Source organism: Meles meles, chromosome 3 (assembly GCF_922984935.1).
Source record: "Meles meles chromosome 3, mMelMel3.1 paternal haplotype, whole genome shotgun sequence".
Lineage (NCBI taxonomy): Eukaryota > Metazoa > Chordata > Mammalia > Carnivora > Mustelidae > Meles > Meles meles.
In genome coordinates, this window is record NC_060068.1 from 97,167,959 (window position 1) to 97,240,047 (window position 72,089).

Consider the following 72,089-nt stretch of genomic DNA (forward strand, 5'->3'; position numbering starts at 1 on the left):
CTTCTTATCAAAACATTTAATGTCTCTCTCTTGCTTGAGAAAATTTTTCCTTCCTTCTTTCCTTCCTTCCTCCCTCCCTTTTCCCCCTCCTCATCTCTTTTCTTTCTTTCTTTCTCTTTCTTCCTTTCTTTCTCTTTCTTCCTTTCTTTCTTTTTTTCTTTCTTTCCCTTCCCTCCCTTCTTGTTCCCTCCCCACCCTTCTTTTCCCTTCTCTTCTTTTTCTTGGCTCTCATAGTTCTCTAAGACCTTGTTCACATCCTTTTTCAAAGTCCCTGACACTGGATACCCACAACATTCAGCCTTGTGCCTCTTGCACCCATCTTGGCCCATGCCATGCCCTTTCATGCTCTTCCCCAAGCAGGTCTCTAACTCTGTGCTCCAAGATGGAGGGGAAGCATCAATTTCCACCTGCAAACTTAACTAGAAATGCAAATTCTCTGGCCCCACCACACACCTACTAAATCAGAAACTCTGAGAGTAAGCCTATGTATTGATGCATGTCTTAACAAGCCTTCTAGGTAATTTTGAAGTGTGCTAGAGTTTGAAAGCCCCTGGGCTACCTCTCTTTGTCCTACTTTCTTCATTATTGCATTCTTATATCTGTGGCAATCATCATTGCTAGAATAACCACTGTATTATTCTTCCTAGAGAATTAATTTGTAAACCAATTATACAAGCATGTATAATGCCAGCCATTAGCCTTCCAATGAATAACATAGCTGTATTACCTATATTCCTATGATTTCCTTGCTATCTCAGTCATTTTTTCTTTAGATAAACTGTTCTTGTCCAGTTTTTAGGTATTTTATCTATACAAGTCAATAAACCTGTGCAATAATGTACATCCCTTCTTTATGACCCACTGGATCACTTATTCTAAAGTCTAAATGCCTGCTTTGAGCCCAATATTGCCTATGATTCAAAGCCATTCCTTCAGCTGTGGTCCATTGAATAGGCCTGGTAACACATGACCATCCCTCTGTTTCTTCTTTTTTCCTCAGCTAAACCAAAAATATACACAGAAGAATCATGGCCAGAGTGTCTGGACACCTAAGAGAGCTCCCCGCCCCCTTCATTCATAGTTTTATAATCTCGGGCAAATCATTTTTTCTCAGAGTCTTGAATCCATCATTGGTAGAAGTAGATATGGTAAGGTTTTTCCCTTTTGCACACATGGACTCTCATGTGCTGGAATTTATGTGATTCTACAAAGCTCTATGATGAGGGAAGACACAGGTCCTATTTTTTTGTCCTCTGGCATCTGAAGAAAGTGTGTTTTGACCTCTGATCCAGTCCCATGCCTGGCACATAGTAAGGGCTTAATAAAAAATTATTGGATAAATAGAAGAAATAATGGAAAGAACAATGGAAGGATAGAAGGGAGAAAGGAAGGAAGAGAAGGGAAGGAGAAGGGATTGAGAGAGGGAGGAATAAAAAGAGAAAGGGGAGGGAAAGTGGTGTAGGGAGAGAGCAGTGGAGATGGCCAAGTATAGATCAGACCTAGCTCCGGATGTGGGGAAGTACTTAACAGAAACAGATAACATTGGAATTCTAATACCTATCATGAGCTAGAGAGAGAGAGAGAGAGAGAGAGAGAGAGAGAGAGGCTCTAACAGTAAATTAACTATTCAGTTTGGTTCCTTCCCTAGAGGATATTTTCAGCAGTTCCTCCCAGGTGCAAAGGGCAAGGCCTCTCTGAGAGGCTGAGAAAAGGGCTTTGTGAACTGTAAAGCAAGAATGCAAATGGTGATTAACTAAGATACCACAAGCAAGGGCAAGTCTCCCGAGCAGTCTCAGAAGAGACTCTATTGCCTTCTTTTTGTCATTTGAGTTCTCAAAATTGTCCCCAGTTTAGACCAAATCAACCTCAAATGTCTATGATTAAAATTTCCACTCTGAAAATCTGAGCAATTTAGGAATTGTAGGAACTGAACCATCTGGAGATAATTTATAAATAACACTCGCATTTCAAATTGCCTGTCTTCCCAAAGAGTCCTCTGTCCTGTCAGTGGGACTGCTGCCAAGGCCCAAACTGCTAAATTGGGCCAGTGACACTGAAGTTGCTGGTGGGAGCTTCTTATCTCTGATTCGTCTAAGAATTTGGGACAGTTCATTGAAACATATGTTTTTCCTCATGTAAAATGTAGGCTAAAAGTTACTGACTGTTTTTAGGTTGGGAAAGGTTTTCAGGATTTTAATGCATGTGATTTAGTCAACTTTTACTTTGTCTATTACTAACATAAACAAAACTCAAATCAAATACTAAATAGAACCCAAAATATCCTGGATACATGGTAAGGTTTGGGGGCATTAAAAAATGACTAAGCCCTCTGTTCCTTTTTCATTAAATCCTGTTGACATGAAAGGGAGCCATTAATACCATCTCTTTTTCTTCTTTTCTTTCAGGTAATCACAACCTTAGCCACTGCAATGTGTTTCTGAAGAGCAGGTACAGCTGTGTTAAACTATACACTTGATGCTTTATGGGGCCAAGGCAGATTAGATCATGCAGAGATGCCCAGCCTGGGTAATGATCCCTTGTACCATATGTCTATGGAGTTGTCATATCCCAGGGATTGTGTTGTGTCTGTGACCTGATTATTGCTCAGGGAGAGGCAAAGTTTAAAAATGATCATGTTCAAAGAGAGTCCTACAACTTGTGATCTCTGGGATTCCACCAGGTCCCACATCCCATACCCCAAATACACACATATAGACCTTCCTTGCTCCTAGCTGGGGGCTCTGAGTTCATACACATGCCTGTAGCCTGGCTGTGTGGATTGGGGGGTCTTTGAATTGCTTTTCTACTAAAGGCAGTTGAAAAAATTGATGAACCTGGTGTAGGAGAGCATCATATATTGAACACATTACATGAGAAACAAGAAATTTATAAAAGAGGACTTTCCTGGAGTTGGGGTGAAAACTATTGTCTTTTGGGCAATATATTGTATAACATGCAGAGATGTGCCATTTCTAACCTAATGGGTATGGTGTACAGGTTGAGACAGAGCATATACCCATTTCTGAGAACACTGTTTGGCCAGAAAATCATTCAAAAAGGTAGTTTCATGATGGGACTCTTTTCTTTTTTTCTCTGGGTCCCACAGAATTGTTCTTTGTGTAGCTTTCACACCTTCCCTTTGTTCCCCTGACATTTTATAGCATTGGTTTTCAAATGGATAAAGTTCCCATGGATGTGTATCAGCATTTCTAGGAGGAAATGTATGTATACTTTGGGGAAAAAAAAAAAAGGTGTTTCATATTATCATAGAATTTCATAACTTGGGAACCAATATAAGTCTGCTATTCCTGTAATGTAAGCAAAGTAAAATCTGACAAATTCTCATAGCTGGAGGGAGTCTGCATCAGTGAGTAAGCCTTCTAAGGGAGCACCTGATGGGAGCAGAGTCTCATTTCCTTAGGAGGGTCATGTCAAGATTTTTCTGGGTGGTCCAGCATAGCATTTTTGTTTATACAAGAGGAAAAGGATTTTTTTCTTAGAGGTTCAAAACACTTCTGGGCATAACAGGAAATGCCTGTATCTCTCCTATAGGATGAACTGAGACAGGAGTCCTGCTGCTAAGGTAGGAGCAGAATATTCAGGACATGTGAGAGGATCCAGAAGAGAAAGGTCAGTGTTGTGTGTGAAGACAGCCATGGCTTCAACAATACAAACATTGCTTTCATTGCATGAATGTAGTTGTCCTTGGGAAATGGAAAGAGGAAGAGGATTGAGGACAGTGAGTCCAGAAGGAACCTCAGAATGGGGTTCCTAGGACCTTCAGAGCTGGCAGCCATGAGGCTGCAGTAGTTTTTGTCAAGAAACATATGTGATGCATGTGGGAAGGGATGGGGGACAAGGATGCTTCCTAATCCCCACCAATGGTGCCCTGGGTAGGGGATGGGGGCACAAGCCCCATTTGAACAAGCAAACAGCAGAGTTGATTCCTGGAACTCTTAGCAGAGAGGGAGCTCTCTGTAGGTGACTGCATGATGTCAGTTTTGCAGGGCCTTCTGAACCTGTCCATGCATGCTAGTCCCATAGTCTTCATGAGCAGTGGTTCTGCGGGACAAAAAGAGTGAGTTGAATAAGAGTGGTGACACAGGAAACAGTATCAGAATCATAGCAAGGCAGAGCTAATAAGTGAGTTTTAACAGTGAAAGGAAGAGAAAGCCTAGTGAGCATTGCCAAATGTAACAAAAATCTCCACATCCGCATAACTGATGATGGGAAAAATGAGAACAACTGGACATAATTTTGGTGGAGAGTTGGAAGGACCCTGTGCTGATGAGAGGTTATGACCTTCCTGTTGTGCTATGGAGGGATAGCAAGCAGGACCATGGAATACAAGAGGTAGAAAAGGAGGATGGGCACCACTGGCACAGAAATCATTAGAGGTCCTGCCTGAGCCATCCTGAGGCCTTTACGAGAGAGAAGGATTTTGGAGAATTGCAGTCCAGAGAATTCCCTGGTGGGAGCTCAGCAATTAAGACTCCTTGATTATGGCCTCAAAAGGTGATGTACAGGAGGCCTACAGATGGAGCTAAGTACATAGAATGGGGGAGAAACCCCAAAGGATTCCCAAGACACTGGGGACAGGTTGGACAAGGAAAGATGTCCCTTCACTGCTAGGGGATCCAACAAGAAGCATATTCTCCAAAGATTTAGGGTATTGCTAAGGTGGCACAGAGCAATCAGACCTCTCCATTTTAAGGAAAACTGAGCCATAAATTAGAAATACAAATAAATATTTTAGAAACATCTTCCCACCTTCTTTGGATATTGATATTTAATGCCAGAATTCCTCGGACCTCAACTAGACTCTCTCCAAACCAAACCAGGCTGCCCTCTAGGCTCTGATTCCTTACCAGCAACCTAAATAAGTTATGTAAATAGCAACCAGGAAAGAAGGACCTAAGAAAATCTAGGCGGGGAGCACCTTCTTCAGGGTCCTAAAATACAAGGTAGAAAGTGACAACAGTCCAGGGAGGTGCTGTGACAGTGGGAGGAGTAGCAAGGAACAGTTCTGGCCAAAATGCTAACCAGCACAAAAAGTTGAGAACCTGGGACAAATAAAGAAGTGAAGGTAGAGCACAATTAGTACTTTATTGTTAATCACAATAACTAGGCTTTTCCTGAGCTCTTATCAACCAGCTTGGGTCATTTGGGAAAGTAATTGAGTATCTTGAGACTTAATTTCTTCCCTCACATGAGAGTTGAAGCAGGTGGTCCCTTGGATCCCTTCGTATCCTAACATTCTGTGAATCTGGGATTCTGGGTAGTTTACAAACTCAACAGCCTCTCCCAGATTTCCCAGAGTGAATACTATTTCTCTGATATTGTCTCAGCCAATACTCTGATTCTTCCCATCATCCCAGGAAATATATCCACTTAGAAAATGCTGGGGATGGGTCCTTGAGTACTGGATAAGAGTTCTCACCCAGCAGTGCTACATTTTCTCTTTGGGCCAGTGTTTTTTATGCATTTGACTCATAGCATGGTTGAAACCATTCCCACCTCATTCATTTACCAAGAATGCAATGACATTATGTTAGACTATGGCTACATTGCCCAGCCAGATAAGCCAGCCAATCACTGATCCGAAGCCCAGCATCTGAGAGAAAAAGAGACTGCTGAGTTTTGCTTGGCTTTTTAGTCCAGTGATCAGATAAAGTTTGCTGGGTGTACTTTAACTGTTACATAACCCTTGTAATTACAGTAGTTTCACTTTGGAGTCCAAGGAAGATGGTGCTCCAGTCTGAGCTCTGGGCCACCTGGGCCTCCCCTCGGTCATGCCTGGTCTCATATTCAAAAGTGGAACTATTCTTACTCTACTCACAGTAGTGGACTCTGTACCAGGACTTTTGAGGTGCATTTTATTTCCTCAGTCTTTTCTGGAACCCAATATTTGTTCATTCATGCCCTTATTGAATACCTTCTATGAAGAAGGCACTTTGTGGGATATTATGAAAATGACTCTTTTGGTGTTCCTGTAAGGTTTGTTTATCTGATCCTCTAACCCAGGGGTCAGAAAACCATAGGTCCTGAGCCACATCCAGCCCTCTGCCTGTTTTTATACAACATTATAAATTTAGAATATTTTGTACATTTTTAAATGGCTGAAAATAATTAAAAACTATAATACTTGTTAGATGTGAACATTTTACTCAATTCAGACTTCAGTGTCTGTAAATAAAGCTAGAGTAGAACCCAGCTGTGGTAGGTAGAATCTAAAATGACCCCAGTGATGTTTCCTCTTGTATAATCTCCTCCCCTTGAGTGTAGGCAAAAACTGTGAATATAATGAAATTTCATTCCTGTGATTAAGTTACATTGTATGATAAAAGGGATTTTTGCAGGTGTAATTAAGGTTACTAATCAGATGACTTTGTGTTAGTCTTTGGGGGAATTACTCAGATGGGCCTAAACTAATCATATGAGCCCTTTAAAAGTAAAAGAGTTCTTCCTGGCTGGGAGTAGAAGAGGAAGTTATAGAGATGTCCTCCAGCTGGTCTGGAAGAGAGCAAACATTCATATTATGAACAGACTATGAGAGACCCGAGAGAGGCCTCTGAAAACTGATTATGGCCCCCACCGACATGTAGCAAGGAAGCTGGGATATCGATCTTACAGCCCCAAGGAGCAGGATTCTTCCAATACCTTGAGTGCATGTGGAAGCAAATTCTTCTCCAGGGCCTGCAGATGAGAGCCTTTCTGGCCTACAACTTCTATCAGGTCTGTCAGACCCTAAGTAGAGAACTCAGCTAAGCTTACCTAGACTTCTGACCTGTAGAACTAGAATTAATAAATGAGTGTTGTTTTAAGCCACTAAGTTTGTGGTCATTTGTTATGCAGCAATAAAATAATAATAAAACAGCCATGGTTATTTATATGCATATCATTTATGGCTACTTTTCTACTGTATTAGCAGACATTAGTTGCAACAGAGACTGTATGGCCCACAAAATTTTAAATATTTACTATCTAGCCCTTTATAAGGAAAGTATATCAGTCTGTGTTCTAACCAAAAATGCAATCTCATGTTAGATATGTTTACTCAGAGTTCTGTGCCTGACCCAAGGTTTGCAAGAAATAGGACTTATATTCAGGACCATTCAACAAGCATTCCTTTCATCCAACTAAATTAGGCCAAAAAGCTAGTAGACACCAGGCTATCCTGCAGACCCACTCTTCATTCCAGTTCTTTAAAAGTTTGGGGAGAGAGATAGAGACTGTTCATGTATTTAGAGAGAAAAGAAGAAGGCATACCATATTGGAGATTTATATTTTCTACATTATAAATTTCTGTAGTAGTTGAATTTGTGTAATGAATTTCTATTAAATTAATAATAATTACAACCTTATTTTTAAAGGCTACATTTATTTTGCTTTGTTTTCCTTGAGGCAGTGGCCTGGAGAAGATAAGGTATGAAAACAATTGCTTTGTGATCAGAATTTGAATTCACTCCACTGGTTCTTGATTTTTCTTCTCTTCATGTTTCCTTTTTACCTTCACAGGGGAGTAAGTCAAGATAATCCAATTCTTCATAGACTAATATTGGTTAACTAGGAGAGTAATTTTCAACTCTTTTAGAATTTTAATACCATCTAACACTGGTGTGTACGTGAGTGCGCACACACACACACTCTGAAAGATTTGTTGTTATATGTATTTAGCTTTTTTTTTTTGAGAGAGAGAGAGAGAGAATGAGTGAGCGAGCATGTGTGCATGGGGCAGAGACAGAAGGAAAGAGAGACTCTTCATCAGGTTCCATGCTCAATGCAGAACCCAACATGGGGCTCAATCTCATGACCCCGAGATCATGACCTGAGCTGAAATCAAGAGTCAGATACTTAACTGACTGAGCCACCCAGGTGCCCATACCTTTTAGCTTTGAATTGAGTTAAAACTCATATGACTCTGAGGATTAGGAGAAGAAACTGAGGAGGATGTTATTAGTGTCTTAGGGCTGCTATTACAAGTTACCACAAACTAGGTGGCTTAAAGACAGAAATTTATTCTCACAGTTTTGGAGGCCAGAACCTGAAATCAAGGTGGTGTCAGAGTTGGTTCTTCTGTTGACTCCAAGAGAGAATCCATTCCATGCCTTTCTCCTAGCTCCTGGTGGCTGCTGGCAACTCTCAAAATTCCCTTCACTTTTAGCTGTAACAACTCCAGTTTCTGCTTCTGTCTTCACATGGCCTTTTCTCCTGTGTGTCTATATCTCAGATCTCTCTCTGCCTTTATCTTATGAGGACACCTGTCATTGGATTTAGGCCTACCCCAAATCCAGGGTGATCTCATCTTGAGATCCTTAACTTAATTATACCTGCAAAGACCTATTTGCCAAATAAGGTCACAGTCACAGGTATGAGGGTTAGGACTTGTACATACGTTTTTGGAAGCACAGTTCAACCCACTCCAGAGGTATTTAGCATGTTGCCAGAGATGATAAGGAAGACTCTTTCTCAATATCCTAAGTAACAATTAAAATCAACAAATCCATCTTATATTGTAGAAAATTATTTTTTATTTTATAGAGCTTTATGGGTACTCAGCACCTTCCCCTGTGATCCTGTGATTATAGATTGGACCATTCCTCAATGACAAGGTATATGAGAGATGCAAAACCTCCACACCATCCTATATGGGTACCCCATCTTGTCTTTCCCTTTTTATCCATCTGGACAAAACCAAAGAATGAGGCAACATTAGAACTGTTGAAAGTCAGAGTAGTTATCCTGAAGTGTTAGATCCAGGATAGAACCCCATGGAGTCTTTCTGTAAGCAGGGAATTGTGCTGTCTAGCAGAAGAGTTTGGGTCTCTCTGGAAATGAGTCCATGCCCCTTATTGTCCATTTGGCCTTGGGAAAATCTGATGCTGTGATCTGGTTTCTTTCTCTGTAAAGAAGGCATAACAATGCCTTGCTACCTTACCACTGTGTTGTGTGAATTTGCTGACACCCATAAAGCTCCCTGAAAATGAAGAGGCTTACATAAGTCCCTGGTATTATTCACACAGTAAATGTTTTCCCCTGAGAATAAAGTAATAAATGGTACCATTGTGAAGCTGGTGGAACGTGTTCAAAAGTTTCCGTTCGCAACTAGTAGATCAAGTTGTGTGTGGCTGTATGGACTTTCTGTGCTCATGCCAAGCTGCATCCAAAACAGCCAGCACAATGGCATATCCTGGAATGAAAAGCTGTACTGTAAGGGGCAGCCAGATCATGGCATCACATCACATAGGACAGTCCTATGTAGCCAGTGACTTTATATGCACCTTTTCTTTCCCACACCTCTTCCAGCAGAAAGAAGCAATAGCAGAGACAGTGACCACATGGATATCTAATATGGCAGCATTTGAAAAGCAATTCTTCTTTCCACCTCACTGTTAAACTTCTCAAGGCTAAGGATGGTCATGATTGTGAAGGATTATAATTAAGCTTTTCTTGCTTGCTTGCTTGCTTGCTTGCTTCCTTGCTTGCTTGCTTATTTGGGGGGCCAGGAAAGAAATGATAAATGTCAGATGGGGTGCTCAGGTTAAGAACATGTTCTCTTTAAATACATTCATTTGAGTGGGAGTGTGTGGGAGCAGTCTGGACAGAACACCACTGGCTGACATAGGAGACAGGAGAGGATCTTCGTTCTACCATTGTAAGCCCTGGAAATACTCCAGGACATGATACAGGGAAAATGCCTTTCCTTTTTTAAATTCATTTTTTTAAAAAAGATTTATGTATGTATTTTAGAGAAGGGGGAGGGGCTGAATGAGAGAGAGAGAATCTCAAGCTGACTTCCTGCTGAGCATAGAGCCTGATTTAGGGCTTAATCTCATAATCCTGAGATCATAACCTGAGCTGGAATTAAGAGCCAGACACTCAGCTGACTGAACCACTCTGGGATCCCTGCCTTCCCTCTTTTAGTAAGGTTTGGGAATCTCTATACTCAGATGTCACATCTGAGAAAGTGACAGATATTTTAATGAAATTAGAGGAAGATTAGCTACTGAAGACACTACAACTACTTTAAAAAAGAAATCATGTTTAATTAGAGATGTTTGGGGATTATACTAACAGTCTCACTTATATCAAGGTTCTTCCCCGAATGGTGAATATTCTCACATTAAAAAGCTAAGGAGGAATGACAGAATAATGGAATTTTTGTACTGTGAGTGATATTACATTGATATTGAACTATTTGGTTACTTTTCAAATTTTATGAGCAATCTTGCTTCCCCACCCCCCTTCTTTTCAATGGCAACCATGGACAAAAAATATTGAAGTTAATGAGCTTAGGTCAGCAAAAGTAGGAAAGAAAATCTAAATAAGTTTAAAGTTGGGCATAATCTTTTGATTTTAATGTAGAGGCTATGGAGGAGTGCTATGGGAGGATTCCCTCCCACCGTCCAGTCATATTCTGTTTTCCCACAATCTGTCATTCATTCATTCAGTGTCCATTTGTTGAGCACCCACCATGCTAAAGGTGAAAATAATAGGCACAGTCACTATCCTCAAGGGGCCCCTAACCTAGCGCAAAGTGACGAGTATAGTGATGGAATCACGGTGAGACCTGAAATAAAGGAATTTCATCATGATGCCTTGCTTCAGGCCTCAACATTCAAGGTCCTGGTACCTTCTACTGACTTGACTTTTCTTCCTGGACTGCCTTCTGCTCCACATATCATGAGAACCATGGCCCAAGATACGAGATAGCACTACACAGTTCTTGCCTAGTTCAAGCAAGTTTCACTTACCTCCTGGAGAACGTAGAGCAGTGACGTACACTGGTCAGAGGAAGGCTCTTATTTCCAGGGGAGTCACACAGCAAGCCTGGAGGACGTTGCATGAATATTTTTATGCGACTAGACCCACCTTAGGCACTTTAATTGTTGCCAGAGTTTCTCGTTGCTGTACAGTATGGGGACCCAGAGGCTGGACAGTTCTGGTCATTGGTGACCAATTCAGAGGCTCTGAAAGCCAAGCATGCTTATGAGCCTGAGAGACACAATCATTTGAACACTATAATATGCTGGCTATGTGGTAAGCTTCGAGGAAGCAGACACTAATATCCTGATGAACTCCCTGGACTTCTGACCACACAGGCTGCCTGCCCCTTTCATGTTAATCCAGTGGCTAGAGGCCAGGCCATCTGGGAAAAGAATGGTTGAGATACAGAGATGATTGATGGAGAAGGTGGTGCTTTTCTACTTTGTTCCTAAGGCTTGGGGTCTTCATTCGGCAGACCCAGTTAGTTACTTATTCTGTATCCAACCCTCTACTTCTTCCCAGGTTTCTTCAGGGAAGCAATATGCCCACTTATTGCCTTGCTTTCCTAGCCTCTATCACTGCTGACAGAAGCTTATGACAGAACCTGAGCCAGTGAGATGTAAGCTGGAGTCAGGCTGGGACTTTTGAAAAAGGGTTTGTTTTCCTGCTAAGAAGGGACTTGGGCATAATGTCGGGAAAGCAATAACCGAAAGGGAAACAAAGAGGAAGACAAAGCCAAGACTCTAAGCAAAGTGAAGGGAAGATCCATTTATGTATGTATATATGTACATTTTTATTTTAATTCCAGTTCGTTAATATATAATATAATATTAGTTTCGGGTGTGTAATATAGTGACTCTACAACACCATACATCACCTAGTGCTCATCACAACTGGTGCCCTTCTTAATCCCCATCACCTATTTCACCCCATTCCCCACCAACCTCCCCTCTGGTAACCATGTGTTTGTTCTAGAGTTAAGAGTCTGTTTCTTGGTTTGTCTTGCTCTCTTTTTTTCCCTTTGCTTGTTTGTTTTGTTTATTAATTCCACATATGAGTGAAATCATGGTGTTTGTCTTTCTCTGATTGGCTTATTTAGCTCAGAATTATACCCTGTAGCTCCATCCATGTCATTGCAAATGGCAAGATTTCATTCTTCTTTATGGCTGAATAATATTCCATTGTACATATACACCACATCTTCTTTATTCACTCATCTTTTGATAGATGCTTAGATTGCTTCTCTTCATTGACAATTGTAGATAATGCTGCTATAAACGTACATAATATATCCCTTTGAATTCATGTTTTTGTATTTTTTAGGTAAATACCCAGTAGTGCTGTAGCTAAGACTTCCAGTACTTTTCTTTCTCTACTATGTTGAGTAGAAGTGGTGACAGTGGACATCCCTTTTTCTTGACCTTAGGAAAAAAGCTTTCAGTTTTCCCCCACTAGGGATAACGTTAACTGTGGGTTTTTCGTAGCTGGCCTTTATTTTGTCGAGGTATGTTCCCTCTAAACCTACTTTGTTGAGGGTTTTAATCATGAACTGATGCTGTATTTTGCCAAATGCTTTTTCTGCATCTATTGAAATGATCATATAGTTCTTATCTTTTCTCTTATGGATGTGATGTATCATGTTGATTGATTTGCAAATATTGAGCCACCCTTATAGTCCAGGAATAAATCCCACTTGATCATGATGAATGGTTTTTTTAATGCATTGTTGATTTTGGTTTGTTGGTATTTTGTTGAGGATTTTTGCATCTGTGTTCAGAAATACTGGTCTATAGTTCTCCTTTTTTGTGGTGTTTTTATCTGGTTTTGGTGTCATGGTAATGCCAGACTCACAGAATGAGTATAGAAGTTTTACTTCCTTTTTTGTTTTTTGAAGTAGTTTAAGAAGAATAAGTATTAATTCTTTAAATGTTTGGTAGAATTTGCCTGTGAAGCCATCTGGTCCTGGAGTTTCCTTTGTTGGGAGTTTTTTTGATTACTGATTCGGTTTCATTGCTCGTTATCAGTCTGTTCAAATTTTCTGTTTCTTCATGCTTCAGTTCTGAGAGGTTATATATTTCAAGGAATTTATACAGTTTGTTGGCATATCGCTTTCATAATACTTCTTGTAATTGTCTGTATTTCTGTGGTAGTGGTTATTTCTCCTTTTTCATTTGTGGTTTTACTTGAGGATTCATTCTTTTATTTTTTCAACTGATATTTATTGAGTGTCTACTATGTGCCAGGAACTGCTTTAGTTGTTAGAGAAACAGAAGTGAACAAAACATATAAAATCCTTTGCCTCCTTGGAATTTGGATTTATTGGTGACAGGAGAGAAAGATTATATATACTATATAATAAGTGTAAGATATAGTATGTCACATAGTAATAAGTACTACAGAGAAAAGAAAAGCAGACATACACTGCGTGGGGCCTCAAATGCTGATGTAAGGGCTTTGATGTTCCTCTGATCGAATCATTGTAGGTTTGTGAATGAAATGTGATGTGGTCTGACTTACATTCTAACAAGATCACTCTGGCTGCTGTGTTGAGAATAGACTGAAAGAAGTAAGAAAGAGCCAAGGCCCCCAGTGGCATCTATGTACACTGTTAATAAACACTAGTAATCACCTGCTTCCAGAAGTCTTGTTATCTGTGGGAAATAACTTATAATCTTTTCAAGGTACTCCTAGTTAACTATTCTATCAGTTGCAGTCACTCATTTCTAACTGATACCTAAATGATTACCATCATTTACTGAACACCTAATATGTGCCAGATGTTGTGCTAGGTCCTAGGGACACAAATGTGAAAATACATATAGTTCTTATTATCAAAAAGCTTTGCAAGGTCCTTATACCCCAATTTTGGGTGAACTAAAAGGCAAATCATTACACTGCAGTAAGGCAATTGCTTTAGCAAGATTTGTGGGGAGGATGGGGTGAGCATAGGGTAGATAGGAGAACACCTAAGCCAAGTAAAGGAATCAGCTTCATGAAAGCTCAGCAGGTGTTTCTCAAGTGAACAAGTTAGGGGAGGGCTCTAGCCAGGAGGAACTAGCTGCATGTGCAATACAGAGCATGGAGTGTTTGGGACCTGTAAAGAGATCAGTATTCTTAGGGAACTAGAGTTTGGCATGGGGGAGAGAATGGCAAAAAGTGATAGGGTGTTAGGCTGAAAGTGGATGGGAGAAATGATGGTGGATTTTATATGGGCTACAGAAGAATATGATTTATCCTTTAGACAATACGGAGACAGTGAAGCCACTACTCTGGCAACAGGATCAACAAGCACTTATAAGAGAGTGAAACTGGAGAAAAGGCAAGTGCAGGAAGCCAGCAAACAAGCAGTAGAGCCAGAGCCAACTCAGGGTTGGGATAGAGAGGAAGGGATGCAGAGCTTGTAGTTTGTATGGGCTGAAAGACAAAATCATCATACCACATGTACCTGCACGTGAATATCCAGATAATATTTTTGGCATAGAGATTACACCAGGAGACAGTGAACAGTTTTCTTATGGACTATATTAAAATATGACTGGTTTTGATATAGACCCCTAGAGACTGTGTCTGCTTAGTTGCTCTCAGGTGATTCCACTTAGCTAGCTTTGTGGAAGCTTAGAGGGTAGGCCTAATACCTAGTCCAGGCTGTGCTTGCCTTCTTCCATGCAGCTTTGTGTTCAGTCCACCATTTGAATGTCTTTTATATTCTCAATGCTGCTGCATAAGTAATAATACCAACAATGGCCATATTTGGGAATTAACACATAATATAACTGACATATTACATATTACATATATTCTTACAAATTTTGTAATAGCACTGCAAAGAATGTATAATTAACTTAAGGCCCAGAGAGGTCAGAAGACTACCCTAAGGCCACATGGCTAGTGAGGCTGGATGTGATTTGCAAGGTTATCCACTTCATTATAACCCATTGTTCACTCATGATCCAGGGCTCTGCGTTTTGCTCACAATCACAGAGCAGAAAAAAAGTATGACATTTACAAAATATTTTCATATTCATTAAAGACAAATTCTTCCAAGCGTGTTTTTTGTTTTGTTTTCCCATGAAAAGATTTGAGTCCCTCAGGGTTCCAAAGTTTCCAAGGCACTAAAAAGTACATATTGACAAAACAAATACAAGGAGCATATTATTTATTCTGATAAACCATACTTTACAAGACAAAATAATCCAGTTGATTAAAAAGAAAACCCACATAGCTCCTTCACAGAGAAAGGAATCAGGAACGGGTGCTTCAGTTCATTAACCATAAGAAGTACGGAGCTTCTTAGGAAATGAGCATTCAAGAAGCTAAATGTGAGCGAGACGTGGAAATGAGTATTCCAAATCTGTTCACGAGCACTTCATTTGGTGGTAGTGCCCAATCACTTGGTAATTCATTTACTAAGCATCTACTGTATTTGGAGTGCTGCTCTTGGTGCTGGGAGGATGAGAAGGATGGAGACACAAGAAGAAACAAAGTCATGGGTCTCATTCCTCTAGGTCTTTCAAATAGATTTTGTCTAAAAGGTTAAAGCAACATAAGATATCTCAGTGACACTACTCAGGACCATAGAGTTTAACAGCTGTGTGTAAGAGATCACCTTGTCGAACTCTTGAAGTTCACAGATAATGGAATTAATCCCAAAAGAGTTTGTTCCTTGCCAGAGGTCACAAAGAGAGCTGGTGTGAAAACTGCCTCTCCCATGAATCTGTTTATATTGCTGTAACTTTATTCAAAATTTGATTTTAGAGTCCATAGTACATTCACTTGAAAGGGGGAAAAATTCCTTTCTATTTAATTTAGGAAGACAACAACAATAATAAAACAAAAAAATGCCAGCCTGTCATTTGGAAGGGGCCTGATCATAGAGGATTGGTATCTATATGCCAGGATTTGCACTGCAGCTTTTAAAAAATAATAACAAGGGGTGCCTGGGTGGCTCAGTCTTGGTTAAACAGCTGCCTTTGGCTTGGGTCATGATCTCAGGGTCCTGGGACTGAGCCCTGTGTCGGGTTCCTTGCTCAGTGGGAAGCCTGCTTCTCCCTCTCTCTCTCTGCTACTCCCCCTGCTTGTGCTCTCTTTTTCTGTGTCAAATAAATAAATAAAATATTTTAAAAAATAATAGCAAAATATAGTGAAATAAGTCAATTGGAGAAAGACAACTATCATATGATCTTCCTGATATGAGGAAGTAGAGATGCAACATGAGGGGTTAGGGGGGTAGAAGAAGAATAAATGAAACAAGATGGGATTGGGAGGGAGACAAACCATAAGTGACTCTTAATCTCACAAAACAAACTGAGGGTTGCTGGGGGGAGGTGGGGTTGGGAGAGGGGGAGGGGGTTATGGACATTGGGGAGGGTATGTGCTATGGAGAGTGCTGTGAAGTGTGTAAACCTGGCGATTCACAGACCTGTACCCCTGGGGATAAAAATACATTATATATTTATAAATAAATTAAAAATAAATAAATAATTAAAAAAATAATAGCAAAATATAGGGAACAACTTCAGTTTCTATCATTAGAGAACTGTATATACGAGAATCTATCCACACAATGGAATATGATAGAGCCATTAACAAAATAAAGCAGATTAATGTGTAATTGATATAGGCATATTTTAAGTGAGAAGATCAAGACATAGATCAATTTTATATATTCCTTTAACCATTATTTTCTATATAGTGAATTAATACAAAATAATTTTCCAATAATAGTTATGGTAGATATTCTCATTTGCATTGCTCCAAATCTTTTAAACATTTTTCTTTTCTTTCTTTTTTTTTTAAAGATCTTATTTATTTATTTGACAGAGAGTTAGAGAGAGAGTACAAGTTGGCAGAGCAGCAGGCAGAGGGAGAGGGAGAAGCAGGCTCTCCGCTGAGCAGGGAGGTGATATAGGGCTCTATCCCAGGACCCTGGGATCATGACCTGAGCTGAAGGCAGCTGCTTAACCAACTGAGCCACCCAGGTGACCCATTTTTTTTCCCCACATTTTAATACTTCCCCACTATTTAAATCCATTTTCCATGTAGAGTAATAAACAACACGATATTGTCATTTCCATGTCCCAAGTGAGAGGAGGTGTAATATATTTTCCATAAGTAAGATATATCTATGAAGACTTTGATTTAGAACTCTTGTTTAAAAAGGCAGGAGCTGGAGCATCCATTTGGCCCCTCTCAGCAGAAGAAGTGTCTTGGAGGTAAGATAGCTTTCTGATTTTTTGTTTTCACTTTTGTCTTTATTGTGGCAAAGGCAGAAATTCTTGAGGCCAGTTCCTTGGAGCTCAGCCTAGAGTTTCTTATTAATCTTATCACTGGTTCTATATGAGCTTCCTATATCCCTAAATAAATCTCTTCCTGATAAACCTAGCTAGAGTGGATTCTGTTGACTGCAACTAGGTAATGTGGTCGATACAAAGACTTCCAACTGTACTGTCATAGTCTCCTTCACCATTATTTAATGATACCTTGGGCAGTTCTCATAATTATAATTAAACTCTCTGTCTAGTTTACTTTAGACTTTCCATTCATTTCCTTTTTAAGTCCTGTATCCCATTGTCTACCACGTAAGGCTCGCAGACAGGCAGGGAGTGAGACATGAGTCTTCTTTTCTTGTAGACTCTCAAACTCTACCCATCGTTCTTTAAGTGTCCACTTCCCTCATTTGTTAGTTAGAAAGAAGGGTTGGTAGAAACCTCCTCTGAGTAAGGATGAAGAAAAGAGTATGGGAGTTGTTGGGTGGGGTCTAGAAATAGCCTCGCAAAATGAACACTGCATTCTTGGTAACTCTGATTTCTTTCCTTCTCTTTCCTCACCAGTTGTTTTGTTTAGATTGGAAAGAGCGAAGCTAGAATGATGTTTGGGGTAAAAGATCCAATATTTCAGCCTTTTGAAAAATCTCAAGAGAGCTATCTAGATATCCTTAAAATGCAGGGTACCCTTTGTTCTCAAGTCTGGGTCTTTTTGACCAGAGGTATAATATCAGGAAAAGTTTAACTCATTTTCCTAATAATTTCCAGATCCAAGTTTTTATGGGAGAAATAGTCTTTTTTTTTTTTTTTTTTAATCATAGAAACTGAACATTTAAACCAGCCACTCTCCCAATTACTTTTGCAGCTAGGATAGAGACATATGGCCCAGCCAATCCATAAGCTGTGGGCTCTGAAGAGGGATTTGGTGATACTAAAAAGTAGGAACAAAGAATAAGAAACATTCTAGTTATGGGTGGCAGCAGCTGGGGTGATAAAAGTCAATTTCCAGAGCTAATAGAAGCTTTCAGGAAGCATGGGGCGGTCAGGGGCCTTCAGCTGACACGGTGGTACCTTGGAGGACTAATGGGAGGTGTGACATTGGCTCTGGGCCTAGTTACAGCTTCATCCTTTGTTTTTGCATGTTGAGACTATTTCTTCAGTCTTCCTTTCAATTCCGAATTTCCCAGTAACTTTCTAATCCTGTACATTTCCCCTAAGTGCTGCTTCAGCTACATTTATGAATTTTGATCTACTGTTTTTTCTTTTCAATTCTAGATACTTTCTAATTTTCCTTGTGACTCTCACTTTGACTCATGGGTCTTTAAAAAAACATATTGTTTAACTCTCAAATATTTGGGGATCTTAAAGATATTTTTCTGTTATTGATTTCTTCTTTAATACTGTTATGGACAGAGAACATACCTTGGATGATTTAAATCTTTAAACATTTTTGAGATACTGCTGTTGTTGGGCCAAGTGTCCTAAAAATGTCAGTTAGGTTCAAGTTGATTGATAGTGTTGTTTATGTCATCTACAGCCTTACTAATATTCTATTTGTTCTACTGGTGACTGAGAGAAAAATGCTAAAGACTTAATTATGGATTTGCCTTTTTGTCCTTTTAGTTTTGTCAATTTTTGCTTCATGTATGTTGAAGCTGTCTTGTTAATTGCATATAAATCTAAGTTTGTTATGTATTTTTTATGAATCAACCTCTTTATCATAATGTCATGTCGATTCATTGCTGGTAATAATTCTTTTTTCTTAAGTTTACTTTAAAAAGATATTAAGAAAGATATTAATGTAGGCACTTTGGCTTTCTCTTTATTAGTATTTGATTAGTGTTTGTTTCTCTCCCTTTAATTTATCTGTCTCTTTAAATTTAAAGTGGGTTTCTCCTAGGTAGCATATAATTGAATGTTGCTTTGTTTTTATAGTCCAAACAGACAACCTCTGTTTTTTAATTGATGTGTTTAGACCATTCACATATAATGTGATTATTGATATGATTGAATTAAAATCCATCATCTTTTTTTGTGCCTGCTTTTGAATTTGTGATTTCACTTTATCCAGACTTTGAAATTTTTTAACCATAGACCTTTATTACCTATCTAGATAGATAGTCATAGGTAGATGATAGAGATAATAGAATGAATGTTTGTGCCCCACCCATTCGTATGTTGAAGCTCTAACCCCCAGTGTTTGGGTATTTTGAGGTGGTGCCTTTGGGAAGTAATTAGGTTAGATGAGTCATGAGAGTGGGAACTCCATGATGGAATTAGTGTCCTTACAAAAAAATGGAGGAGAGTCCAGAGCTCTTCACTTTCTAAGGGCGCAGTGAGAAGATGACAATCAGCAAGCCTGGAAGAGGGCTCTTTACAGGAATTGAATCTTTCAGCACCTTGATTTTGGACTTTCCAGCCTCCAGAAATGTGAGAAATAAATATCTGTTGTTTAAACCATTGAGTCTAGTATTTGTTATGGCAATCCAAGCTGACCTTAAGTAGATAGATGGATAGATGGATGGATGGATAGATAGATAGTTTTCATTATCGCTTTAAAGGAGAAACTATTACCCTTAAGTTTCCAGATTTCACTTCACAGAACCTATACTAGACAAAACATTAGCACAGGTGCCCAAAAATGTGTGTACAAGGGGATTTATCATAGCATTAAAAATTTAAAAATAATCCACATTTCCATCTTTTAGAAATAATCAAATAAGCTACTATACATCAATTCTGTAGAAGATTATGCATCCCTTAAAAACAATAAGCTCAGTAAATGGATACTAATATGAAAAATATGTCCAATTTAAGTAAGAAAAACTAGTTGTAGTATACCATACAAAGTATGGCACAATTTAAGCATTAAACAAAAACTCTTACCGAACAAAATGTGTGCTTTCTTATGTTTGAATATATATGTGAATGTATATGGTAAGAAAAATTCTGGAAGGATACATAGTGGTTGGATAATAAGTATACACAATTGAGGAAGAATGTAGGTGACTAGGCACAGAAAAGTTTTACTTTATCTGTATCATTTTAATTTTTAAAAGTTCATTATTATGATGAGTGGTGACTAGAATTGTAGATTGAAAAGGAGAGAAAAAAGAAAGAAAGATACATGTAAGTCAGGGAATTTTTTCCCCTTAAGTCTGATGTTTTATTCATTTCACTGGGGTAGGAGATTTGGGAGAAGGGAAGCAAAAACTGTCTGCTGCCTTTTGTCATACAACAGCAATACCAAAATTCACAGTGAGTGCTCCAGGAATTCATACTGTGTCTGGGGTGTGTACCAGTGTGTTTAGTTGTGCTCATTCATGCTGAGACATTATTTTTGCCCATAAAAGGAGGAATTACAACATCAAACCTGGATTATTCTCATTTCCAAACAGCCCCAAAATGTCAACACAAGTCTGTCAATCTTTTGTTCTGCTCCTCTCTCACAAACACTCCCTGGAACCCATGCCAATTGTAGAAAACAGATGTAGGCAGGCACTATTTTGACAACACTGAAAATGCCAGTGATTAGAAGTCAGGAGAGAGTAAAAGTGATTAATATGCTCCTAAAAGAACAGGGACTGCACCTCTAGAAGAGATTGTTGGATGGGTGTCCCTATTTGTATACATTTTTATGCCAAAACAAGGGCACATGTTCTCACACAAGTTTCTCCTAAGCAACTTCTTGCTAAGTTGTCCATTCCTATAGCATTTTCATAATGGTAAGGTTAGGAGTGTAAAAAGTTCTTGGAGGATGGGGGAAAGGTTGGAGGATAGCAAAAGGAGTGAAAAAGTCTCTCTTTGACCATACAATATTCTTCAACTGATAAAGTGGATTTTGGTATCTTTTTAAACCAACAGACAAGGATTTTCTGAATTTAGCAGTAAGCCATGGGATTGTGGCACTTGACAATACAATTACTAGTTTCTTAATTTATAGGACAGAAAATCTTTGTTTAGCTCATTGCACATAAAGGTTGCCCTTGAGTGACTTTAATTACGTACCCATCTCTTTACCAAGTGGTTGTCTTTTTTCCTGTAAATATTCTCAGTTGTGTGTAGTTTGAACTCCAAAGGGCTGCACCTCTGTGAAAGAATGAACCAGGAATATACCCCACTGACCAGCACAGGGATTTTGTGTCTACCAGAGCTATATCTAGGACCAAAAGATTCCCTGATAATTTGTATTCATAGGCCTCCACTTCATGAGTTTGAGGTTAACTATTTTTATATCTCTATAGTCTTAAAAATGGATGAGAAATTATGTTAAATATTGGTCGTGGATTTGTGATACACCAGGGTTGCCTTATAGAAGTACAGGCATACTTTGGAGATATTGAGAGTTTGAGTCAGACCACTACAGTAAAGCCAATATCACAGTCAAGCAAGTCAAATGAAATTTTTGGTTTTCCCAGTGCATGTCAAAGTTGTATTTACACTATATTATATTTGATGAGTGTGCAGTAGTGCTATATCTTTAAAATCAATGCACATTCTTAATTTAAAAATACTTTTTTGCTAAAAAAAAAAAAAAAGCTAACTATCACCTGAGCTTTCAGCAAGTCATAATCTTTTTGGTGGTGGAAGGTCTTTGCAGGTGAAAGGACTGATCAGGGTGGTGGCTGCTGAAGTTTAGGGTGGCAATTTCTTAAAATAGAACATGAACCATGTTGCATCAATGGACTATTTTCATGAATGATTTCTCTGGCATAAAATGCTGTTTGTTAACATTTTACCCACAGGAGAACTTCTTTCAAATTGGAGTCAGTCTTGTCAAATACTGCCACTGCTTTACCAACTAAGTTTATGGAATATTCTAAATCCTTTGTTGTCATTTCAACAATTTTCACAGCATCTTCATAGTTTCTGTCTCGAGAAACCACTTTCTTTTGTTTATCCACAAGAAGCAACTCCTCCTCCATTCAAGTCTGACCGTGAGATTGCAGCAATGCAGTCACATCTTTAGGCTCTGCTTCTGATTCTAGTTCTCTTCGTATTTCCTACCATATCTGTACTTACTTCCTCCACTGAAGTCCTGAACCCCGCAAAGTCATCCATGAAGGCTAGAATCAACTTCTTCCAAAGTCTTGTTAAAGTTGATATTTTAACCTCTTCCCATAAACTGGGAATGTGCCTTAATGGTGTGTAGAATGGTGAATCCTTTCAGAGGTGTTTAATTTACTTTGCAGAGATCCATCAGAAGAATCATTATTTATGGCAGTTACAGCCTTATGGACTGTATTTCTTTAATAATAAGACTTGAAAGTAGAAATTGCTCCTGACCTGCAAGCTTCAGAATAAATGTTATGTGAGCAGGCATGGAAACAACATTCATCTCATTGTACATCTCCATCAGATCTCTGGGGTGACCAGCTGTATAGTCAATAAGCGATATTATTTGAAACGGATCATTTTTTTTCTGGGCAGTAAGTCTCCACAGTGGGCTTAAAATATTTAGTAAACCATGTTGTAAACAGATGTGGTGTCATCCAGGCTTAGTTGTTCCACTTATAGAGGACAGACAGAGTAGACTCAGCATAATCCCTAAGGGCCTTAGGATGTTCAGAATGATAAATGAGCACCGATTTTAACTTAAAGTTACCAGCTCTGTTAGCCCCTATGAAGAGAGTCAGCCTGTTCTTTCAAGCTTTGAAACCAGGCACTGACATATCTCCTGTAGGTATGAAAGTTCTAGATGGTATCTTCTTCCAAGAGAAGTCTGTTTCATCTACATTGAGAATCTGTTGTTCAGTGTAGTCCCTTTCATGAATTATCTTCTAGATAACTTGCTGCAGCTTCTACATGAGCACTTACTGTTTCACCTTCAACTTTTTTTGTTGTGGGGATGGCTTCTTTCTTTAAACCTCAAGAACCAACCTTGGCTGGCTTCAAGCTTTTCTTCTGTAGCTTCCTCACCTCTCCTAGTTTTCACAGAATTGTAAAGAGTTATATTCTTGCTCTGGATTAGGTTTTGGTTTAAGGGAATGTTATGGCTGGTTTGATTTTCTATCCAGACCACTAAAACTTTAGTGGACATAGGGATAGGGGACATTTTCTTGTACAGGACACAAAAATCAGAAACCATAGAGGAAAGATGGATAAATTCAAGCTTTATTAAAATGAAAAACTTCTGTGGAAAAAAAAATATAAACAATGAAAGAAGAAAAAAAATAGTCTGAGGTAGAAACTTATACCCTATATAAAAAGGAATCTCATAACTTATTAAGAAAATGAAAGTCAGGGGCACCTGTGTGGCTCAGTGGGTTAAGTCTCTGCCTTCAGCTCAGGTCATGGTCTCAGAGTCCTGGGATTGAGCCCCGCATCAGGCTCCGCACTCAGCAGAGAGCCTGCTTCCCTCTCTCTCTCTGCCTGCCTCTGCCTCCTTGTGATCTCTCTCTGTCAAATAAATAAATAAAATCTTAAAAAAAAAGAAGAAAATGAAAGTCAATCCAATTGTAAAAAATATGAACAGTTTACATAGGAGGCAATATAAGTTGTTGATAAACATATGAAAAGATGCTCTAGTTTATAAGTAATCAGGAAGTCGCAAACAACAACACCAACAGTTGCCGAAGATGTCAGGAAACAGGAACACTTATACATGTGGGTGGGGCATATGTTGGAACCACCACTGTGGAGAGAAATTTGGCAATATCTAATAACGCTGAAGATGTACAGACCATCTTTCTCACCTGTCCACAGAAGGTGGGCGTTTGGTAAATACCAACTGACCAACTAACTTAGTCTGAGAAATTAAAAAAAAAAATAGATATTTACATTGAGACAAGTGGAAAAATTGTTGTTGTTTTTTTTAAATAAGTACCTGCTATGCCTGCAACAAGAAGAGAAAGACAACTCATTAAAATTAGGTATTTCAAAATAAATGGTCATGAGAAGAACTTCTTTGGAAGTGAAAAAACTGCTATGTAGTCATTTGCATTTAACAACTAAAGATGACAAAATTTAGAGGCACAAGGAGAGGAGCCAAGTAGCTTATGAGCTCACTATGGAAAGGCAAACTAAATCGGCTCCCAAACTGTCTTACTCAGCAATAAAATTTATTCAAATGTGCAATATTGAAGTCAGATTCTGCAGTTCAGACTAATCATACGGTTCTTGAGCTTTTAGCAACAAGATGAAACTTTCAAATGCTTAAATCTTAAATGCATTTGTAGCTATTGGATTTCCTGAATCAAAAAACAAAACAAAACAAAAATCCCAAACAAACAAAAAACCACACACACACACACACACACACACACACACACACACACAAATACAACTTCTGTTTCTGTTGTAGGTTTTTTAAAAAAATTGATTCCTAAGCATCTTGTTTTTCTTAAACTGACTCTGGTACAAAAAGTTTGTTCATTTCTGCCTTAAGTGTAACTGTGTTTAATTACGAACAAAGGCTTAAAGAGGGGATTCACCTAAATGAGCAATGCTGGAGACAGTGGGAAATAGTTTTAAAAGCAGTGGCCTTTTTCCCACTGGAAAGCATCTACCCAGTACCATCCTGCAGGCTGCCATTGATTTGCCTGTTTATAAGACCAATCATTATAGGGGCGCCTGAGTGGCTCATGACCTGCCTTTGGCTCAGGTCATGATCTCAGGGTCCTGGGATCAAGCCCTGCGTTGTGCGCTCTGCTCAGCAGGGAGCCTGTTTTCCCTTCTCTCTCTGTCTACTTGTGATCTCTCTCTCTGTCAAATAAATAAATAAAATCCTTAAAAAAAAAAAAAAAAAGACCAATCATTATAGGCATACAGGAAAAAAAACCCGTCTCAGGGATTTTGAGAAATGACCAAAGGGAGATTATTTGTTCTGACATTCCTGAACCTGTGCATATGTATACCTTGGGACAAATGCATCTTTGGTCTGTGTGCCTAGCTGGAGATTTTTTGGTAGGTTTCACATTCAGGGAACGAACACACAGTCCCAGAGTAAGGGCAAATACTTTTTCTACCCCAGACATTGAGGAGCTTCCCCCACCCCCACCGTCAAAGGCCTTATTTGATCTGGTAAGCAGATTTAAAGGGTTAAATAAGGAAATAATGAGTGAGGTGGGTTTATGAGTGGGCTTGCCCAGGGTTTACTGTTTACTTTGTCTACCTATACTGCTCCTTTGGCCCCCAGTTTCCGGGTTGTGGGGGTGGGGTGGGATGTAGCATGGTGTGGTTGTCAGCCTGGTGACTGATGAAAATGATTATCCTATTCTAGTCTAAATTAAACGGGGTTGAGGTTTTGGAGTGACAGCAAGGTGACAGCTGCCCTTTCAGACCTGGGTTTTCAGAGAGGACAAGAAGAGATAATTAGGAAAAGGGAACCTTATTATTATAATCATGTCAGACTTGGGGACAGGGAGGGAGATATTCATGGGCTTTTGAAAAGAAAGCATGTGTCAAATCAGGGTTTTCAGGCTGATAGCAAATAGGCACGTTTTCACAATATTAAAGGAGTCCTAGTGCCATATAAGGCACTTTGATGATCCCTTTGTCAGGGGTAGCTGCTTTGGACACTGGATGTGCACAGGTGCACCTTGGCACAAAAGGGCACCTGGTGGGCATTCTAAGGGAGGAGAGTAATGTGCCCTTTTAAGTCCTCACCATCTGGTAATACTTTACAAATCCTTCCCAGTCTTACCAGCTCCTGCTGCCTCAAAGTGCCTTTCCATCCAAAATGCCACGAATATTCTGAGCCCTCTGAACACACTCCAGGTGGATATTGACTGTTCCTTCGCACCAGTAGCTCTAGGATTTGCCTCCAGGTTGTGATATCAGAGCATATTAGAGCTGCAGTCTGTGGTCCAAGGAAGAATTTTGCAAATGAGAAAGTAAGGCCCAGATAGGTGAAGCGACTTGCTGGTCACTGGAAGAGCTAGCTTCCTAACTAGCTGCAGACTCAGTCTTGTGCTTGTTCTGTCCTCCAGTGTCGAGGGATAGAAGGTGTCCTGGATCTGGAGACATCTTTCAGGAAAAGGGCAGATTCCTGTCCTCCCGGTCAGGTGCTCATATCCTCCACTGTCTCCACCCCCTTGCAATGCCCCAAGCCACTTCCAATTTGTTAGAGTATACTAACGACTTTAAACCCCACATGGCAAGAGATCTAGAAAATCCTGGGGCCACGAAGAAGTCCTAGGCAGGAACAAAAACCAAGTGCCTGCAGACCCAGCACTTCAGGTAGTGAAGTTCCATCTCTGTGCCGTTTAATTACAAAATACTCTGTGAGACTGGAGCATAGGGAGAGGTTATTCCTCCTTTTAAAGAGCCAGTTTTCCCTCTCTTGCTTGGTGCCCCCCAGGCATGTCAGGTTATGAACGCTTGCAGGCAAAAGGACCTCTAAGTGTATGACAGGAGAATGCTCTTGGATTTCACAAACATTTTCACTGGTGAAGCTAGAAATTCTTAGAAAGGCAGCCTAGCACAGGGTCTGAATGGAGTTTCTTCCTGAAAGTGCTGGTTCTCATGTTTGTTTTCAGTGTTTATAAAATTTGCAAATTTTTTGTGTTTTGAACTTTTAAACAATGCATTATAATGGCCTTTAGAAGCCTTCTGTATAGAGAGAGAAAGAGAGTGTGTGTGTTCCTTTAAAAGGCATGTCTCTGAAAGACAGGGTATTGCTAATTAAAGCCAGAGAACACACTGGAGGGAGTCCCTGCAGGGCTCCATGCATGGACTGAGGAATTGGTTTTATATTCTGGGATTCTCCGTCTCCCTCTCCCTCTACTGTCCAGATGAGGAAGGAAAAGAAATGGAAGATTATTTACCTATTCGCCTGGTGAAGAGGTACACATGGCATGTGAGAATGAAATCATCTATAGATACCTTCAGTCATCATAAGTTAAAAAGCTAATACCCCTATATCCAACAATTGAGACATTTTGGTTAGAAGAAAGATACAATTTTTATAAGTAATTTAATTAGAAACATTTTTTACAGGTTGTACCTGCCCATGCCATTTTATTTCCCACTGCTTCCTAGCGTTGGCCCTTGGGTTCTCTTGGTTAGGCCCCTTTGCTATCCGCTTCTGCAATGTGCTTGTTCCTTCCTCTCTCTGACTTGCTTCAGGCCTCTCCCTTCTGCTTGGAATGAGCACCCCATCCTCTTTCTCCCTTTGACTCTGGCCCAGCCAGGCCTTGCCTTGGTTCCAGCCTGCTTCTCAGCTCATTTTCCTCCATTGGATGCTCTCTTAGCTAACTCTGTCCTTGCATATAATCTGAGCCCCTCGTTACAGTAAACAGCTACTGGCTGCTGTTCTATTTGCCTGATGTCTCTTTCCCTCTTCTCCGATGATGTCACCTCCTCCTCCTTTGGGAGAACCGTACATCCCCATTCTGTATAGTTCTCATGATGTATGTTCCAAGAATCCTCATTTCTAACACTTATTACACTTTTTCAGGGGTCTCTCAAGAGTGAAAGCTACTCAAGAGGGAGAGACTGCCTGCAGGGCTTACCACTGTGCCCTTCATGCCTCTCTTGCTTCTTAGCTCATAGTAGGAGCCAAGGAATGCTTAGAGAAGGCAATGAATAACCAGAAGTCAGAGCATCTTGACTAGCAGAAGAAGCAAAATGCCGTATTCAGATAATTCAGGGAAAATGGCACTTTTGCATAGACAAGTCAGTACTATTCTCATCCGCACAGGTCAAAATTTTTCTACTCTATGCTTCATTTTGACTATAATGATTAGGTCAGAATGAGACCTTCAGAGCTGAACATCTTTGTAGACAAGACCATCTAGGAGGAAACCACAGTAGGGATGCTGGGCAGAGATTCTGTAGGAAACATAGAGAAATGCAAGGACATTAGGGTTGCAGACAAGGGGAGAAAGGTCAGGGTGAGGCGGTGTAGGTAGGCGGACAGTCCTGTTGTGCTCTGCAAGGAGTCTTGAGACATTTAGAAATGTCTAACCTGAACCTTCAAGCCACAGTGAAGCCACTCTCTGACCTCTCTCTCAGTTGGATAATTTTTTGTTTACATTTTTTGCATAATTATGCATTTCTAGTTAAGGGGCTGGAATGCCAAGGGCTACTCTTCTCCCCTTTGTTTCCCTGGGGGTTTATTTGGAAGAGCTATGAATAGCAGAATAGGCTTCTCTCTCCTGACCTTCCTCTACTTGATTTCCACACTAGAGTGGCCAATTCAATCTTTATCTGAAAACATCTCCACTCTTTGGGATGAAGTCTCAATTCAGCATAAACCCAAGAAAAGCCAAGCCAAAAAAGGAATAGTCAGAAAAATTACAAATCATATGCCCTTTTAGGGATTACTGACCCTGAGCTAAAATACAAATCATCTCAGTGTCCCCCAGAACTCCTGTGGGTCCCCATTTCATCTCCTTCCACTTCTTATCCACCTCCTTCACGTCCTCAGAACCTTCATGATGGTTCTAATTTTTCTCTTAAGGGATGGAAAAAAATAATGTATTGCTTCTCAGGGGTACATGGAATTTAGCAAGGGATAAATCCATAAGCCAAAGGAATGAGTCTCAAGGTGTAGGATTTAGGTATCAGAGGGGATTTTTCTGGGGTAAGAAACTGTTTTAAAGTTTCTGAAGTCTTGCCATTTAGGTGCCTGCCAGTCAATCTATTCTTAAGGCAGTGCTTCCTTCTAGGATATTGTTATATGTGATTTTTGTTATTTCTGGCTTCTTAAGCATCCTTCCCAACCCTAGCACACTATATCCAGCAGTTTAGGACAGTGAAAGCTTATTTCTCCAGGAAATAAAATATGCCCTGAAAGTTTCAGGCCTTTTCTTTAACTTTTACTACATAGGAATTGTGTAGATAAGAGACTATTTCTTTTTCATGTTCAAGTTCCCAGTGCCTAGCACAGAGCCTGGCACATAGGTGCTTAGTAAATTGAATGTAAGTGACTCTAATCACACTGGTATAACTAGCCCTTGTTCAGTTTAGAACAGATGCTGTATTTGCTGGAGATCTGTAAAAGCAAAACAGAATGGTGTTGATTCTTTATTAGTTTGTTTTCTCTTGAAAACAAGCAACAGAATGCCTGCCTAAAAGTTGCTTACATAGAGGGGTTTATTTTTCTCTTCACCCAACAAGAAGTCCAGAAGTAGGATCTGTTCTGAAGCTGATAAGGACATCAAGGAGCCAGACCTTCCCATTTTTCCGCTACTTATTCCTCATCTGGTCAGATGGATCTTCTCTTATGGTCACAATATGGCTGCCACAGCTCCAAGCGCTACCTTCTCAGCAGCTGCATTTGAACAGTGTGATCCATCCTAATCTCTCTCTTCTTGGGGAGGAAATCTTCCCCAGAAAACTCAGTATACTTCCTCTTACACCTGATAGCCCCAAAGTAGATCACATAGTCCCTCTACCCTAATCACAGTGTAGGGGAATGAAATCACCTTCAGGGGCTGCCGCAATCTCAGTCTTTCTGACCGGGATGAGTGGTTGCTCTTTCCTGACCGCCTTGGCCCCAGTACCTGAGCCCTGTGATAAGACTCACTTATCTGCCCTGTGGACAGAGGGGGAATGCTTCTCTGGTAAACGACTAAGAGCGTCAGCCCAGACTCAGTCATAGCAATATTCCTCTCATGTTTTTTTCTGCAGATGTAAACCCAAGTTGGCTACATCTTAAGGTAGATAGACCATTACTAGAGAAGGAGGAGACTTTAAGAAACCCAAGGCTGTACTATTATTTTTAGTCAATGCCTTCTTAGAATATACAGGAAGAATTGAATGATCCTGCCACAAAGGGATTTTATTTTAAAGGAAATTGTCTTAAAATGTTTTCATAAGGTTAAATATCCTACTCAAATTTACTTTTCCTCTTTTTTTTTTTTTTAAAGATTTTAGTTATTTATTTGACAGACAGACATCACAAGTGGGCAGAGAGGCAGGCAGAGAGAGAGGGGAAAGCAGGCTCCCGCTGAGCAGAGAGCCCGATTTGGGGCTCGATCCCAGCACCCTGAGACCATGACCTGAGCCGAAGGCAGAGGCTTTAACTGACTGAGCCACCCAGGTGCACCTTTATTTTTCCTCTTAAGAGAAAAGCATCGCAAACTTTATCATGAACTATACTTAATCCATTTGCATGGGAGTACCTGACATTTCGACTGATAACAGATCTTTAATATTTGAGCTTATTGTTTTTGCAGTGTAATTTTTTAAAAATCCCATTCTAAATTCGATAGGTGGGTGTGAATGGGAAAAACATTCACTATTTTGGTTTGCTTGGGCTGGGAAGGAAGCATTGGAATCCAAGTTTCAAAGTCTGGTTTAGAATGTAACTTGAGACCTGTGAGGCCACTGAGAAAACCACACCCTCTCTTACTTCTGTGTGTTGCTAAAAGTTGTAGAAGGAAAGGAACATGGTTCTGTGCATGCATGTAACAAAAGAATCTGCAAAAGATCTGAGGACCAGAAAGGCTTCCTCCAGAAGTGATACCTGAGGTGATATCTAAAGGAATTAAAGTAGTTGAACAGGTAATGGGTGGGGTGAGGAGGAAAGAGGACATTGCTGGCTGAATGAACAGCACGTGTGGATGTCCTGTGGTGGTGGGAGAAGGCAGAGTGCTTCTCCAGGAACTACATAAGGCCTGGGTGGCTGCAGTGCTGGATTGAGGAGAGAGAAGTAGGAGATGAGGCTGCAGAGGAGAGAGGGGATCACACCATGCAGCGCAATTTCTGGTATCTTTTCTTTTAAGGACATTAATCCTATCAGATCAAGACTCCACCCGTATGATTTCATTCTTCCTCATACACCCTATCTCCAAATATAGTCACACTTGGGGTTAGGGCTTCAACATATGAATTTGGGTGGTGGGACACAATTCAGTCTATAACAGCCAGTAAGGGAATCCATATGAAAATATTGGGTCAGTGGGTTCTCAGGGTGGTTCTAGGCCTAAAATCCAATTTGGAATCATTTCCTGTGTGCTGAGCATAAATTTTGCTCTGGGATGTCAAAGTGAGTAAGGCTCTGTTATTAATCACCGCACTTGAGGTCATCTTGAGTCAGGCTAGAGTTGAATGGCAGGACAGGTAATGAAATGGCTGGGTGACCCAAGTGTCCAGTGTGGAGCTGGAGAACTGTCCCAGTGGGAAAGGAATTCTCAGATATAATTGGGAGGTGAGTGGATGCCAGTCAGTGCAGAATGGGGGCCAGAGTCGGTTCATTTCGTAATTGAAGAAAGAGGCAACATAAGAAGGCTGGAAGACCCAAGGGCAGCTGAATGAGAATGGTTTGATTTCTTTGCTTCCATGACTGTTTTTTATATTTGCTGGAATGTAGAGTTTATAGGAGTTATTTCATCTTGGCCGTGGTATGCATTTGCTGTTCCTTCTCTTTTGTGCATAAGATATATCTATGGAAATGAGTTCCTGGTATAAAAAAGTGATGTGAATATTGTGGAGTAATTATTCTAAGCCAGAGGAAGAGGCTAATTAACCTTCTAAGAGTGACCTCTCTCAGTTATGGGACTAATAGCTATTAGTCATAAAATGTCTCTGGAGAGAGCCGGTGATTGATGTCCCCAGAGGTAAAAGCCATGCAGAATCAGAGAGCTGGCCCTGGATGTAACCTTGAGACCATGGAGGGCAGCCTCCTCCTCTGGCAGCTAGGGACTGTAAATTCAAGAGGGATTTGTGTTTGAGTCAGAGTCACACCAGTCACAGGCAGAGCAGTGACTAGGTTCCAGTCCCTGCTCTTTATTCCAGACTCTTTCTACCTGTATCAGGTAACTGCACAGGGGCTCATAAATCCCCAAATACAGAGACTTCCTTCTTCCAACAGCCTTTTAAAACCTGGGCGTTTGGAGATTTTCATTCCCTCTTCCAAATAACATAATGATAAAACTCAAAGGTTGAACAACCTTGCAAAACCTAGAACGAGAGAAAGTACAAATGGAAAAAGGACCACGGTAAGTCAAGATTGCTATAAATAAACTTGGGCTTCAAATGAAATCAGGCACAATTTTTATTTTTTCCTTGGCTCATTTTTCTCACCTCTTCTAGTGATACTATATTTTGCTTGGTTAATTGCATTTTTGTAAGACATTCTCAATCTTCTATGACACAAGGTTGAATGAAATAGGAGAAAGAGAGTACATCTGTGGGTAAGGAGCAAGAAGAAATCTAGAATGGAGATACAAAACTTCCTGCATGCAAGCTGAATATAGGCATGGTAGATATAACCCTTGGGGTCAAAGATAGATATAGGATCCTGATTTACTTTTGTTTTCCCATTTTCTTTTCATTTATGTGGTACATAGACTCACTTATCAAACCCCACATTTTCCAGGTTCATCCAGTTAAATCAGCCTTTAGGATAGTGCTTCATTCTACATATATGGTAGGGTGTGTGTGTGTGTGTGTGTGTGTGTGTGTGTGTGTGTGTAGACATACTCTATATATTCTTAAAAATATGGAATTAGTTCAAGATTCTAAGACAAATAGACACATGGAATGGAATGGTGATCTCAGAGAGAGAGATTGCAGACCCTATGAAAATGGTGCTAATCCAAATCAATAGAAAAGACAAGATTGTTTAGTGGTGATGCTAGGAAATCTGGGTCAATACATTAAAAAAATAAAAAACAAAATAAACAAAAAAATAAAAATAAATAAATAAATAAAACAGGATCATTACTTTATACTAAAGGAAGACTTCAGCTACATCAAAGATCTAAATATGAAAGCCAAACCATACAGCTAGTAAACCACAGAAGAATATTTTTGTGGCTCAGAATGAAGGGGACTGTAAAAAGACCCAAAACCTTCAACCACAGTGGTGAGAGATGGATGGCAGGTTGAGGGAAGGATTATCATCATCAACAAAATTTAATTGACAATGGGTTTATATGGAGCATAAACAAAGATTCTTGCAAATCAATAAGAAGAAGAAAAAATTCAATAGAAAAATGGACAAGGTATAAAAAGTCCAAATGGCTTGCATATATGTAAAGACATGATAAAATGAATAGTAGTCAGGGAAATGCATATTAAAACAGCCATGATATACTACTTTATTCCCATCAAATCCTAAATTAGAATGTGATAACATGAATGAAGCATGGGGGGAAGTATATGGTGACACAAACTTTTGTGTCCTGGTGGGAATATAGCCCAGTTCAGACATGCTGGAGAACAGTGTGCCTGTGCTTAGTCAGTTAATGTGTATGTATCTTACTTTTTGCAGTAACACCACTCTTGAAAAATTCTCACACAGGTCCTTAAGAGTATAGATACCTGTGTATCATTGCAGTTGTTGGGACGGTGGGGAGTTGAGAGGCAAATTAGGAGTCCATAACCAGCGAAATCGATAAGCAAAGAGTAGTGAACTATGGAATTACTTTACGTAGTTAGAAACAACAAACTAGATACACAAACAATGCTAAAATAATTAATGATGAATGCAAAAATAAGTAAAAGAACAAAGTTTTTCTTAGCAATATAATTTAACTAAGGTGAAAATATACACCTGTATAGAATATCGGACAATTTACAAGGAAACAGTTTGAAAGATAGGTATTAAACCCATTCAGCGTATAGCTTAACGTGGGAATGGGGATGGGGAATTTATTAAAGGCTACCTAGAATGCATTTTAAAATGAAACAAGAGTGGAACAGTGCATGATTAATCGGGATAATATGCCATGAAATGGGGCTGATGATTCAACCAGCCCTCAGTATCTAAGGTCCAATACAAATATGTAAAATAAAAATATATAATAAAAATAACTAGTGAAAGATCTCAGATGTTCACTTTAAGGACTGCAGAAAAGGTAAATATTTGATAACAGATTTATTTAATGCCCCCTCTCCTTGGTTGTTTCTTTTTTTTTTTTTTTAATAACTAAAGAACATTTATTCATTTTTTCACTAAGACTTTATCTTGAGGACATAACTAAACTGTCACCACTCCCCACCCCAACCTGAAGAAGGGTTAGTACAGTGAATGTTATAAAGCAGATATGAACAGTTTGAAGGATTGGAACCAACATTAACTGACAAACAACCTCCTTCTAAATTATCATAAAAATGTTTAAGTAAAAAAAAAAAAAAGGTGGGAGGGAAGGGGGCAATGGGGGTTTCAGATTGAAAAAGATCCTCACATTTCATCTAATACATTCAATCCTGTCTAGAGTATACCAAAATGGAAACAGGATTACTATAATACAAAACTTCCACTACAGCACGCTGTACACACCTGTGTTCCAAGCCTACCCCCATCCCCCTGCTGCTTCCAACTCAACTATTTCCCGGCCTGTTGAGCCTGCCGACGAAGGAGCACATAGATCTTCTCTTTAATCCAGTCTTTGTTATAGGGCTGGTATGTCTGGGTATCAGCTCGGTAAACAAGGCAGCTGAGGTCTGCCAGATCGTCAATAAAATCAAACAACTGACTGATATCATATGTGATAGAGGGGCTGTTGGGATTCATTCTCTTCAGATGTTCTTCATACATTTTACAAACACCCTCCATGCATTCATTCACAGATTCATAGTCAGCGTAAGTTCTGCCTTCTGGCCTCTTGGTAGGCTGTACCAGCAAAATGGTGTGAGACATCGCGCCAAACTCTCTCGCTGCAGCCGCTGTCCTGGTTGTTTATTTCTTATTAGTAATAATTTGAAAAAAAAAATTCTAATATGGAAGACAGCAATTTCTAGCTCTCTTCTAATATGGTTTATTCTTTCTTTTATAGTAAAAGTGCCATTATTACGGAATTATTATAGAACATGAGGTTATCTGAAATAAAGGTGACATTCAAAGACCCCCTTGCAGTTAGGGAGCCATGAGTTTAAGTTCTGGTCTGTGAGATGTGAGGAGAATGGTATCTCTCTCATCAGCTGTACAGAAGGATTTTTTAAAATCTCTGCATCCCATTCACTAACATCCAGCATTACCCATCTGTCTGGCTTTTTCAAGTCCTAGGATGTGTAGATCCGGACACAGACCAGTTCCTTAACTTTAATCAACAGTAAGCCTTTATCAGCATCGTAAATAGCACATATACACTTCACAACATCAAAAATACCATAAATATGGCAAAACCAAAATTCACAGACTAATTAGAATGCATCCCTAGTGTGGGTTACCTCTACAGAGGTAGGACAGGAGGAGAAAAGAGCCACAAGAGGCTTGTCCTCGGTGGCCAGAGCATGGGACTTGGTCTAAAGGCACCAAAGTTGTAATTCCAGTTTGGATACTCATTCCCACTGGACCCTAAGCAGGTCAGTTCACTTCAGTCAGCAAATGAAGAGACTAATAACACCCTCTCCTTGGGGTAATGAGAAATAAAGTCTGTGAAGCACTTTGAAAGGAATGCTGCTATTGCAGTGTGCAGAGAGGGAAACACTCAGAAGCAGAGGCCTTGGGCTTAGCAGGGACAGAAAAGGTCAGCATATCCCAGCCCGTGCACTGATCTAATTAATCAATGGGCAACCCTCCCACTGGCCAAAATCAGATGTCTGTTTCTCTATATAATGTCTAGAAAGTACAGATGAATATGAAAGAGAGAGATTAAAAGGCTGCTTTGAGTGTATATGTCTGTGTGCACGTGTGTGTATGCACACACATGAATGTGTGAACACTGTTATAGAGTTGTAATATAGTCAGAATCTACCTCTTTAGGGAAATCTTCTGGGGCACCTGGGTGGTTCAGTTAGTTAAGTGTCTGCCTTTGGCTCAGGTCATAATTCCAGGGTCCTGGGATTGAGTCCTATATCAGGCTCCCTGCTCAGTGGGGAGTCTGCTTCTCCTTCTATCCCTATCCCCTGGTTGTGAGATATATATATCTATATATATAGATATATATATCTTAGATATATATATATATATCTCAAATAAATAAAATCTTAAAAAAAATTTAAGAAACTTTTTGGATTTTTGTCTACCTTTGAAACACTCAGGACAGCAGGTAGCATTGTGTTAAGCCATAATAACAATAAGCTCTAATAAAAGCATAGCTATTTCAACATTATATATAACCCCTGCCAGAGACAATCAAGCTTATGTGATAATCCAGTGCTTTCTAGACAATATACATTCCTATTTTTCTTACTATACAGTTCCATAGCCTTGCCTTATTATTTTGTTTTCTGTGGGCCAGAAACATTTAATGGACTACTGGAGACTTCTTTTTTTCACTTCCACTTCTTCTTTTTTTTAATCATAACTTAAATTCTGGGTTTCCTATAATTCTAGTGTCTGTACTTTTCAGGATAAACGGCCAGGGTTTTCTTCTTCAGGTGAAAAGCATATCTTTCTTTTACTTTTGCACATGGAGAGATTTGCCAAAGCTGTTCTCCAGACAGAAAAAATATAAGTCATGTGCAATCTGTTCCAGGAGACATATTCTATATCTTGCTAGCAGAATGACCTTTTTTCCTACAGGAGAAAAACTGAATCCAAAGATATTCTGGCTTCATTCAAAGCATTTGCAAAAGGGAGACATTTGCAAAAGGGAGACATTTATTGTAGTTCTGAAGTTCTGCAGTATGAGCAAAGTGCTTTAGTGTTCATATGCTTGTGGGTATAGTCCTATGAGCTTCTAGAGGAAACTAAGTATAAAAATACCAGTAACATGAAAGTGCATTGTAACATTAGCTGTCCCCAAAGTAGGGTTAAATTTGCAAAGTATGCAAATGAGGATGGCAATCACTGGTTGTACCAGGAGTTACTGAATCTTAGTGGAAGACAGCTGACTTGTGATAAATTGAATGTTCTAAATATGGTTTTTCCCTATATTTAAAAAATGCCTTTCTTACTGACAGAGCAAGCAAAACCAGTTCACTCATATAGCAAACATTTTTTTTGAAAAGTACTTTATGCCAGATCAGGAACTTCAGCGTGGAAACAAAAACTCTGTGAAAGGATCAAGTAGAAATTATAGAACTATAAACTACAGTATCAGAAGAGAAGAATTCCTTCAATGTTTTTAACTACAAGACTACACAGATGAAGAAAGAATCAGTGAATTTGAAGACAGGTCGATAGAATGATCCAAACTAACCACAAAGAGGAAAAAAAATGAAAAAATAACAGTACCACTGAATAGAATGTTTTAGATATGTGAAACCCTACCAAAAGGTGTCACAGAAAGATAAGAAAGAGGGATATGAGGCAGAAGAAACACTTGTAGATTTAATGGCTAAAAATTGTCCCAAGTTGATGGAAGACATTGGCCCACAAATCAAAGAGTCTGTCAAAACCCTTCAAGAATTCCCTATTACCGGGTGCCTGGGTGGCTCAGTGGGTTAAGCTGCTACCTTCAGCTCAGGTCATGATCTCAGGGTCCAGGGATCGAGTCCCGCATCGGGCTCCCTGCTCAGCGGGGAGCCTGCTTCCCTCTCTCTCTCTCTCTCTCTCTCTCTGCCTGCCTCTCTACTTGTGATCTCTCTCTGTCAAATAAATAAATAAAATCTTAAAAAAAAAAAAAAGAATTCTCTATTACCTCTAGAATAAATCCCAAGTTAATAGAGTAAAAAAGTACATAGGATCTGGCTTCTGTCTCCTTTTTCACCCTTCTTTTTCTGCAGATTTTTTTTGACTGTGTTACTTCAGGTAATCTTTTATTTCTTCTTCCATACTTTCTCTTTGCTGGGACCTCTGGATATTCAGATTTTAGTTCACATGTCAACTTCTCAGAGAGATCTTGTCTATTGTCTCCAAAGTTGTCCAATCCCATCTCCCATTCTCACCTTCCTATTACTGTCTAATTATTTTAGGGTTGTGCTAACGCAAATACAATTGTTTGAACTTGTTTTAATTTTTTTTCTGACTTCATTATTTTATTTCCTACACTAGAATGTAAGCATTCTGAAAACAGGAAGTATGTATTTCTCATCCAAGAGCATAATCTCAGTATTTTGAGAGGTATCTGGTACATAATGGGAGTTAAACATATATATATACACATTATACATAAAATGTGTGTGGGTGGGTGGCTGTGGGTGCATGTGTGTGTAAAAGAAACACTGATGGCTCTGCCAAGACTCTGAGTAGCTCAGCTCACATTTACTGATACAGTTCACTCTTCCATCTCATCTTCACTTCCTCCTTCTGCTTCTCATGTTAATGGAAAAAGAACATGTTTTCACAATATTATTACCAAAGAAGACACATAAGTTTATCCTATCTGCAAAGATGCTCATCAAAGTCAAACAGAAAAGAGAATAGGAAGCTGAGGTTGTGTGGTTAACTTGTCTTAGACTTACTGCCTGACTGATGACTGACTCAGACTTCTCTTAGATTCAGAGCTGACTTTCCCAGAACTGACTTTTTCAGTCTTTTCTTATTGGCCACTTTTTCTACTTAGAGCTGAGTTTGGACCAAAAAAGGAAAAAATAAACTATTTAAATAAAGTAGCATACATTTGAATAGGTCTCTTAATTTTTATTAGTATTTTATCTGTATTAACTCTATTCCTATAGCATCCATATAATAAAAGAGAAATAGGCCAATTTAAAAATAAAAATATTTCTATCAAAGTTATCTAAAACTTAGGTTTAGAGAGTTTAGGTGACTTTTCTAAGATCAATAGGAAAATATCCAAGTTCCAGGTATTTAAAATTATCTCAACTTTTTTTTTTTTTTTTGCCAATATTCATCCTAATGACAAGACACATTTTTAAATTTTTTTAGAGTGAGAGAGAGAAAATGTGTGCATACATTAGCATGGGTGAAGAGGCAGAGGGAGAGGGAGAAAGAGAATCTCAGGCAGGCTCCACAGTCAGCAGGGAGCCTGATGCAGGACTCAGTCTCAGGACCCTGAGATCATGACCTGAGCCAAATTCAAGAGTCAGACACTCCACCAGCTGAGCTACCCAGGTGCCTCTGCAATTCAACCTCTGAGTCTTGTGTTATCTCCTATTAAGGTTTTGTACTCAAAGATAGGGCCTTTGAAAACCAGGGCATTTAAGATCTCTGAAGGGGAAAGATGGAAATAGCAAAAAATTATCTTACCACAAAGTCAGAATTAAGACCTTAACATTCTTGAAATTCATATCTGTTCCTTACTTCCTTTTTTTTTTTTAAGATTTTATTTATTTATTTGACAGATAGAGATCACAAGTAGGGAGAGAGGCAGGCAGAGAGAGAGAGAGAGGAGGAAGCAGGCTCCTGCCAAGCAGAGAGCCCGATGTGGGGCTCGATCCCAGGACCCTGGGACCATGACCTGAGCGAAAAGGCAGAGGCTTTAACCCACTGAGCCACCCAGGTGCCCCTGTTCCTTACTTCTAAAATGGGTAATTTACAGCCTTGTTATCTTGCTTTCTTCCAGAAACCAACATGCTAGACAGTTATACCTGTTGTATCTTACTTTATGCTCATCAGATGGATTAGTGTTTTTAACCAGCAGCCAGTCATTTGGCATATATAAGAGAAAATAATTCTGAAGTCCTCTATGAAAGGGCGGAGTTGAAGAAGTCATGTTGATGAAGGACTTGCTTCAGATACCATCTTAGTATTTCTGTTTAAATATGTCTTAATATTTCTAAAACCTTCATCACTGTCATTATGAAACTATCACCTCCAACATGAAACTTGGAGTCCTCTAATTTGCCCACCTAGCAACTTCATGTCTTCACCAAGCTTTTCATTTTATAAAGGATGACAGGAAACCTCCTTGGTTATGGCTTCAAGGAGTAATGATGTGGCTAGACAACATGGCATTGTTCCAGTTAATGCTCTAAACCGAGCCCAACTTTTTTCCTGGGTGACATCCAGCCAAGTGCCTTGTCTAATGAGAACAGTGCTGGGAACATGAAAAGGAAATAGTAGAAACAGCCTCCAATTACAAACCAATAGGAGAAATAATTTAATACATGTAATGTGAAGATATTCATTCAAAAATCACTTACTATTTGCCAATTCCATACCTAGCCCTGGGCCAGATTCTAGAGCTATAAATATTAATAAAACTGTCTTCACTCAAGGAGTTCATAGTGAGGAAGACCTTCTCAAATTACCCAAACCCTATAAGTAGATCTTTAACTACAGAGTGCTTAATGAAAGTCTTTTGAGGCCTGTAAAAATGCTAGGCAAATATTAAGGCATTTTAAATTCCATAATGAATGGAAGATAACCATAAACACTTTTTAAAAACCTCTTTATCAATCAAAAACTTATTTTGTGGTCTTTTATCCTCAATCCTTTTTTCCCCTTAATCCTTTTAAAAGAGGTTTCAGATTCCTAAGATCCTATGAGGTTCTACCCAGTGGACGGATGGCCAGCTTGCATCGTTAGAGTAATACCAGAGACTAGCATACAGTTTCTGGATCATAACACACATGCAGTTTTTGTTGAATGATGAAAGGAAGGCATGACTTGAGTAAGACACAGATGGGATGGATTAAAGGAAGGCAGAATATGGCCATGGAGGTTTTTTGAGTGCAGAGTTCTTCCTGCTCTCTTGGGATCATAATCTCATGAAAACAAGTGAAGCCCCATTATGATTACTCCAGATGTTTTAGGTATCAAGCAGAGACTTTATGCTATACAGCAGAAGATTAATAACCCTTCAGAACTGGTAAAAGACAACTTTTTCATCTGATCTTCTCTTAGGGGAAATACCTCTGTTGTTTTCTTTCTTACTGTTGTTGTGTCCTAGATGTCTAATTCAGTGTGCTTTCCATTCCTTGTGCATAGATAGATGTAATTAGTTCAATAAATAAATCCAGAGGAATATCATCTTACTTTGGCAAAAGAAGAAAGGTAAGAATGACAGTGATACCTAGGGATGATGATACTAAGGAAGGCCTCAAGAAATGTTCAATTTACCAAGTGATGGACATATCTGAGCAATTTAGCTATGAAGACAGAGATCCTCTTTTGGACACAGTTGCTAGAATCTTCACTAGAATAGTTACAGTCATTACTGGGTATTGATCCCCTAAATTCTAGAGATACATGGAAAGATTAGATGATTTCAAAAAATAACCACTAAAGCAATGAAATCCTAGGAGGGATAAGGATCGGGTCTGAGAAAACATTTCTGGTTGTACAAGTTTAGATAATCAAGGACAAAGAACGAATCTATTTTACAGATCTGAAGAAGTGAAAAGCTCTGGAAAAAGGGTTAGAATATATCTTAAGATTTAAAAGTCCCCCAAAGCTAGTAGGTTATAAAGAAAAGAGTGACTTGTCAGTGACAATCAGGTAAACTTCAACCTTGAATTGTAGTCTCTAGGTCCCAGGAACAGGCATCACAGAAACTCTGTTCCTTTCTGGTTTTGAAATGTCGCAAGCAATGGTGTAGGAAGACATTCCTGAGAAGTAGAAGGCAACTGGCTGTCAGATAGTGGGACCCAAGGCCCAGGCCAGTGTTCAAGTTGCACAATCTACTTCTCTGCGGAAGTGAATTGGGGGTGGGAAGATTACAGTTGAAAGAACTCTCTGTCCACAGATTCTCCCATCAGAATTCCATGGCCCTAGGGTGCCTGGGTGGCTCAGTGGGTTGAGCCTCTGCCTTCGGCTCAGGTCATGATCTCAGGGTCCTGGGATCGAGCCCCGCATTGGGCTCTCTGCTCATCGGGGATCCTGCTTCCCCCTCTCTCTCTGCCTGCCTCTCTGCCTACTTGTGATCTCTCTCTCTCTATGAAATAAATTAATAAAAATCTTAACAACAACAACAAAAAGAATACCAGGAAAAAAAAAAAAAAAAAAAAAAAAAAGAATACCAGGGCCCATTGCTGCTTCCTTCTGTATGACTATGACTATGGGCGAGTTTCATCAGTCTGAGCCTTGTTTTTCTCTTTGGTAAATGTGGATAACCATTATAGTCTTGTCTCTCTCTGGTTGGGTGATTATTCTCCATCAGCAACCTAGGACATGATGAGTGCTCAGTAAACAGTAGTTATTCAATATTGATGTAATAGCTGCCACAATTCAGTAATATATAGGTAATCAACATACCATTACTATAGGCTTGAGGAGAGTCAGCTTTAAAAACAGGAGAATAAATCAGAGTGGCGCAGTGACTGAAGAGCAGCAGAGGCTCTCTGCTGAGAGAGCACTGCAGACAGAGGTCCACAGTGACCAGCCATGGGCAGAAGGCAATTCACCTTCATTACTAAAGAGCCACTTCTGATCAGAGAACCTAGTATAAAGACTCACACTAGAAGTGAAGTTTCTCATGTACTGAGAGACTAGGAATGATGACTGACACCCATATCTTTTACAGTCAAAACATTAGCAGCAATTTTCTTTTTTTTTTTAAAGATTTTACTTATTTATTTGACACAGAGAGATCACAAGTAGGCAGAGAGGCAGGCAGAGAGAGAGAGGAGGAAGCAGGGTCCCTGTGGAGCAGAGAGCCTGATGCGGGGCTCGATCCCAGGACCCTGAGATCATGACCTGAGCCGAAGGCAGCAACTTAATCCACTGAGCCACCCAGGCGCCCCAGCAGCAATTTTCTTAAAAGAGTAAGTTATAGATCCCTTGTGAGCAGAGCATTCTGAAGCTTGGAATCCTGTGGGCCAGAGGTGATTCTAAACAAACAGAAACTATAGGATTCTAAGACATGATTTTTCCAAAAAAACAAAAACAAAAACAAAAAACCAATATAACCAAACATACTGAGATTTCTTAGAGGGATGCTTAAAGAAACTAAACATACAACACAAACTTTTTCTCTGTTAGGAATAGCAGGCTGTTATCAAAGATGGAAAAGCATCTTCAGTAGTGTTCTTTGTCTTCAACTCTGGGTTCAAACTCTGAATGGTATTAGGGGCTATCAATATTTGAACCTACTATACCTTTTCAAGCTCTTTTTCTACCAGTTTTCTTTGTTTTTATTCAAATTCTGGTTAGTTAACATACAGTGTTGTATTACTTCAGGTGTTCAATATAGTGGTTCAACACTTGCATACAACACCTGGTGCTCATCACAACCAATTCTCTTAATACCCAAAGTGAGCTTCCCCACTCAATCCCACATTGTTTTACCTCTGAGCCTTGGCGCATGCTCATTCTCTACCTTCAGAGTCCCTCCTTTCATCACCTTGTGTCAACATCCAACCCATGGAAGGATGGTTTTGTCCCAAAAGTGTAGCCTAATGCACCAACTAGAAGAAACCTTAGCTTTCCCGGTGCCCACCAAGCTCTCTGTATCTCTTTCACAGAATCCACTTTCTCCTTTGCATCACAATTATTTGACTAAATACAGCCTCTCTTTCAGATTATAAACTCTCTGAAGGCAATGTTCTTTTCTAATATATATTTAATTCAATTTAGTGAATGTTTATTAAATATCTCTTATGTACTAGACACTTAGTTGATGCTCTGCCTCCTTTACAAGACCCATTATGGTTACTAAGTGAATGAACAAGTGAGATAAGTACCAATCTCAGCCTATTTCTTTGGCCCTTTTTCAGTCTGTCTTTCAAATGGTCCCTATGAAAAAATCAGTCCTATCCTAGAATACACACATACACACACACACACACAGGCACTATCCTAGGTAAGAGAAGGCATACCATATTTTATCTGGCTATAGCCCAAAGCCCTGCTAAAACAGAAATGAAATTCTAACCACAGCAAAAATGTACTTTTATGTCCTTTATAAAAAGATGTTATTTGGTTATTTCCTCTCCAACTAAGTTGTAAGCTCCTTTGGGTAGTCTTTTTATCTGGATTCTTATATACGGTAGGAACTTAATCTTTTTTTAGTTATGTGTGACAAATTCAAATTTGTATTATGCAGTAATTTCAAACTATAAGAGACCTACCATTTCTATAAAGAAAGAATAATTGGGCATAGGAAAAATTTGAGAGGCTTAATTATTGTCGTTGATTTTTTAAAGTAATTGGGGTTGGTTTATTGGCTGACTTTAGGTTAATTTTAAGGAAAAAGGATTAGTTCAGTGTTTCAAGGTTTCCACAAAGTATTGGTAGCTAATAAAATCCTGTCTATGTTAAACACTCTAGGTTCATTAGACCTCAACAAGAGAAAATTAAATTTGCCTCTAAAGTTGATGCCTTTCTGTAAGATCTCAATTTTTCTTTGCTTTTTTTAAGATGATGCCATGAAAATACAAAGGTGCTGAAATGAATTATTTATTCTTTAGTGTAGGGGGAAGGAAAAAAATCTTTCCCCAGGAATACATTTTTTTTTTAAAGTTCTTCTTTCTATTTGAAATTCTTCCTGACTTGACGGCTTACAAGAATTTCACAATCACATGGGTGTAGGGAAGACCAGTTCTGCAGAATAGTGGAAGAACATGTCTTGCAAATTAGAAAATTATTTGTTTCTGTTGCTAATTTGCTAACCCTATTCAAGACTTGTTCAGTGGTTTAGAAATACCACTTCCTCTTGGTTATCTTTTCCAAGGTTACTGTGTATGAACATACATAAAATACCCTGTATAAAATTATTGATGCTAATTATCAGATTCAGGGGTCCTTAATATTACCAGAGGTAAATCACCAGCCAGGTGTTTGTTAATGAGTACATTAAACCTATGAAACCAAGTCAGAATTCTAAGAGTTGTCAAGTAATAATTTTCAAAAAGTTGAAAACACATCTCTTATACAAATATATAAATACTGAGCATGAGTCAAAGATTTATTAAACCTTTTTATGATAGAATTAAAAGGATGACAAAGCTGACTCAAAAGGGAAAATGAAAACTGATACACAGACAGAAAATTTCTGGTAGAAATTGCAAATTTAGACACCTAATAGGTTAACAGCATATACAGGGCAATAAAGCCATAACCACTTTTTTCTTCCAGACAGAAATCACTTTCTTCCAGATAGAAATCACAGTGCGCTGTATCAATTTTTTATAAGATAACATCTGACTTTACAGAGTTGAGGCCCTATTGTTAAGCAATGTCACCTTCTCCTGGAGTGTCCGATGACACTCAGGCAAGCGTATTAAAGACACACCGGTAATCTTGTTTCTGATATTTCCAAGGTTTGAACCATTTTTCTTAATGAATTTTAGACAAAGATGCAGGAAAGCCCAGAATTATCTATCAAGAGGATCGTGTTCCTATTTTTATTTTTAATTTTTATGATAGAGACTCAAGGTAAAGATAAAAGAAATAGGAAAATTTTTTGTTGAGAATTTCCTCACTTCACAGTAGCTTAGAGGGAGATACTAAAGCTTTAAATCAACTGATGTAAAATTAAACAGGAAATTGAACCCAGCCACACTCCCAGCCAGGTGCTCTCTGAGGATCTACTGCTGGGGACAGTGCTCTCAGGGACTGTTCCAGATTTGGAAGTGCTGCCTCCCCCAACTCACTCCACCCCCCAGTGCTTCTCCCATCCACTCTTGCTCCCCACCACACACAGGCCCCTCCTTCCAGCTCCTAGTCAGCCTGCTGCTTCTGAATTACCTTCCTGACCCTCACTGCATATTCTGGCCCTGTTTTGCTGTTTCCTTCTGATATTATGGTTGCATTACACTGCAGTGTAACCAATATAAATCAATCCTTATTGACATGGTTATGTTTAAAACACTGTCTTTATACAAAGCCTATCATAGTTTTTTCATCTCTTTATTTCACAGTTCAGACAGGGACCTGACCTGATTGTCACACATTCATGGGATCTTAAGTTCTTATAAACTGCTAGTTTTTTCACTATCAGTCCCTTCAAGCTAAAGATCAGATCTGAACCTCTTCTCAAGGGGCTTAAAATAAATAGGATGAAGAAAAATGGAAAAACAGAGAGACACGCTGGCGCATTATTGTTTTTTTAAGCCTGTGCTAAAGAACATGCATTCAAGTCTCTGACAGAGAGAATGTTTAAGTCCAGGATGTGCTCACAGAGCTACAAGGAATCAAAAGCCACTGGAGTGGGCTTTTCTGGGGTCGGTACCTTTTCACATTCACTGGGAATGTCTCTCCTCTTTTTTACACTACCTGAGTTTTAGTCTCAAGACTTAAATTTCAGTTCTTTAAAAAACTTCCCATAGTTTTCAACCCACAAACTGCCATTCATCGCGTGGGTCAGCTAGCTGATACTACACACATGTGATGTGTCGTCCAGATCCCCTATGTTGTAAGTATGAATCATAGCTCCTGATTGCATCCTGTACTTCGCTTTATACAGTACGACATCACAGTTCTATGGGAGCTCAATACAAATTATTTATTTGAGGTAGGGCTGGGGAAAGAAGTGTGAGGTTTGGAAAAAAGAACTGAAAATAATGAAATAAAGGCAGAGTATGTGGAGGAGGTTAAAAGCGACTGTGTGGAGTGTTGAGGAAAGGAGCACACTGCAGGAGAGAGTCAGCTGTGGTGGAGGGGATGATGGGAAAGTAGCTTGAAAAGATCACATAAACTCAGGAGAAATGTTAGGCTTAATTTGATCATACACTGCCTGGTACTGCGTTAGTGAGCCCTTACTGGTGTTTAGTGAAGAAGCAAATAAGTGAGTGAATGAACTAATGAATGAGTAAATTTTTTTTTAGTCTACTGTTCCCCGAAGCTCACTAGATTTCCACCCTGAGATTTAATATTGTGTCTATCATCTCTTTTTCTCCTGTCTCCCAACCCCCTTTCTGTTGGCTTCATTTCAGTCTTGCTTTATATGATGTTATAATCTCTTTCCAAAATGTCATGCAAGCCTTCATGACTTGCTTTTAAATGGCATAATAAACAGATTTCACCATATAACATAGCATAAGCATATGGTTTTAACTAACAGATTGACTGCTTATCTTTTGGTCTAATGTATAATGTGTGTACCAAAGTTCTTAGAAAATACTCTCTGGATCCCTCAAGCTGTAAAGCTGCCTGCCCAGAGTTCAGGCTGACCTAAAATGGCAATCTGATTAATTATGTTGCCTTGGAGAAAAGATGGAGCCAAAATACTGGTGAGTTCCCTTTATTCAAAAGATTATTTTAAAATAAAAAGTAAAATGAAATGAACTAAGTCAGAAAATGTTCTGAACGTTATGAGGAAAAGACTTTAAAAAAAATCTGTAGTTTTTTTTTATATTTAATTTATTTATTTTTTCAGCGTAACAGTATTCATTCTTTTTGCACAACACCCAGTGCTCCATGCAAAACGTGCCCTCCCCATTACCCACCACCTGTTCCCCCAACCTCCCACCCCTGACCCTTCAAAACCCTCAGGTTGTTTCTCAGAGTCCATAGTCTCTACTTCTCCGCCATCTTAACTCCTCCCCTAGTCCATAGTCTCTTATGGTTAGCCTCCCCTTCCAATTTTTTTTTTTATAAACATATAATGTATTTTTATCCCCAGGGCTACAGATCTGTGAATCGCCAGGTTTACACACTTCACAGCACTCACGATAGCACATACCCTCCCCAATGTCCATAACCCCCTCCCCCTCTCCCAACCCCACCTCCCCCCAGCAACCCCCAGTTTGTTTTGTGAGATTAAGAGTCATTTATGGTTTGTCTCCCTCCCAATCCCATCTTGTTTCATTTATTCTTCTCCTATCCCCCTAGCCCCCCATGTTGCTTCTCCATGTCCTCATATCAGGGAGATCGTATGATAGTTGTCTTTCTCCGATTGACTTATTTCACGAAGCATGATACCCTCTAGTTCCATCCACGTCGTCACAAATGGCAAGATTTCATTTCTTTTGATGGCTGCATAGTATTCCATTGTGTATATATACCATCTCTTCTTTATCCATTCATCTGTTGATGGACATCTAGGTTCTTTCCATAGTTTGGCTATTGTAGACATTGCTGCTATAAACATTCGGGTACACGTGCCCCTTCGGATCACTATGTTTGTATCTTTAGGGTAAATACCCAGTAGTGCAATTGCTGGGTCATAGGGTAGTTCTATTTTCAACATTTTGAGGAACCTCCATGCTGTTTTCCAGAGTGGTTGCACCAGCTTGCATTCCCACCAACAGTGGAGGAGGGTTCCCCTTTCTCCACATCCTCTCCAGCATCTGTCATTTCCTGACTTGTTAATTTTAGCCATTCTGACTGGTGTGAGGTGATATCTCATTGTGGTTTTGATTTGTATTTCCCTGATGCCGAGTGACGTGGAGCACTTTTTCATGTGTCTGTTGGCCATCTGGATGTCTTCTTTGCAGAAATATCTGTTCATGTCCTCTGCCCATTTCTTGATTGGATTGTTTGTTCTTTGGGTGTTGAGTTTGCTAAGTTCCTTATAGATTTTGGACACTAGCCCTTTATCTGATGTGTCGTTTGCAAATATCTTCTCCCATTCTGTCAGTTGTCTTTTGGTTTTGTTAACTGTTTCCTTTGCTGTGCAAAAAATTTTTTTTAAAGATTTTATTTATTTATTTGACAGAGAGAGAGATCACAAGTAGGCAGAGAGGCAGGCAGAGAGAGAGGAGGAAGTAGGTTCCCCGCAGAGCAGAGAGCCCGACGCGGGGCTCGATCCCAGGACCCTGAGATCACGACCCGAGCTGAAGGCAGCGGCTTAATCCACTGAGCCACCCAGGCGCCCAAAAGCTTTTGATCTTGATGAAATCCCAATAGTTCATTTTTGCCCTTGCTTCCCTTGCCCTTGCCGTTGTTCCTAGGAAGATGTTGCTGCAGCTGAGGTCGAAGAGGTTGCTGCCTGCGTTCTCCTCAAGGATTTTGATGGATTCCTTTCTCACATTGAGGTCCTTTATCCATTTGAGTCTATTTTCATGTGTGGTGTAAGGAAGTGGTCCAATTTCATTTTTCTGCATGTGGCTGTCCAATTTTCCCAGCACCATTTATTGAAGAGGCTGTCTTTTTTCCATTGGACATTCTTTCCTGCTTTGTCGAAGATTAGTTGACCATAGAGTTGAGGGTCTATTTCTGGGCTCTCTATTCTGTTCCACTGATCTATGTGTCTGTTTTTGTGCCAGTACCGTGCTGTCTTGATGATGACAGCTTTGTAATACAGCTTGAAGTCCGGAATTGTGATGCCACCAACTTTGGCTTTCTTTTTCAATATTCCTTTGGCTATTCGAGGTCTTTTCTGGTTCCATATAAATTTTAGGATTATTTGTTCCATTTCTTTGAAAAAAATGGATGGTATTTTGATAGGGATTGCATGAAATGTGTAGATTGCTTTAGGTAGCATAGACATTTTCACAATATTTATTCTTCCAATCCAGGAGCATGGAACACTTTTCCATTTCTTTGTGTCTTCCTCAATTTCTTTCATGAGTACTTTATAGTTTTCTCCATATAGATTCTTAGCCTCTTTGGTTAGGTTTATTCCTAGGTATCTTATAGTTTTGGGTGCAATTGTAAATGGGATTGACTCCTTAATTTCTCTTTCTTCTGTCTTGTTGTTGGTGTACAGAAATGCAACTGATTTCTGTGCATTGATTTTATATCCTGACACTTTACTGAATTCCTGTACAAGTTCTAGCAGTTTTGGAGTAGAGTCTTTTGGGTTTTCCACATATAGTATCATATCATCTGCGAAGAGTGATAGTTTGACTTCTTCTTTGCCAATTTGGATGCCTTTAATTTCTTTTTGTTGTCTGATTGCTGAGGCTAGGACTTCTAGTACTATGTTGAATAGCAGTGGTGATAAGGGACATCCCTGCCGTGTTCCTGACCTTAGCGGAAAAGCTTTCAGTTTTTCTCCATTGAGAATGATATTTGCGGTGGGTTTTTCATAGATAGCTTTGATAATATTGAGGTATGTGCCCTCTATCCCTACACTTTGAAGAGTTTTGATCAGGAAGGGATGCTGTACTTTGTCAAATGCTTTTTCAGCATCTATTGAGAGTATCATACGGTTCTTGTTCTTTCTTTTATTAATGTGTACTATCACATTGATTGATTTGCAGATGTTGAACCAACCCTGCAGCCCTGGAATAAATCCCACTTGATCGTGGTGAATAATCCTTTTAATGTACTGTTGAATCCTACTGGCTAGTATTTTGGTGAGAATTTTTGCATCTGTGTTCATCAAGGATATTGGTCTGTAGTTCTCTTTTTTGGTGGGATCCTTGTCTGGTTTTGGGATCAAGGTGATGCTGGCCTCATAAAATGAGTTTGGAAGTTTTCCTTCCCTTTCTATTTTTTGGAACAGTTTCAGGAGAATAGGAATTAGTTCTTCTTTAAATGTTTGGTAGAATTCCCCTGGGAAGCCGTTTGGCCCTGGGCTTTTGTTTGTTTGGAGATTTTTGATGACTGTTTCAATCTCCTTACTGGTTATGGGCCTGTTCAGGTTTTCTATTTCTTCCTGGTTCAGTTGTGGTAGTTTATATGTCTCTAGGAATGCATCCATTTCTTCCAGATTGTCCAATTTGTTGGCGTAGAGTTGCTCATAGTATGTTCTTATAATTGTCTGTATTTCTTTGGTGTTAGTTGTGATCTCTCCTCTTTCATTCATGATTTTATTTATTTGGGTCCTTTCTCTTTTCTTTTTGATGAGTCTGGCCAGGGGTTTATCAATCTTATTGATTCTTTCAAAGAACCAGCTCCTAGTTTCATTGATTTTTTCTATTGTTTTTTTTTGTTTGTTTCTATTTCATTGATTTCTGCTCTGATCTTTATGATTTCTCTTCTCCTGCTGGGTTTAGGGTTTCTTTCTTGTTCTTTCTCCAGCTCCTTTACGTGTAGGGTTAGGTTGTGTACTTGAGACCTTTCTTGTTTCTTGAGAAAGGCTTGTACCGCTATATATTTTCCTCTCAGGACTGCCTTTGCTGTGTCCCACAGATTTTGAACCGTTGTGTTTTCATTATCATTTGTTTCCATGAATTTTTTCAATTCTTCTTTAATTTCCTGGTTGACCCATTCATTCTTTAGAAGGATGATGTTTAGTCTCCATGTATTTGGGTTCTTTCCAGCTTTCCTCTTGTGATTGAGGTCTAGCTTCAGAGCATTGTGGTCTGAAAATATGCAGGGAATGATCCCAATCTTTTGATACCGGTTGAGACCTGATTTGTGACTCAGGATGTGATCTATTCTGGAGAAGGTTCCATGTGCACTAGAGAAGAATGTGTATTCTGTTGCTTTGGGATGAAATGTTCTGAATATATCTTGTGATGTCCATCTGGTCCAGTGTGTCATTTAAGGCCTTTATTTCCTTGTTGATCTTTTGCTTGGATGATCTGTCCATTTCAGTGAGGGGAGTGTTAAAGTCCCCTACTATTATTGTATTATTATTGATGTGTTTCTTTGATTTTGTTATTAATTGGTTGGTATAGTTGGCAGCTCCCACGTTAGGGGCATAGATATTTAAAATGGTTAGATCTTCTTGTTGGACAGACCCTTTGAGTAGGATATAGTGTCCTTCCTCATCTCTTCTTATAGTCTTTGGCTTAAAATCTAATTGATCTGATATAAGGATTGCCACCCCAGCTTTCTTCTGATGCCCATTAGCATGGTAAATTGTTTTCCACCCCCTCACTTTATATCTGGAGGTGTCTTCGCGTCTAAAATGAGTTTCTTGTAGGCAACGTATAGATGAGTTTTGTTTTTTTTTCCATTCTGATACCCTCTGTCTTTTGATTGGGGCAGTTAGCCCATGAACATTCAGGGTAACTATTGAGAGATATGAATTTAGTGCCATTTTTAGCCTGTAAGATGACTGTTACTGTATGTTGTCTCTGTACCTTTCTGATCTACTACTTTTAGGCTCTCTCTTTGCTTAGAGGACCCCTTTCAATATTTCCTGTAGAGCTGGTTTGGTGTTTGCAAATTCTTTCAGTTTTTGTTTGTCCTGGAAGCTTTTTATCTCTCCTTCTATTTTCAATGATAGCCTAGCTGGATAGAGTATTCTTGGCTGCATGTTTTTCTCGTTTAGTGCTCTGAATATATCATGCCAGCTCTTTCTGGCCTGCCAGGTCTCTGTGGATAAGTCTGCTGCCAATCTAGTATTTTTACCATTGTATGTTATAGACTTCTTTTCCCGGGCTGCTTTCAGGATTTTCTCTTTGTCACTAAGACTTGTAAATTTTACTATTAGGTGACGGGGTGTGGACCTATTCTTGTTGACTTTGAGGGGGGTTCTCTGCATCTCCTGGATTTTGATGCTTGTTCCCTTTGCCATATTAGGGAAATTCTCTCCAATAATTCTCTCCAGTTGACCTTCTGCTCCCCTCTCTGTTTCTTCTTCTCCTGGAATCCCAATTATTCTAATGTTGTTTCGTCTTATGGTGTCACTTATCTCTCGAATTCTCCCCTCGTGGTCCAATAACTGTTTGTCCCTCTTTTGCTCGGCTTCTTTATTCTCTGTCATTTGGTCTTCTATATCACTAATTCTTTCTTCTGCCTCATTGATCCTAGCAGTGAGAGCCTCCATTTTTTATTGCACCTCATTAATAGCTTGTTTGATTTCTACTTGGTTAGATTCTAGTTCTCCAGAAAGGGCTTTTATATCTCCAGAGAGGGTTTCTCTAATATCTTCCATGCCTTTTTCGAGCCCGGCTAGAACGTTCAGAATCGTCATTCTGAACTCTTGATCTGACATATTACCAATGTCAGTGTTGATTAGGTCCCTAGCCTTCGGTACTGTCTCTTGTTCTTTTGTTTGTGGTGATTTTTTCCGCCTTGTCATTTTGTCCAGATAAGAGGATATGAAGGATCCAATAAAATACTAAAAGGGTAGCAAAGACCCCAGAAAAATGCTCTGTAACCAAATCAGAAGAGACCCCAAATTGTGGGGGGAGAAAGGGGATAAAAAGAGGTTCAGGAAAAAAAAAATTTAAAAAATAAAACAAATAAAGAAAAAATATAAAAAAGAAAGAAAAAATATATATATTTAGATAAACTAGTCAAAAAACGTTAAAAAAGAAAAGGGTAAAAGTTTTTTAAAAATTTAGCAGAAGAAGAAAAAAGAAAAAAAGAAAAAAAATTGAAAAAAGAAAAAAAAATTGAATTAGCCGCAAGACTAAAGAATCATGGGGAGAAAGCCATGAGTTCCGTGCTTTGCTTTCTCCTCCTCTGGAATTGCGCTGCTGTCTTAGGAATTGAACGTGCTTTCCTTGATAGATGAACTTCGTCCTGGCTGGATATTTTGTTGATCTTCTGGGGGAGGGGCCTATTGTAGTGACTCTCAAGTGTCTTTGCCCGAGGCGGGATTGCACCGCCCTTACCGGGACCGGACTAAGTAATCGGCTCGGGTTTGCTTTTGGGAGCTTCTGTTCCCTGAACGCTTTCCGTAGAGTTCCGGAGGACGGGAATGAAAATGGCGGCCTCCTAGTCTCCGGCCCGGAGGAGCCGAGAGCCTGGGGCCCCACTCCTCAGTGCGCCCCAAGAGGACAGCACCCAATCACTCCCATATCCCCAGCCTCCAGCAGCGCTCCGAGCTCACCCAGCCCGCAACCAGTTCAAGGTAACCCCGAGCTGAGAGTTCAGTCCTCAGCTCTGTCTCTGTAGCCGGCTTCTCTGTTCTAACACCTGCGAGCTCTGCGACACTCCGACACCCCCAATCCTTCTGTGACCCTGCAGGACCTGGGGCCACACTGACCCCGCGTGGGCTTCACCCTGGTTTAGCCTCTGGAGCAATGTCCCTCAGTGGAACAGACTTTTAAAAGTCCTGATTTTGTGCTCCGTTCCTCTGCCGCTTGCCGGGAGCCGGCCCCTCCCCCTGTAGTTTTTTAAAATAAAAGAATGTGATGGATTTTTTCTTTTTTTCTAGTTTTACTATAGAACTCATATGTTTAAACTTCTTGAATAGGATCTATACTTTCAGGGAAGGTCCCCAAATCTTCCAAAGTGGGAGTTAAACTACATAAAAATGGGCAAGTGTGAAAATGTCCATGTGATTGTTTGAAAATACAATTCAAAATTTGTAATTCATGGCATGGTGATTTTTTAAAATGGCACAGATGAAGCACATTATTCAGTCAATTAAGGATGCGAAGAGGCTTGCTTCAGATCCTTTGAGCTCCTGTCTATAAAGTTTACATTTTAATTGGTCAGAGTCAGCCTTGTGCACACTTCCAGGCAGCCTAACTGGTGAACTGTCTTTGATGAAACCTGTCCCTAGACACCTGAAACAATGCAGACAATATAGGAGACCCTCAGTGAAAATCTTTGGAAAACTGAATACATGTAATTCAAACATGGAGAAGTAGTAGAAATAAAACTCCAGACCCTGCATGTGGAGTTAGGCAGCCAGTCCCATGCCCTTGCTCTGCTGGTGCCCTCTGTGTGTATGCATTCCTACTCTGCCATGAATAGTTAGCAAGCATTTCACATATGCAAACCATTTCCTTCCTCCTTAACCTTCACTCCCATCCCCTGTTGCAGGATCCTTGAAGTTAGGGTTGTGTTTTGGGGCTCCTTCCATTTCTGGCCATGCCCAGCAAGCCTGGACAAAAAATTACATCCTCACCATGCCAAGCTTGGTTCTGGCCCCTGCCAAGCTGTTGGCCACCCTTCCTTAAGTCTCTCTGTGGGCCTGTGATGGAGGATAAAAGGGGGAAAGAGTCCAGGAAAAAATTTAAAAAGTTGGGGGTGGTGGTAAAGGGAGGGTGTGGTATAAATTGAGAGGAAAGAGGTCAGGAGAGGTGGTCCCAGGAAGAAAAAGTCGCCTGGACCATTAAGATGTAGCAAAATGAAAGTCTTCATTTTTTTCAGCAGCTCAGAAAACATGTTTTGAGAGCAACTATTCTTCCAGAAGTGAGAGAGGCAGCTCAAACTAAAAGAATCAATCTTTCTTTCTTCCTTCCTTTTCTTTCTTCCTTCCTTCCCCTCTCTGTCTCTCTTTCTTTTTTTTTCCTTCCTTCCTTCCTTCCTTCCTTCCTTCCTTCCATTATACTTATTTATTTGACACACACACACAGAGAGAGAGAGAGAGAGAGAGAGCATGAGCCAGGGCAGAGGCAGAGGGAGAGAGAAGCAGACTCCTTGCTGAGCGGGGAGCGCAACATGGGGCTTGATCCAGGAACCATGGGATCATAACCTGAGCCAAAGGCAGACACTTAACCAACTGAGCCACTCAGGGCCCCCAGAAGAACTTTTCTTAGGAGGATGAGGTCATGTGTCCTTTTTAAACAAATTGGGTCAACATGTGTTGGCATGTGTAACCTTGCAGTTAGAAAAACAGCAGCCTCCACACCACCCCTCCACCCCCCAAAAAACAAAACCCAGCAGTACTGATAGATTTCCATCCAAGCATTTTTTTTAACCAGGCCCCTTGCATGACAGAGTATGGGCTGCCTGCAAGAGAAAACCTGGGGGAGTGGGTAAGGTCCTTCCCTTATTGCTGAGGACAACATCACATGGGAGGGGGTATGAGGTGAAGGCGTTTGCTTTATGTTCAAGCTCTGCCCTGCTCATCTGGTCCAGATTTTTGGTAAAGAGAAGAACACCAGCCAGCCAGGACCTTGCAGTCCCTTCACTCAGCACAAAGCTTCCTTAGATTAGTGCCCAAACTAATTTTTATGACAAGTCATTCCAGTAAGGGCACTGCTGCATTTCACAGATGGGCTTCCCCCAGATAGAGACTGTTGATTGGCTGAGTTGGGATCTGGCTGGATTAGGGAAATTTAAACTGACAGCTGGTCTTTTTGCATGGAGCATAAAGCGCTTGTTGTTGGAGGAAGCCATGGGGGCTGGTTAGACCCCCTGGCCAGATAGGAGGGCTGCTCTTAGCTGTCGCCAACGCTTCCCAAGCTAAGATGACTTGAAAAACAAGAATTGTGCAAATACAGTTACACTGTACATGCCCGGATGATCTCAGAGCCCTGCCTAAAAGATCAGAGCAGACAAGAAAACAGTCCAGTGAAACAGGATGTGGGAACACAGAAACAATTGAAAGAAGCCCACTTGTAGGTGGAAATCCCAGAAGTCCTAATCACAGGGAACCTGGCTTCCCTGGAGCATGAAGTCCTATCTAAGTCTCTGCTGGAAGTTTAGTTTACATTATCAGTAGGGATAGAACAGGGATTTAAAAGGTTTATTTGCCTGAGGAAAGACCTGGAAGTATTTAGAAATGAAACTACTAATAAAAGTGTGTGTGTAATCACGTGCCAGCCATTGTGCAAAGTGCTTAATGTGTATTAATTTATCCCATCCTCACAGTGACCCTGGGAGATGGGCACCGTTATTATCCTTGTCTTACAGAGGAGGAAACTGCAGCATAGAGAAATGAGGTAGCCTCCGGGCTAGTCTGAGACCCTAACCTACATTAATAACAGTGTTTTCTAAACTACAGGTCACAGTCCATTTAAGATTATAAAATCCATCAAATGGATAGCAACTAGGCTTTAGAAAAGAAAAAAGAAAATCAACGTACACCAATGTATAGTAGGAATAAGAATTGTTTCCTTATCCTTTCAACTCATGTATGTATGTGTTATGTGTTGTCAGTTGCAATATAAAATGTAGCCTGATATGTAACATAGGTTAGTGTTGCCTCTTTTTTGATCTTTGTGTAACTGAAACGATGTCACATGTGTTCTACTATGTCTTTGGTGTCTGACTTCTTTTGCTTGGCAGTATTTTTGAGACATACAATAATACAATATATAATGTAGCTGTAGTTTGCCCATTCTCAGTATTGAATTATATACAATATACCTATTGTATATTGTATGACCACACATATATAGCTGTTTAAACCAGTTTCTTGTGGATGATTTTTGGGTCGTGTTCACTTTTTTTTTTATTATTATTACAGAGAGTACTGCTATGAACTTACTACTATGTGTCTTTTGGTAAACATATGTCCACTTTCCTGTTGGCTCAGGGATCTAGCGAGGAATGGAATTGCTAGGTCATTGGGTATGTGGGGATTCAGTGTTAGAAGATGCCACTGAATAGTTTCTTCAAAAGAGTTGTACCAATTTAATTAGAGTGAATTATAATCAAAGAAGTTTGAAAAATGCTTTTCCAGATACAAATACAGAAATGACTGTGTATCATCTTTTCCTTCCTGTTTGCACCCACCACCTCCAGCTGCAAGCAGGGCTGAGAAGGTGGGGGCAGAAGCAGAGACAGAAACTTTAGTTTCTGAAACAGCCTTTGAGCAGAACAGAAGGAGCGTGCACCTCTTGGGTGTGAAAGAGCCCACTGCCCAGTAATGGATTCTGCTTTCTCTGAGCGGAAGGCACCCTCTTGACACTTCTCTGACCCTACCCCACCAGCCAACCCTTGACTACTAGGACACTAGGGAGACTAGCCCGGTCCCCTGACCACTGCCTAGCCTCCTGTCCTCAGAAGCTCACCTGGTCCACCAGAACATTCATTTCCCTGCAGCGCTCTCCTTCCAGAAGTAAGACCTCTGGTGATAGAGACTACCACCTGAAGGCAGAACAAGGAGGGAATTTTTCATGATCAGAAAGGTAATGAAATTAAAGAGAAACTAAGCCTGTGGCCCTAAAGAAGACAATCTTCAGAAAGAGAGGAGAAATAGGGAAAGAAAATATAACTCCTATCACCCAGGGAGCCAAGGACTAGAGACTACCTCTTTGCCTTGTTTATGCTGGCAGAGATGAGCACAGGGAGCATCAGTCTCTGTCCGGAACAGTTTCTGGCTGGCACAGGGCCACCCACCACACACCTTCTGAGGGGCCTGCTCTCACTTCCTTTCTGACAGAAACACCCAGGGTGAGCCCACCTAACCTCACTGAATGCACAGAACCAAGAACTAGGTGTAAGGGCAGTCGCCCCTATGGCCCCTGTCCTCCCAGCCTAGTCTTCCCAGGGACCCCACAGAGACCTTGAGAAGGAAATGCAGGGCCGTGGTGTGTGGGTGTCAAGTTGGTGACCTGAGGGGCGCGTGGGGCTGCTGCTGTCAGTCAGAGATGTTCTGTCATCCTAGAGCCAGGCCTTATTCTAACACCCATAGGGGCTCCAAATAGGTGGAAGGGGTCTGATTCTTCCAGTTCTCCCAGCAACCACACTAATGCCCCTCTCCACTACATTTCTGCATTTAGAAACTGCCTCCAGCTGAAGAGAAGAGTAATACTGAAGGGTGAAATACACCACTTGTAGCGAAATGAGGATATTTAATAGAAAGTTGACTTATGATCACCACGTGTGGCATCAAGCCCTTGAAACATGTCTAGTTCAAAATCCATGTGCTGTGAGTATAAAACACACAGGGGATTTCAAGGAATTAGTTTAAAAATGTAAAATATCTCATTAATAATTTTCCCATCATTACCTGTTGAAATGATAATATTTGGGATACACTAAACTAAAGAAAATATATTACTAAAATTAATTTCATCTATGTCAGTTTACACATTATACATTTTTTTTAAAGATTTTATTTATTTATTTGACAGAGAGAGATCCCAAGTAGATGGAGAGGCAGGCAGAGAGAGAGAGAGAGAGAGAGGGAAGCAGGCTCCCTGCTGAGCAGAGAGCCCGATGCGGGACTCGATCCCAGGACCCTGAGATCATGACCTGAGCCGAAGGCTGCGGCTTAACCCACTGAGCCACCCAGGCGCCCCCACATTACACATTTTTAAAAAAAATGTGCCTACTGATCATTTCAAATTACATATGTTCCTCACATGTACCTTTTAAGTAAGGCTGCTCTAAAGTCAGACCACCTGGGGTCTTGCTAATGGCTTGCTTTTGAGAAGTCATCTAAGTTCTTTGTGTGTCAGTTCCCTTGTCCATAAAATAGGAATATTCATGTACCTCCCTGATATTGTTGTTAGGAATAAATGTGTTCATACGCATCAAGTGTTGAAAGCAGTGCCTAGCATGTAATAAATATTCTTTAAATGTTAGATAATGTTATTTTTAACATCATCCCTGGTCCTCTTTGAGAGCAAAATATGACAGCTTCAGTAGTTCTACCCTTGTCTCTAGGGAAGCCCAGTGTAGCCACTTCAATCAACACAGATGGAATCAATCATTTGCACTCCTGAGATGCCTACAAGAATAATGATTATATGTCTGGGAATGCCTGTGCTTTGATATAGATGCCATACCCAGACGGGATTCATGCTGTACTTTATGATAAGCTAGATCCTGACCCTTTGATGAAAGCAGATTGTGTCCTGTTCTCCCCAGCCTGGAGAACACTGGGAAGAATTTTCCCTATGGCGCCAATTGGGCCACAGATGAATAGCTGTTGTGGAAATATGCCCTTCTTTCTACTTTAAATGATGACTACCAATGTTTTTAATTTATCAGAATATGGAGGTCTTAAAAAAGAAAAAGTCATGATTAAATTTGAAACTAGATCTACACCTTAAGAAAGAAATTGGAATCCATGTGGAACCTAAGAATATTTAATCTAAATCTTGAGCTTATATATAATAGTTCGTTATGGACCCCCCCCCCACCCGCCCAATTGAATGTAGGACCCTTGCTTTGGGCTACAATGGTGCCTGTTGTTCCCAACTCATTGAAAAACAAGTTCTGAGCTTTTCCTTTTAAAGTATTCTGTTTCCAAATGCTTGTCTTGTTAAAAAAAAAAAAAGAAAGAAAGAAAAAAGGGGGGTTAGGGAGAAAGAAAAGGGAAAAAAAAAAGGCATATCCTGGTGCCATGAATTGGAGACTACATTTTTTTCCAGTTAATAGCACATTATTTACTTTCTACATGTGTAAATGAGTAATGAGTCCCTCGAGGGAAAGATAGTATTGAAGAGCAAATAAATTCCATGGATGAGATGCATAGAATTTTTTAAAAATGATTATAAACTCATGCTTTCAGCTAATAATAGTCAATGTTTTGTTGAAGGATAAGAACAATGAATTGAATTACGCAATTGGGAAAAAGAAATACATTTCCATAATTCACTCCGAATTACAGAGGTTTTATTTCTATGTTCTGTTGTTCTGGTTTTAAAAAAAAAAATCCAAATTATAAGGAGAATGATTCTATAGAGACAGCGACATTCTTTTCTATGAGATTCATAAAGCTAGCATGTTGTTTCTCCCTCCCACTCGGGGCATCACATATTGCTTCTGTGATCCTGTAAAATATCTCCAGAGACTTAGTAGCAACAGGCATGGCTAATTAACACAGCCAGGGAATGTGGCGCCTTCCCTGGATTCCTGAGCCCTTTAATCCTGAGCCTGACCCACACTTCTTTGCATGTCCCCAAAGCCATTAAGCACTTATCAGAGATCCAATTACTTTAGATCTAGGTCAAAAGGCAAAGCCAGACAAGATATACTGAATTGGACACTCTTCTTAAAACTTTAAAATTTAGAATATCTAGGAGCACTCAGAAAATGGTGTCATTTACACAGAATTTTGAGGGAGATTGAAAAAGAAAGACCAAAGGGAAGTGAAGACAGCCTTGGGGCCTGACATACTCCAAGGCGCAGGGATGATGAAATGACCTGTTTTAAATCCCATCCAACTCTGTACCATGAGTGGTTAGTGCCATTATTTTTGCTGATTCTTTGGCGTCACGCAAATTTAATTTCATTGTCCTAGACTCAGACATTTTGTCTCTATAAGAAATGTAATAATGAGTCAGTACCTATGAGTTCTGGGTTATATAATGTTAAAATTCTTTGTGACATAATATTAAACTGCAAATAGAAACTATAGATATCCCTGCTTGGATAGTTTTTGAAAATCAGAATGTTGTTATTTCAGTGAAGCGTTAAATAATTTCTAGCAAAATAGAGAATTTTACCATTGTTGAACTTTGTAGCTGATGGAACAAGCTAACCACAGGGACTGACAAATTTTGGGGTGGTCCCTAGGGTACAATCCCTTATTCTACACTTGATCATCTCTGTCTTCTCCGATACAGAAGGCAAGCTTATCAAATTTAAGCTGTCACCAAGCTGAGAGGGGAAAATAACTCTACCAGATAACAAAATCAAGGTTTGGTTTTTGAGCAGAGTGGAGAATTACAGAACTACATTTAGCAAATATAAATGCCAAAACATTTAGAAAGCTGCCTTCATAAATACCTGTTGAGGGTAATCTGCTTGGCACCACTGATGTGAAAAAGACCTGGGGGCTGTTGTGTTTTGGTTGAGGACCAGCCCAGTATTCATGCAAAACGCCCTGCGGCTGAATTAATGTAAGAATAAAACTCTAGTGAGGTGGCAAGACTTCCACATCCTTTGTACTTGTTTCTACCACATCTGGAGTGTGGTTTTCCTTTTTGGGCACCAAATTATATGAGATATAAGCTAGGGTATGATCAAGAGGAAGTAACGAGAATGCGATTACATAAGGAACAGAAAGCAGCAGAAAAGAAAAGCCTTTTGGACTGACATGAGAGTTGTCTTCAAATGGGGGGGCGCCTGGGTGGCTCAGTGGATTAAGCCGCTGCCTTCGGCTCAGGTCATGATCTCAGGGTCCTGGGATCGAGCCCCGCATCGGGCTCTCTGCTCTGCAGGGAGCCTGCTTCCTCCTCTCTCGCTGCTTGCCTCTCTGCCTACTTGTGACCTCTCTCTCTGTCAAATAAATAAATAAAATCTTAAAAAAAAAAAAAAAGATTTTATAAATATGCCAAAGGGTATCAGTGCTAGGACCTCGAGTAGAACACACCCTTTGCCTTTCCTTTACTAGTGGTACACCAGCCATGCCTGTCCACCTGGGGTTGTAAATTTCTGAATGGCAGAGGCCTCCTCTTTGACACTCCTGAACATCTCATCTGCTCTCATTGGGCTGCTTTAAAGCCTTCAGGGGACTTTATCAAAGTAAGCAATTTGATACCTATGTGAGATCACAGTAACTATAATTAAAAAAATTTTTTGAAATAGTTTTTAAAATAAAATAAATATACTTATGAAATTATTTGGCCATGGAAAAACTAGTTTTCTTTATAAGCAGAGTATTTGGGAATCTTTGAAAAGTGGGAAAAATGTAAGGGTGGTGGGGTGACTCAGTCAGTTAAGCGTCCACATCCTGATTTTGGCTCAGGTCACCATCTCAGAGTCACCAGATCAAGCCCCACATATGGCTCTGAGCTTGGTGCAGAGTCTACTTGTTCCTCTCCCTCTGTTCCTACCCCTGCTCGCACTCCCTCTCTCTGTATCCTCTCGAATAAATAAATAATAAATAAATAAATAAAGTCTTAAAAAAAGAAGGCGAGAAAAATCTACGTATAAACTGCTTTTGAATGTAATGGGATTTTTAAGTGTCCGCAGTTTTAGGTTGTTGTTGCTGGTGGACATTTAATTAACTTTATTAATTTTGTAATAGATATGTATGTAAATAATTGCTATATACATTATAATATACATATACTAGGTTTATTTTCATAATCCTTTTTGAAGCTCAGAGGTTCCAGGCACAGTAGCCCTGATGACAAGTGAATAAAAGACCACTGCCTGCCCCAGTGTTACATATTAAGCGCTCAGTAGGTATTTGCCAAATCAGTTAAAATACACTGATTTATCAAATGGAACACAAAAATTTCTGGTTCACTTCTCTGCTAAGAGCTATAGAGGGGGCATTAAAAGGAGAATGGGAATGGGAGGGACGGCAGCAGCTGTCCTCAAATTTCTGGTGGATCTGTTTGCCCAGAAAAGATACATCCTAATTTGGTTGTTAATTGCAGGTGTGATTGTCCCCAGTGCTGCACCAGAGCCATTTCATGTTAATAGCAGGAAGTGTACTGTGATCAGAGGAGCAAACTCTTATTTAGTTCAGGAGTTGAGTCACTGCTCTTCTAAAAAGAAAGGATTCTAAATATACTGAAAGGGGGAGCTAGTCACTGGATATTGGAAAGGGTGTCTTTTTGCAGGTCTTTTAGAAAAAAGGCAACAGATTAAGCAGTGGATCAAAATATAAGTCAAAGACTTGCCCACCAAGTTAAAAAACAACAAAGAATTGAACTAAAATAAAAATAGCTCCAACCCAAAGATCAAGAGGACTATTTTGTCCAAGGAAAGAATAGAAGTAGTCCGCTTACACTCTGCCAAGCCACTAGCTTCAAGTGCATCTTTGTGCAGATAGTTGAGGGCCTGAAAGGCTTTATTATTAAGAAGTTAATGCTTGACAGCAGCCGACTCGACCACAGCAAAATTGCCCGCCTTCGAAAGACGGCCTCCTATGCGTCTTGGGTTAATTACTCAAACCTCCAAATTATCCTTCATGGAACAAAATGAAGCATGCAAAATCAAAAGCCGATCTGTAGCTGAGATTATGAAAAGGGAGTGGGTTCCTTTCCATTTTAAAAAATAATTATTTCTATTGTAGGAACCACAAGAGGGGAAAAGGGAAAAAGAAAAAAAAAAAAAAACTGCCCATGGACCAAGCAGGCATTAAATGGCTGACAGCTGTGCAGTCCAAGGGGAAAACAAAATCAGCTCATGTAAATACTCACAAGGCAGTTTTCTCTCAATTTCCAAAACAAGTCGTCAAATTGCTTGAGAAGGAGGTGCTGAGAAGGAGACACCCCAAGTCTTATAGCTAAAGAATATTTTCAGTGGCACCATTTTGTAAAACTGTGGAATGTGCTAAATCGAGCTACTGAAAATAAACTCCTCAAAAATTATTTCACCCTCTCTCTATACACGTATCTACTTCCTCACCCTACTTCCCACTTCAGGACGTACATTCGTTTTAAAAATAATTTGCTTTTGTTGAGAATCACCATCGCCCCCAAAACCTTTCACTTGTTTCTCTGCTTTTTTCCCCCATCAGTCATGTCTGTCAGAAACTCCCAAAACTTTTTAGGAGAAGCCTTTCTTAAACAGAGCTAGGTCCTTGCACATGTTCTTGAACATGGTTGGAGTGGGGTGTCCATGAATTACTAAAAAAAATTTTTTTAATTAAATCTGGTGTTTTAATTACAATGACAATTTAAAATTATATCTTTATCAGTTCGACGAAACTTCCCTTCTGCAGTGGTAATTTGCAATTGCACAGGAGTTTCTTAAAAGAAGGCTTCAGTTGTTTAAATCAATGTTTCTCAAACTAGGGTCTATGGATTTATCCTCAGGGGTAGGAGAAAAGTTTTATTCTTTTTAAAAGATCCTTATGCTTCAAAGTTTGAGAAAGTGAGCTACACTTTTAATATCTTTTTCACAACCAGCTGACCCAAAGTCTCACCAACACACACCAGCTACTCCTGAAGCACATTAATCAGGTTATCTGTAAGGGCTTCAGGTATCATGGGCAAATTCTTCTTAAAATCAGACTAATACGTGTCTGCACAGTCCTGGGTTGAATAAACTATAGATAAAATGGTAGTATAATGTCTGACACAGAATATTAATACTACTTTCAAATCTGTCTTATTATTGGATGCTTTGTTCTCCCAGTCTTACCTTCTCCCCTCTCAAACAGATGTGGGTTTTCTATATTGATGGTGGCTGAGAAGATCTGAGTGATGCACTAGGGGATTATATAGGGTATGCCAGATGCTAAAAGCAATATTGACCTATGAATTTTTCCAAACAGATTGGGGCCAACAGCTAATTAACTCACCCACATGGTTTTTCTTTAAAAAAAAAAAAAAGGTGGCATAATATACACGACATAAAGTTTACCTTTTTAACTATTTCAAAGTGTCCAGTTCAGTGGCATTTAGTACATTTGCATTCTTGTGCAACTATCTTCCCCCCTCCATCTCCAGAACTTTTTCATCTTCCCAAGCTAAAACTTCATCCCCATTAAATAATAACTCCCCATTTCCTTTCCCTGAGTCCTTGGCAACCACTGTTCTATTTCCTGTTTCTATGAATTTGGCTACTCTACCATAGTTCTTTTTGAATCATTCTCTGATTCTTAAATCAAGGTGAACTAGGAACTCTCTCTAGTCCTTTCCCATTATCTCATATGGGCATAGGACTCACCTCAACACCAGTTCTTAGGTGCAATTCATTGACACATTTGAAATATTCCCCCCACCCTACACCCCATTGCCTTCTACATTCTTATATTAGCCCAACTAGGAGGACTGATCTGTCTGCAAGTCTGCCCAGGCTCTAAATGACCCACAAAGAAGTTGGACTATATGCCAAGACAAAAATGGAGCTGATTCCCCTCAAGTCTGTGGAGCAGCTATTTATACTTGTTCTGCCCTGGAAGCCCTCTTTATGTCAAGGTACAATTTGATATGGGTGGACTAGAGATCCCAGTAGACTCTTCTTGCTGCAGCCCAGGTTTCAAAGGACTCCTTTTGGCTCATGGAGAGCTGAGAACTCTTAAGAATGGTTCTACCATGTTCTTTGTTTTGGAAATGGGCTATTGGATGAAGTGTTCTTTGCTAATGGACAGGCAGAGAGCATCTGGAATAGAAGCAGGGATGGAGTAAATTTCACGTTTATTCATACTTCGCCATTGATTACAGAAGGTCATCCTGTTCTATGCTAAACTCTGACTTGATGAGATGGGATGACATAATCCCCTATCATTGTCAAGATACACTGTATCCAAAACAAGAGATGAAAAGCTCATTATTACAGTGAAACATGAGGGGACACAATTTTCTTATTCATAATGGGCTTTCATTACCTTTTTACAGCATCTGTTTGAATATTCCTCTAAAGACCCTATGCTTAATTTCTCCTCTGCCTACATTATTGTTTTCATTTGTTCTTGATTGATATGGGAAGTCTTAGACTAGATTAACCAGACTTAGTGAGGGAAGTTATATTGCTTTGAAGAGAAACCAAGCAGAGAAGGGAGATGGAAAAGAAACAGAACTATGTGTAGTTCCTTTTTCTTTATACATTTTATAAATAATATGCCAGCCATAGGGAAAGAAGGGGAATCTTAGATAAATAAAATGAACTATTATAAAAAAAAAAACACCTTGCAGACTAAGAAAAAGGATTCTTTTAGTTATGTAAAGCCTTGGATTAACTATCCGGCATCCAAGCTTAATCCCAGCTTTATTTTAAAAGCAATAGACTCGGGTCTGCAAACCTGGTTCCTAGGCCACTAACTCTCTTTATTACTTTGGTCAACTAGAAGATTTTCTTTGAGCTTCAACTTTCTTATATATGTAATGGAAAAAAAAATTATCTGCCTCTCTGTCTGCCTTGAATTAATATTATGTTACTTTGCATATAAGAATTTACAACAGTATTCTTCCACTTATTCCTTCCTATTTTTTATTATTCTTGTCATACATTTAACCTCTACATATTTTATAAACCCTATGATGCATTTTTAAAATTTTGCTTTCAAAGACTTTCTAAGTTGTCTTTCAAATAAAGAGGAAAAAAAGACATCATTTATATTTACTCTTATAAACATCATTTCTTCTTTTTTTTTTTCCCCTTCTGCAGATCTGAATTTTCATTTGGTATCATTTCTTGGCCTAAAGACCTTTCATTAGTATGTTTTTATAATGCAAGTGTACTGTGACAAGCTATCTGAGATTTCGTGTATTCAAAAGTACCTTTAATTGCACCATCATGTTTAAATGATATATTCATGGATATAAAATACTGGGTTGACAGGTTGTGTTTTATTTCTTATTTTCAACACTTTACAGATATTATTTTATTATATTCTGTGTTGCATTGTTTGTAATGAGAAGTTAACTATCATTTACATTGCTATTACCCTGTAAGTATTGTGCCTTTTTTCTTTTCTGAATGCTTTCTAAATTTTCTCTGTGGTTTTCAGAAATTTGACTATAATATGCTAGTTAAAGTTTTGGTTGCATCATCCATTAGAGATTTTCTTTGCATCATCCATTAGAGACCCCCATTCTAAAATCTGTGGGTGAATAATTTTCAAAAATTTAAAAACTTTCATTTTTATTTCCTCAAATACTCTTTTTGCTCAATTATTTTTCTCTACTCTTATAGGGACTCTGTTTGTAGAACTCTTGGTGTTATGCCACACATTATTGACCTTCCCTTTATTTCCTTAATTTTTTCTTCTTTTATTTTTACTTTGAATAATTTCTTTTGACCACTTTCCCTTTTAGTATTAATTTCACCCAATGATTTTTAACCTTCAAAGATTCTAGATTTTTGGCTCTAGAATTCCACTTCCTTCTTTTTTAGAGTTTTTATTTTTATCCGTTTTTTTATTCAACATAATCACCTTTTCAGTTAGTGATTTAATATATTTATCATAGTTGTTTTAAAGTCCTTGGCTTCCTATTCCAATAACTGTCATCGGTAAATCTGTTTCTAATGACTGTTTTTTTCTTAGATATAATTTGTTTTTGTTTTGTTTTGTTTCACCTTCTTACATGTAATATAATTTTAATTTTTGGACATGTATATGAATGTACTTATGTTGGCGCACAGCTTTAACTGTATCAAGTTCACCTGTGTTTAATCCCACCTCCATCATCCCAAATTACTATTTGATCTTGTTAGTAGTTGAGCTGGGTGAGGATTAGCTGCAATTTCAGATAATGTTAGCTTGCTTACCTTTGGATGAAACTCTGGCAGGTTCCAGAATATGCAGAGTTGTACAGTTACTCTCTACTTACCAGTCAGTCCCCCAACTGCTGTTTTTCTGAGCAAACCTCATGGTGGATTGTGGTAGTATCAGAAGAATAATTCTTGGTCCAAGTGTTCTGTTCCTGCTTTTGGGGTTCTTCTAGACTCCAGACCCTCTAGTCAGAATACATTGTTTTACAAAGTTTGGCCATTTCCCCTCCATCCCTGAAAGGTCTCTCCATCTGTCCTCCATTTCTTTCTGTACTTAGACCAGGTGCCCCCACATATAGAAGCTGTCACAACTCTCTACTTACCTATTAAAAGCTTATTTCCCTTGGAGTTAAGTTCATAATGGCTTCATTGCATGCAACCCCCTTCCCCTGCCTGTAGAAAAATATAATTTTTATTTTCTCTGGGACTTTTTTATTCTTACCAAAGAAGGGATAGTCTTTAGCATCCTTCTACATCCTGACCAGAAGCAGAAGTCTCAATGGAAGGAGATTATTATGAAGACAGATTGCTCTGGATTGGTGCATCACTGTGTAACCCAAGTGTCTGAGAGGCACTCATTTGGAAAGAACATCTACTTTCAGTAGGAAGCTATTGTGCCTGTGTACAGATCAGAGTATTACTGCCAGCTTTTCCCTGTATTGTTTGCATCTCTGGCCAAAGCTACTCCTTATATTTTTTCATATTTTCTTCCTTCATCTAGCTATTCTCTGATTTTTAAAGTAAGATGATTTGTAATAAGCACATAGGTTTGTCTTAGTTATGAAAACCCATAGGAAATCTATATAGCTGTGTTCTGCTATCAGAGATGTGCCTGGGTGACTTAGTCGATTGAGCCTCTGACTCTTGGTTTCAGCTCAGGTCATGATCTCTAGGTCATGACATCCAGCCCCACTGAGCAGAGAGTGTGCTTGAGATTCTCTCTTTCCCTCTTCCTCTGTCCCACTCCCCTGCTCTCTCTCTCTCTCTCCCTCTCCCTCCCTCAAATAAATAAATAAATATTTTTAAAAAGAGAAGTATGTTTATTGTTATAGTGGAAAAACACATGGAATGTTTGCTTTTTCAAAGATACTGTACTTTTTCCCAGAAGCCACTCTTAGGGCATCTCACAACACTTTCTAAGCTTCAGTCTTATACTTTATAATATGGGTTTGCAAAAATGATGACTAAATATCTTCCAGTTGTAAATTTCAGAGATAGGTGGCTCTAGATCCTCTCAAAGGAAGATAACTGAGTTGATAAAATTAACTGAGTTGAGGGGCGCCTGGGTGGCTCAGTGGGTTAAAGCCTCTGCCTTCGGCTCAGGTCATGGTCCCAGGGTCCTGGGATCGAACCCTGCATCAGGCTCTCTGCTCTGTAGGGAGCCTGCTTCCTCCTCTCTTTCTGCCTGCCTCTCTGCCTACTTGTGATCTCTGTCTGTCAAATAAAGAAATAAAATGTTTAAAAAAAATTAACTGAGTTGATAAAATTGACAAAAGTGTGCACACCATGGCCCTTTAAGTTGCCAGTTCTGATTCAGCTGACCTATGGCTAGAATTGACCTGACCTGGTTAGACTGGTGAGTTGTTCCATCCTTCTATTACCTTTTTTCTCCTCCAGCCCAGTGGATGCAGAAGAGGAAGCAGCCTCTAAAGCCTGCCATTAAAAAGCCTTGCCAGACCAGGGTCTAATCAGGAGGCATCCTGATCCATTTTTCTCTTCCACTTTGAACCTCTTTATACCAGAAAACAGTAACCGTAATATTTTAGTATCTCTTCAAGATTTAGTAATGTCATTGTTAGTCAAGTAGAAGAATATTTTTTTTTAACATTATAGTAGTAACTCTATAGTATCCCTGAGGTGTGGCACAAAAACTTAGGTAAATGCCTGGATGACAGATTCATAAGTGGTTCTTTAGGGAAGACAGGAAATAAGAGTTCCACTCTTAATATTTCAAGGAGTTTGTCACCATAGCAATGGCTATGCTGTCCCACAGATTTCTCCTTTCTCATGAATCCTCAGTTTTGCTGGGACTTGAAGTCTTAATAATAATAATAATATCAAATAATAATCAAATAATAGTTAAGTCTTCTGAGGTTGTCTTATGAGCTTTAGATTTTAACAAGCTCATATGTGCACCTTATCTCCTAGACTGATGACAGCCTTGTGTGATAGGATACTAGAACTGGCTATGAATCAGGTCCATAATGATATCAGTCGTGGAGTTTAACCAACTCAGCAAAATCAAGGTTCTGATTTGTGCTAGAGTGAATATGAATGACTGAAACAAGCTTTCTATTAAAATTTGACTGGCTTGGTTCCTTGGAAAATGTGACATTTTTAGAGATCCTCTGAATAAAGAAAAGTCTTCCAAGGTCAGATATTTTTGGAAGATGATCATCTACTCTTGTAGAATCACAGTGGATACTAGCGTATTTATTAATGGCTCTTCAATAAAGAAAATATTTGCCATTTTGTTCAGTCTAATGGTTCTCCAAATTATTTGATTGTAAACATTTTTTCCTACTTTGGGAGCACTGGAATCCTCTCAGGTTAAGTTAACCTGACAGACTCTGAGCCGGAAATCTGTACTGAAGTGAAGCCAAGTGTGTTCTCATAAGACTTCATCCCACATGTGGAGGTATTCGTTCAAACACAGGAGTAGACTTGGAATAGCAGAGTGACTCTGGCAGATAGAAATATGGCCAAGAGAGACCGTGGTCCCTAAGCTTGCCCTCATCTCTCTCTTCTACAGTTAACCTTGTGACATAAGCTAGGGGCTGCATTTTTCTCAGATGTATGAACTGATAGAGCCAAAATAAGCAAAACTCCAAATGTAAACAAAAAAGCTCATGAGTTCACTGTTGCTCTGTGTCTACAGCAAGTTTCACACTTAATCCCTTCTGTGAGTAGCTATTCCTATGTCGGCTGCCCACGGGAATAGGAAGTCATTTTGTTAGCTGTTGTACTCTATAATTCTGAAGATGTAATTTATGAGCTGTTCCAGAGCCCAAGAACAGAATTGTCCCCAGCAGAAGCTACAGCTCTTTAAGAGCAGTGAAATCCCCTCTGTATAGCAAAAGGGAAAAACAGACATTAAGAGTTTTAGATTCTATGAACAAAATATACTAAGTGCACATGTACTGAGGTGATGGCTACTGTTAATGTTGGTCTAAGTTGCCTATTGATGTTTTAATGTTTGACTGGTTGGGCTCTTTCCCATGTCACTCTCTCACAGTTAACCTTGACTCTGTTGTTGACCTAACCTGAGCCTTGCATACTTTTCTGCTACATCAGGAAAAGGTTAGGAATTTATAAAGCAAGCAAACAAGCCTCTGAGATTGGTTACTGTAATGGTTACTTTCCTGTTGGGAATTTTGAATCTAAAACAAAACAAGGAGATCAGGCTTGTATATGGCAGGCAGCTTGTGAGTCTGCAGCTCAGTTTATGCACACGGCACTGCAAGAAAAGATGTGCAGAAATGGGGCCAGTTTGCAGTATCCAAAGGGCCAATATGCCTCTAACACACACATATATTTTAAATGAAACATACATACAGTGTATTAAGTTGCTTAGATACAAACAATTTAAAGAGATGGGAAATGTATCCATAAATGGGGAACATGGAGAATGTATCGATAATACTATAAACACTATCCTAAAAAGTACCAGTAGAACTGTTACATCATTATATTGCACATCTGAAACTAATATAACACTTGTAAGCTAATTGTCAATGGTAAATTTGAGTACCTGGTTTAGCTTAAGTCCTGAACAAGCTGCTGTAATTCATTGGTATATAAGGGATTGTCTGTTTTGATGACAGGCATTCCCTTGCTTTGTGCTAGCTATTCTTAATATGTAGCATAGCTTAAATACTACTAAATTATTAATTACTGGGCCTTAAATATAGACAGGTGAAGTAAACATTCTAATTCTGCTAGAAAGTATTTTTTCTTTTACCAAATTACCTTTTTCCATCTAACCGATGTCTTTAATTCTATGGTTAGAAATAGATTAAGGATTAAGACTGTTAAGTACTTACTTACTGTTAAGTAAACATTTCTTACTATTAAGTAAACAGAAGAGCTATTATAGTATATTAAAAGTAGATTCATGTATCATGGTAAACTGAATTACTAAAATTCAGGGAAAATGAATTTTTCAAATCTTTTTCTGAAATTAGACTTTGAAAGGGAAGGTCAGTGTAATCTTCAGACTGGTAACTGCTGAGGAACTCCTAACAACCGGAGGTGAGAACATCCAAGACCATTTTTCCTAACCTGTAGTGTCCCCCCTCAACAGGGCTTCCTATAAACACTCTTTCCTTCCATTTAAAAAGTTGATTCTAAAAAGTCTCCGGAGCTGTGTTTACATTATTAGAACTCTGATACTATCAAATCTTCCCAAATAGCAGCAGTTTTCTCACCTAAGAAACTCTTTAGGTTTCATTAACATCACTAAGTGCCTAAGGTGTTCTGTACTGCTAGACAGTACAGAACTACCATTCATTCAATAAGCAGTACAGACAACCATTCATTCAGTAAACACCTGAGGATGATAAGATACTTCTGTAGTCCCTCTGCCTGGCATGGGAAGACTGGAAAAGACAGAGCCATTAGCAATGTATCACTGTCTTTATGGATTCCATATCTAGTCTTCTCTGAAATCATCATATGTGACCTTTTAATGCTTTATGTAGTTTTATTTGCTTTGCTTTTGAATGTGCATCATTTTAAATTAGACTTTTTGTGGCTGAATGCAAAGGTTTTCCTAGGATTTGTTGAGTTTTCTTGTTGACCATCAAATCAACAAGCAAAGAAATGTGATTTTAAGGAAAGTACTTTGAGATTTCACTGAAATTTGAGATTCATTTATACAAATTTAACTTCACAATGAGTTGTCCTATGTATATTATCTGTGAAAACATTTGGAACGACCTGAAGAATTT

The 72,089-nt window shown here is 39.4% G+C and overlaps 1 protein-coding gene across 1 annotated transcript; it reads right to left on the reverse strand.

Annotated features, from left to right (window-relative positions):
• Positions 1 to 33,854: 33,854 nt before the first annotated feature.
• On the reverse strand, positions 33,855 to 34,587 carry LOC123938784 (enhancer of rudimentary homolog). Its single transcript, XM_046000480.1, has one exon. It carries the CDS (start codon positions 34,564 to 34,566, stop codon positions 34,252 to 34,254), a length of 315 nt encoding a protein of 104 aa, XP_045856436.1. The 5' UTR covers positions 34,567 to 34,587; the 3' UTR covers positions 33,855 to 34,251.
• Positions 34,588 to 72,089: the final 37,502 nt, after the last annotated feature.

Bases quoted from the DNA above. Each gene is read 5' to 3' on its own strand.
- LOC123938784 (XM_046000480.1), bottom strand. From the start codon at position 34,566: ATGTCTCACACCATTTTGCTGGTACAGCCTACCAAGAGGCCAGAAGGC.